The sequence below is a fragment of the Scleropages formosus genome, chromosome 8, assembly GCF_900964775.1.
Source record: "Scleropages formosus chromosome 8, fSclFor1.1, whole genome shotgun sequence".
NCBI classification, from domain to species: domain Eukaryota; kingdom Metazoa; phylum Chordata; class Actinopteri; order Osteoglossiformes; family Osteoglossidae; genus Scleropages; species Scleropages formosus.
The window spans coordinates 1236436-1305948 of NC_041813.1; the positions used below are offsets into that span (position 1 = coordinate 1236436).

At 46.3% G+C, this 69513-nt stretch overlaps 2 protein-coding genes and 1 long non-coding RNA gene across 4 annotated transcripts; 2 read left to right on the forward strand and 1 right to left on the reverse strand.

Moving 5' to 3' along the window:
* The first annotated feature begins 5235 nt into the window (after positions 1 to 5235).
* kndc1 (kinase non-catalytic C-lobe domain containing 1) lies at positions 5236 to 41011 on the forward strand. Of its 2 annotated transcripts, XM_029254011.1 has the most exons (30): positions 5236 to 5928; positions 10033 to 10231; positions 13749 to 13807; positions 21022 to 21168; positions 21485 to 21602; positions 21878 to 22566; positions 22991 to 23105; positions 23227 to 23298; positions 23542 to 23603; positions 23727 to 23885; positions 24508 to 24585; positions 24993 to 25083; positions 26164 to 26356; positions 27101 to 27843; positions 28313 to 28451; positions 30265 to 30470; positions 31017 to 31402; positions 32542 to 32635; positions 32735 to 32832; positions 33196 to 33389; positions 34085 to 34195; positions 34292 to 34433; positions 34905 to 35087; positions 35302 to 35529; positions 36014 to 36096; positions 36862 to 37021; positions 37271 to 37393; positions 37615 to 37674; positions 38547 to 38704; positions 39566 to 41011. In XM_029254011.1, the coding sequence occupies exons 1-30, from the start codon at positions 5821 to 5823 to the stop codon at positions 39795 to 39797; spliced, it is 5430 nt and encodes a 1809-aa protein (XP_029109844.1). In that variant the 5' UTR covers positions 5236 to 5820; the 3' UTR covers positions 39798 to 41011. The 2 variants fall into 2 exon arrangements, with proteins under 2 accessions (XP_029109844.1, XP_029109845.1); XM_029254012.1 differs by lacking the exons at positions 21022 to 21168; positions 21485 to 21602; positions 21878 to 22566; ... (22 more) ...; positions 38547 to 38704; positions 39566 to 41011 and adding an exon at positions 14649 to 14996.
* Positions 41012 to 46652: 5641 nt separating this feature from the next.
* Positions 46653 to 47885, forward strand: LOC114911054 (homeobox protein vent1-like). The gene is made up of 3 exons (XM_029254092.1): positions 46653 to 46914; positions 47178 to 47374; positions 47622 to 47885. The coding sequence occupies exons 1-3, from the start codon at positions 46653 to 46655 to the stop codon at positions 47883 to 47885; spliced, it is 723 nt and encodes a 240-aa protein (XP_029109925.1).
* Positions 47886 to 51860: 3975 nt separating this feature from the next.
* On the reverse strand, positions 51861 to 52845 carry LOC108925808 (uncharacterized). The gene is made up of 2 exons (XR_001965430.1): positions 52617 to 52845; positions 51861 to 52230 (listed from the first exon to the last, which is right to left on the reverse strand). It is a non-coding gene; the product is annotated as an uncharacterized LOC108925808 (long non-coding RNA).
* Positions 52846 to 69513: the final 16668 nt, after the last annotated feature.

The following is a 69513-nucleotide window of genomic DNA, read 5'->3' on the forward strand; positions in this document are numbered from 1 at the left end:
TGGCATGTCTTTTCTGTATGGCCCTTACCTTCTCCATTTACAACCATTTAAACTCAGAAGGCATATTCGATCAAAGAATTTTTTAATACAACAGAGACACAGCAAGACTGAGTGCTTTAAATAAATTAACAAATAAAGCAGCACGTGTTCCACTGAAATTAGTTGCAATATAATATTTAATCAATATTTATAAGCTGATTCCCTCCCAAGGGGGTGCGGTGGTGCTGTGGTGCTGTGGGTTGGACCGGGTCCTGCTCTCCAGTGGGTCTGGGGTTCGAGTCCTGCTTGGGGTGCCTTGCGACGGACTGGCGTCCCTTCCTGGGTGCGTCCCCTCCCCCTCCGGCCTTACGCCCTGTGTTGCCGGGTAGGCTCCGGTTCCCCACGACCCCGTATAGGATAAGCGGTTCAGAAAGTGTGTGTGATTCACTCCCTTTTAAATGGTTCTTTTTAGTGTTACTGTATTTTATCATATAGAGCAGGTTTTTTAATAATGATGTAAATGGTACTACATATTTTGCACAGTGAGCCTCTGAATGTAGGGAACGTTCCCTGACAGTTCTCTTTCCATGTCATTTTATCCCTCACAGGTGACAGTAGAACGTGTTACTCAGAGGGTTGCCACGACATTTACAGTTATTCATTCAGCAGATGCTTTTTTCCAAAGCTATCCTCAATCCTGGGTAAACAAAAGTGCATTTTGCAGCACACGAAGCTAGTAATTATATATCTGCAGCAGAGGCAATGCTCCACATTAGTGCCTTATGGCCTGTTTCCAGGATGCCATTAAGCGGAGCCTTCCTGCACGGGTAAATTCACGCTGGAGTCAAATCTATGACCTACATTCAAAAGTCAATCTTTTTTTTTTTAAAGACCATGATGTGATTGTTTAACACAGCATGAGGGAGAGATTGTGATGGACAGGTTCTGCTACAGGCAAAATCAGTTGGCAGAAGTAATTAGACATACAGAGAGAGGGAGGGAGAGAGCAGAAAGGATAGAGGGAGGGAAGCAATGTGGTTAATGCTAACATATTAAAACACACACAGTTAAATGAACAGCAGCATTTGGGACCTATAAGGGTCTATATGAACAGGGTTAAAAATCCAGATGGCTTGGTCATGTGATAACAGAAGAAGCCATCTTTATTATATAATATTACCTGTATTATATAATTACATTTCACAGTGTCTATTAACTTCTCTAGTAACATAAAAGTTATGGTATTTATAGACATGTCAGTTCTCAGTGGTAGTCAGGTTGACGTGAAAATACAATGAAAACTGAAAGGGATAAAATTTAAAGGCAGGACAACCACTCAATCTGGCTCATCAAAGCTGACTGTAAATGTGACTGCATATTATGCACTTGAACATGAAGAAAACATTGATGCCTGAGAATCAACACATTGCTTCTATTCCTTTAAGTGTTACTATACACCGTGTGTGTATATAGATTTAGCTATTAGCATTTCTCTTATTAGTAATAATTTTTGCCAGATTTAACAAATTTTAGCTAATAACATTCAGAAACTGCAGTAAAATGTCTTTCATGTCAAGAATAGGAAATATATTACACAATAACTGTCACTGTCATTCTGTAGCTGTCACCATCCCTCTTGTATCTGTAGCTGTGTGTCACCGTTCCTGTTGTATCTGTAGCTGTTTCCCCATTCCTGTTGTATCTGTAGCTGTGTCACCATCCCTCTTGTATCTGTAGCTGTGTGTCACCGTTCCTGTTGTATCTGTAGCTGTTTCCCCATTCCTGTTGTATCTGTAGCTGTGTCACCATCCCTCTTGTATCTGTAGCTGTGTGTCACCGTTCCTGTTGTATCTGTAGCTGTTTCCCCATTCCTGTTGTATCTGTAGCTGTGTCACCATCCCTCTTGTATCTGTAGCTGTGTCACCGTTCCTATTGTATCTGTAGCTGTGCCCCCGTTCCTGTTGTATCTGTAGCTGTGTCACTGTTCCTGTTGTATCTGTAGTTGTGTCATTGTTCCTGTAGTATCTGTAGCTGTGTCACCATCCCTCTTGTATCTGTAGCTTTGTCACCATCCCTCTTGTATCTGTAGTTGTGTCACCGTCCCTCTTGTATCTGTAGCTGTGTGTCACTGTTCCTATTGTATCTGTAGCTGCGTCACCATCCCTCTTGTATCTGTAGCTGTGTGTCACCGTTCCTGTTGTATCTGTAGCTGTTTCCCCGTTCCTGTTGTATCTGTAGCTGTGTCACCATCCCTCTTGTATCTGTAGCTGTGTCACCGTTCCTGTTGTATCTGTAGCTGTGCCCCCGTTCCTGTTGTATCTGTAGCTGTGTGTCACCGTTCCTTTTGTATCTGTAGCTGTGTCACCGTCCTCTTGTATCTGTAGCTGTGTGTCACCGTTCCTATTGTATCTGTAGCTGTGTGTCACCGTCCCTCTTGTATCTGTAGCTGTGTGTCACCATCCCTCTTGTATCTGTAGCTGTGTGTCACCGTTCCTATTGTATCTGTAGCTGTGTCACCGTTCCTATTGTATCTGTAGCTGTGTCACCGTTCCTGTTGTATCTGTAGCTGTTTCCCTGTTCCTGTTGTTTCTGTAGTTGTGTCACCGTCCCTCTTGTATCTGTAGCTGTGTGTCACCATCCCTCTCGTATCTGTAGCTGCGTCACCATCCCTCTTGTATCTGTAGCTGTGCCTCCGTTCCTGTTGTATCTGTAGCTGTGTTACTGTTCCTGTTGTATCTGTAGCTGTGTCACCACCCCTCTTGTATCTGTAGCTGTGTGTCACCGTTCCTGTTGTATCTGTAGCTGTTTCCCCGTTCCTGTTGTTTCTGTAGTTGTGTCACCGTCCCTCTTGTATCTGTAGCTGTGTGTCACCATCCCTCTTGTATCTGTAGCTGTGTGTCACCGTTCCTATTGTATCTGTAGCTGTGTGTCACCGTTCCTATTGTATCTGTAGCTGTGTCACCGTCCTCTTGTATCTGTAGCTGTGTGTCACTGTTCCTATTGTATCTGTAGCTGTGTGTCACCGTCCCTCTTGTATCTGTAGCTGTGTCACCGTCCTCTTGTATCTGTAGCTGTGTGTCACCGTTCCTTTTGTATCTGTAGCTGTGTCACCGTTCCTATTGTATCTGTAGCTGTGTGTCACCGTCCCTCTTGTATCTGTAGCTGTGTCACCATCCCTCTTGTATCTGTAGCTGTGTGTCACCGTTCCTCCTGTGTCTGTAGCTGTGTCACCGTCCCTCTTGTATCTGTAGTTGTGTCACCGTTCCTGTAGTATCTGTAGCTGTTTCCCCGTTTCTGTTGTATCTGTAGTTGTGTCACCATCCCTCTTGTATCTGTAGCTGTGTGTCACTGTTCCTGTTGTATCTGTTGCTGTGTCACCGTTCCTGTTGTATCTGTAGCTGTGTCACTGTTCTTGTTGTATCTGTAGCTGTGTCCTCGTTCTTATTGTATCTGTAGCTGTGTCACCATCCCTCTTGTATCTGTAGCTGTGTCACCGTTCCTGTTGTATCTGTAGCTGTGTCACCATCCCTGTTGTATCTGTAGCTGTGTCACCGTCCTCTTGTATCTGTAGCTGTGTGTCACCGTTCCTATTGTATCTGTAGCTGTGTCACCGTCCTCTTGTATCTGTAGCTGTGTGTCACCGTCCCTCTTGTATCTGTAGCTGTGTCACCGTCCTCCTGTATCTGTAGCTGTGTGTCACCGTTCCTATTGTATCTGTAGCTGTGTGTCACCGTCCCTCTTGTATCTGTAGCTGTGTCACCGTTCCTATTGTATCTGTAGCTGTGTGTCACCGTTCCTTTTGTATCTGTAGCTGTGTCACCGTTCCTATTGTATCTGTAGCTGTGTGTCACCATCCCTCTTGTATCTGTAGCTGTGTCACTGTTCTTGTTGTATCTGTAGCTGTGTCCTCGTTCTTATTGTATCTGTAGCTGTGTCACCATCCCTCTTGTATCTGTAGCTGTGTGTCACCGTTCCTGCTGTGTCTGTAGCTGTGTCACTGTCCCTCTTGTATCTGTAGTTGTGTCACCGTTCCTGTAGTATCTGTAGCTGTTTCCCCGTTTCTGTTGTATCTGTAGTTGTGTCACCATCCCTCTTGTATCTGTAGCTGTGTGTCACTGTTCCTGTTGTATCTGTTGCTGTGTCACCGTTCCTGTTGTATCTGTAGCTGTGTCACTGTTCCTGTTGTATCTGTAGCTGTGTCACCATCCCTCTTGTATCTGTAGCTGTGTGTCACCATCCCTCTTGTATCTGTAGTTGTGTGTCACCATCCCTTTTGTATCTGTAGCTGTGTCACCGTTCCTATTGTATCTGTAGCTGTGTCACCATCCCTCTTGTATCTGTAGCTGTGTGTCACCATCCCTCTTGTATCTGTAGCTGTGTCACCATCCCTCTTGTATCTGTAGCTGTGTGTCACCATCCCTCTTGTATCTGTAGCTGTGTCACCATCCCTCTTATATCTGTAGCTGTGTGTCACCATCCTTCTTGTATCTGTAGCTGTGTGTCACCGTTCCTATTGTATCTGTAGCTGTATCACCATCCCTCTTGTATCTGTAGCTGTGTCACCATCCCTCTTATATCTGTAGCTGTGTGTCACCATCCTTCTTGTATCTGTAGCTGTGTGTCACCGTTCCTATTGTATCTGTAGCTGTGTGTCACCATCCTTCTTGTATCTGTAGCTGTGTGTCACCATCCTTCTTGTATCTGTAGCTGTGTGTCACCGTTCCTATTGTATCTGTAGCTGTATCACCATCCCTCTTGTATCTGTAGCTGTGTCACCATCCCTCTTATATCTGTAGCTGTGTGTCACCATCCCTCTTGTATCTGTAGCTGTGTGTCACCATCCTTCTTGTATCTATAGCTGTGTGTCACCGTTCCTATTGTATCTGTAGCTGTATCACCATCCCTCTTGTATCTGTAGCTGTGTCACCATCCCTCTTATATCTGTAGCTGTGTGTCACCACCCTTCTTGTATCTGTAGCTGTGTGTCACCGTTCCTATTGTATCTGTAGCTGTGTCACCATCCCTCTTATATCTGTAGCTGTGTGTCACCATCCCTCTTGTATCTGTAGCTGTGTGTCACTGTTCCTGTAGTATCTGTAGTTGTGCCATCGTTCCTGTAGTATCTGTAGCTGTTTCCCCGTTCCTGTTGTATCTGTAGCTGTGTGTCACCGTCCCTCTTGTATCTGTAGCTGTGTCACCATCTCCGGAGTCTCCGCGGAGGTGCGGCCGCCGTTGCCATGGCAGCGCATAGTTAACAAACTCGTCGGCTGCTCTCGGAGAGGCGCAGTGCACCGGAGGAAATGCCTCCACACTCTTCATGTTTAATTATTAAATTAGTTTGCCGCGGATTCGACGAGGGCGTTTCTGTTCATTTTTCGGGCCATCGGGAAGTGTGACACCGCACACATCATCATCAAAATCATCATCATCATCATCATCATCATCTCCCCGCTCGTGTCCGATGCCGATGGAGCTGCGCGAGTGACGCAGAACGTGCGAGGAGTTGTTGTTGTTCGTGGAAAAGCTCCTCGGCGGGCGGGTGGGCGAGAGAGTGTTCTGGAACTGCTCTAAATACGGAGTTGTTGGGAATCGCACCTAAGTATCGCAAGGAAATATTCCGCGCCGCTCCGGCCGGGTTCCGATCCGATCTGCATTGGACCCCATGCCATGGTGCTGCTCGGAAAGCGACGGAGGAGAAAAGAAGAAGAGCGAAGCCGCGGCAGCACTGAGTGCGACATGAATGATTATCGTGATGATGATGGAGCTTTTAAAACACCACAGTAACAGTTGTTGTGACTATTAGCGGTGATTTAAAACACTTAACATTTACATGTTCCCGTTATGGGGACCTTTGAGACCACAGCTGTCACGTATTATGAAGAAGAAGAAGAGGAAGAAGAGGAGGAGTACTATGAATTCGAACCCCTGCCCACACTCCTAGAAGATGAGGTAGGGTTAAACATGATAAAAAAAAAGTGGCCACGAAAAAGCTCTTGGAATGGAATGTAGACATTATTATTATTATTGCAGTTATTGTGCAGCTGTTGTATCGTCCTATCATGTATGTAGTAACTAAGGTTTGCTGTTTGTTTAAGTTTTCTACAATGTTGCACTGAGTGACTATGTGAGTAACATGTACAGATCAGATGATGTGGACTGAAGTCTTAAGGGCGGAAAGAGAAATTCTCAGTTACTGACTGCTGAGTGAGATGCACACAATACACACTAGTAATCTGTGTTGCTGGGAACTGGGAAAGTTCTCCTCCATGGCAGCATGGTGTCGGTGTCGGTGTCGGTGGGGGTGCGGGGTGCGGGGTGCTCCAGTGTTGAGTGTGAGGGCCTGGACACCAGAGCTCCTCTCTTCACTTCACTGTGACTGACTGAAGGAGACACTTTCTTCTCTGTTACGCCACTCGCTCAGTGCGTCTGCAAACAATCACTTACCAACATGGTGAGCAAATATTTGTGGAAACCAGAGTTCTGACCTAGTTGTTCAGGCATCTTTCCCCTGTGCATCATGTGGAGTTTGTTGAGGTGCATTGATTTTAACTGTCTGCCAGATGAGTGCTGTACCATATGTGAGCCATGCAGTGTCTTGGGCTCACAGAGAGCTGTCAAGGTCACCCACCTATTGTTTTATTTCGCACATCTGCGACGTGCAGGTGGTTCTCAGACCCAGAAATGCCAGCAGAGAAAAGTAACCTCAGCGCTATGCTCTGCTTTTGGGTTTCAGTTTTTCAGCCCCATATGGGATGAGGCACATGGGTGTGGATGCAGCCCCTGCAGGGAGGGAGGAGGAGGAGGAGGAGGAGGAGGAGGAGGGTAAAACCACTCTCTGAGTCAGAGGCTAAGCATGTATAATGCTGCACAACTCCACTCAATGAAGTTTTTACTCCAGGGGTCTAAAACTCACCCATGAAAGGACAGTATGTAACTGTTCACTGGATTCTGCTTCACACTCTTGGAAACACAATTTTTGGATATCTCACTAATCAGATTCTGCTTCCCCAAAATAAGGGCGCGATATAGGAATATTTGTCAACATGTGCCGATGTCAGTGACAAAGATCATACTGAACATGCGGCAAAATTCTGGTGTAACATGACTTTTTTGGGAAGCAAATTGGTTGGCACTATATGGAAACACTGTTTCTACCATGTTTCATTCTGTTTGAAGATATCATACTAAGCAGTCTGCTAGAAATTCATTTTTACTTTGATACACTGACAATTTTTGTCGATATCGGTTTGTGTTTTTTCTTTGTCTTTTATCACAGACTGAAGGAGAGCAGTTTTTCTGTTTCTTTACATCGTATGCTGCAGTGGCATTTGTGGACTGTGCAGAGCTGCTGAGCATGTTTTGCCTCCCTACATTCTATTATTAATATTCATATTCTCACCAGACCCTTTCACTGAAAGCTATGTGCCGATCTTGCCGGTTTAGCTATTCGTTGTTACATGTTGTTCATTTGGTGTGGATTCTTGGCGGCCACTTAAAAAAGGTTCCCTCCGGAAACTTGTAGCGGTGTGTACATTGTTGCTGCGACTGAGTCCTTCCATCCGGTTTCTGGTCATCCTCACCTCTTTCTTTCGCATAGCAGGTAGCACACTGGTCAAAGACCATGCTTTTAGGCTGGAGATCCCAGGCTTGAATCCTGTTCCCTTCTTCACGATCCCTAAGCAGGGTACTTGCCCTGATTTGCTGCAGTAAAAATTCCCCAGCGGTGTTCAGGTCCTTTTTGCGAAAAGCATCATATAAATGTCATGGAACTTTGTTCTTTACACTTTACGCTGACAGTGTAGAAAGCACAGCGCGCAGCAAGTGTGACGTGGCTCCTTGCATACGTGCGCCGCTTTCAGTCGGACCCGCTCGCTTACATCGTTCCTTACAAACCCACTCGCGCCTTCCTTCGTTCGCTTTAGACAGCCGCTTAATTATGCGCTCACTTACCTGGCCACTTGTTCATTTGTTCGTTCGTTCTGTCAGTGCGCGTCTCACGATTGCCCCCCTGTTCCTGGCGAGGAGAAACTGGATTTATTAGAGCCCATGAAGGAAGAGAAAAGTTATGTAGGCCAGCATTTTCTTGTGAAGGAAGAGACTCTCCAGTTCTTGCCCATAGCTGTCTCCCGGGAATATGTCAGTCTATTTATGGATCAGCGCAGCTGCTTAAAGTAAGAGGGCTTGATCTGGAGATGGGGATGAATCAGTGCTGGACCACTTTGTGTGCTGAGGGACCCTCAGATGGGTGTTGACTCCAGGCGGGCCTGCGAACAGGGAGCGACAGGCGCGCCGCAAGGCCGCAAGCGTCCCCGGACCCCTCTCGCTGGCCTTTTCTGTTCCGAGGAACAGGGCGCCTCTGTGGGCGATGCCGCCGCTCTTCATGCAAGGGTCGCTGCCTCCGGGGGCACACAATCGCCTTTTGTCTGGGCGTCGAGGGCTCGGACAGCAGCCGGCGGGGGAGGACTCGCGAACCGGCCGAGCGCTTGCGGTGAACCTCCGCACGCGTGATGCAAATGTTATAGGGGGGTCATAGATCAGAGAGTGGGCGAATCCGGGGTTGGATGGAGCAAGAGCACGAGCAGCTGCGGATGAGCTACGCCGCGGTGCCCGCTGTTCCACGATCAATGCGCAGAACTGCGATTAACACCAAATGTGTGACTTTTTTTGTGTAACTCGAGCTATACTCTAAATATTATAATAATAATAATAAGAAGAAGAAGAAGAAGAAGAAGAACTTTTTCATTTCAAGTCATCTACTTCCTGTTTGGTGGGTTCTCGACCGGAGGAATGTTGGCATGTGAATCAAATTCCCGCCTGCTGATTCGGCCCGAACACAGGGCCGTGATTCACTATGTTGTCAAACGCTGGCAGGATGCTAAGCAACTGGACGCGGTGGTGTGTGTGTATTTAGCTCACCAGCACTATGCTCCTCACTCACCTGTTTCAGGAAGTATTCGCTACCTTTTCTGCCACACGCACAATAAAGTTCCACGTATAAATGCACCATATTAATTGCGCCGCAGCGGGTCGCGCTGCTGCTTCACAGCCCTCGGGCGGTTTGGCCATAGGTTTCACTCCAGTTCAGTCTGTGGAGACCGGATGTTCTCCCCGTGTCTATGTGGGTTTCCTCCAGCTGCTCTGGTTTCCTCCCACAGTCCGAAGCTGAACTGGGCACTCTGCATTGCGCGTGGTGTTTTTAATATGTGCGCGTGTGGCTACCCTGCAGTGGACGGAAGTCCTGTCCCGGGCCTTGTGCCAAGCGATTCCAGGATCGTGCACTTCCGTGACCCTGGCCGGGACAAGCAGGCAACGAAAGTGAGCGAGGGAAAAGCGAGCACTTCATGCAGAAGACTTAGATCTAAAGAAGTAATTTGCAGACGATTTCAAGAATTCACGTTGTGTCTTTGAACCCTGCTACTGTGGGCCATCTGTGTTCTCTACATTGGTAATTTGATCTGGTTTCCACAGACTGGAATGGACCCAACGTGCTGCCTGTTGCTCTCTCTCTTTGCCCGGAAGAAAATGGTGACTGTGCGGCAATGAAATGGTCACTTTCCGAGTGGGCTTTGGCAAGGAGGTCCTCTTGTTCTGCCCACGCAGTCTTTCCTGTATCTCCGGAGGGTCACCGTTCTTCATCTGCATTCATTTCACTGAGAAGGGGCTCTTAGCCGAAGTGTCTTTTGTTTTCGTAACTGGTGTTCACAGCTTGATATTTACTGACGTTTTCCAGGCTGAAGTTCCCTGTTGATGTATGCTTCAGAAATCCCCTTTCCAGCATATGAACATCCTTAATTTAGCAAATTAATAACAAGTTTAGAGGTGGAGTTTGCAGAAAGATGTATTTTTTCAGCATAATGTATTTTGCCAACAACTATGTCCGAGAGTCATGTGCGTTTGTGAATGTTTCTGCTTGGTGTCATATTTATGTATAATGTTCATACAGCATAATCAAAAAATGTGAGCGTGTGCATGATGAACTGTCCTGCCGCGCTGTTTAAAATGTATGTACATCTATGTGCGTGTGTGTGTGTGTGTGTGTGTGCGCGTTGGCAGGAAAACGTCTCCCTCGCAGACATTCTCTCCCTGCGGGACAGCTGTCTGTCGGAGCACGAGGTGTGGGCGGTGTGCGTGGAATGTGCCCTTTCCCTGCGGAGGATTGCCCACTCGCCGCTCTTCCGCACCCTCTGCATCACGCCCGACACCCTGGCCTTCAATGCCCACGGCAACGTGTGCTTCATGGAGCATCTCAGCGGTGAGTCCCTGTTCTCTCCCGCCTAAATAACGAGTCACGCGTGAGCCGGCAAAGCCTTTTTTCCTCCGTCGGCTCATCTCGCCGAGAAGCTCTCGTCCCAGCTCTCATCCCGGCTCTCATCCCTCCTCTGATTCATACATGAGCCATCTCATTCTTACCTTACTGCTGATTCACCAGTGAACCCACGTCCTCCCACTTGTCTCCAGTAAATCATAGGTAAGGCAGCGTTTCTTCCTCCGTCTCGCTTTCTCTGCCTCTGCCGATTGCTCCCCACCTCATTCTGTCGTCTAACGGCGGGAAAAAGTTCAGGGCAACTAGGGCATCGCAAGCAAAGTTGTTGCTCGAGCACGAAACCCCCATGCGCCGGGGAGAGAAATGGCAGTTGTCCTCTCCCGCCAGTGTGAAAGAGCGAAGTCGGTCCGTCCGAACGGTCCGTTGCGGTCCGAGTCAGGCTTGCGTCACTGTCTCGTCTGACCTGCCCGCTGATGCTACCGGAAGGGCCTGTACTTCCGCGCGTTGAGCTGTCAGTTAGCGACATGCCTCTGGTGTCCTTCGGAAGAGAGGGACGCATCTCTGACCTTAGACAACCACACCTGTTGGGTGTAATATGATAATTTCGTACGAGCCGCTCTGCTTATTACAGAGTGAAGGAATGAATGCAAGAAACTTTATTCATCTCTGAGGGAAGTTGTGTTTGGTGGGTTTCATGAATAAGAAACAGGTTGAGACGGGATGTGGCAAACAGCTGGTGGGTTATCTTTAAAAAAGTGTGTCCATTTTTCTTTTTTTCATGCATCTTTTTGCTTAAGTTTGATCATTCTTGATGGGTTTCGCGGAAAACTTCTAGTGCAGTTGTGTAAACCTTCTAAAGCGGATCTTGCATTTAACAACAATAGTACAGCTTTTAAAATAAAACCGAAAAGAAAATTCCAAAGCCCGCTGAGATTTTTTCACTGAGAGTATCATCATGTTAAGCAACTTGGGACCTCATTTTCATGCACAGTACTTATTTTCTTCTTGTGTATGATCATGGCACATCTGTATGCTGTCACAATAAATTATGTTTTAATACATATAAATGTAACCATTCTCTCCTGTTCTGGCTCATTAGATTTTAAATTCCCCTCTGAATTCACAATGCAGCCGGCTGAACTATTGCTCTGGGTGTTTTCCTATGGAAAGTCTGTGTCTATTAAATATTAATCAGCACAGAGGCATATTAATGAGCAATTACTGTGATATAGTGAATGCTTAAATTAGTGAGACAAAAACAAGCAAACAATTATAACACAGAACATTAAATTCTTTCAATCTGAGTTAACTGCTCTTATTGCAAGTTATATAATGTGGAAAATGCTATTTAAAATTTTATTTTAAGTTATTATTGCTATGTTGAAATCCTGCATTTGTGTATGAAAACCACCTCTTTTGGCCTTTCTCTGGGTTTACCGTCTTTTTCGTGGCCATAATCAATTTCAAGGGTTTGCCTTCCAGAACAGAAGACAATGAATCCTGTGGAGACGACGTAGACGCAAGTCTGACCTCTTCAAACTGCTATAAATGCAGTACCAAAACATGGCTTCAGTAATGCTGAAGAAAGAACCGCTGAAATGGTACCTTGGTACCTTGCACATGACCGAACGGTCCTTCAAGACACAAAACAAACAATGATCATAAAAGCAGAAACAAATGTCAGCCATAAAGGCAGCACCTAAACAGTCGCAAAAGTCGCACGTTTTTAAAGAAAAATCACTACTTCTGGTGAAGTGAAGCTGCACAAACCAACCTAGAGGGATAGTTTACTTAAGAACAGGGATATGACCTCAGGTCCGCATGTAACGTTTCATATTTTTCAAAATGGTTAATTCGTGAGGACTTAATATAATGTGCAAATTACTGCATAAATTCTAACACGCTGCTCTGTAGGACTGGCTTTTTCTGCCTTCTTAAATTATTTTGATAGACATTAATGTACTGCTTTGGGGGTGCGGTGGCACAGTGGCGCAGTGGGTTGGACCAGGGTCCTGCTCTCTGGTGGGTCTGGGGTTTGAGTCCTGCTTGGGGTGCCTTGCGGCAGTCTGGCATCCCGTCCTGGGTGTGACCCCTCCCCCTCCAGCCTTACGCCCTGTGTTGCCGGGTTAGGCTCCGGCTCCCCGCGGCCCCGAATGGGACAAGCGGTTCAGAAAGTGTGTGTGTGTGTGTGTGTGTGTGTTAATGTACTGTAAATACATAAAGCGTACCCCTTGGAACTGTGGGAGCACCACTGGTGTTGCATCTAGGTGTGAGACTACCTCTGGATGAGGGGACAGTTGGGCCACTGGCTTTTCAAAGCTTCGAACTCAGCCAAAAATACCGTATATTGATAATAATTCCACATGTAATCATTACGTGTTCAATATTATCTGTTATCAGTATGTAAATAGCTTTTCTATTAAAATGTAATTGTTGTGCTGAACAGCCAGTCTGCTGCTTGGCTAAAAATGTTGCATGAAAAGGGATGTGCACTTTAGAGGGAATTCTCACTGGGCCCATGCTTCTCTGTAACTCAGCTAAGTGCCCACGCAGTGATTTCATCATACAAAAGTTTCGAAAAATGGGGAGAGGCAGCAATGCATTTTACTCAGAAATCCTTTGAAAAATAAAAAAAGTCATAGTGATTTATCTGTATGCTCTTTGTGGTAATATTCTCTCTGTGGTACATACACAGCTGTGTTTGTAGTGTTCACAAATGGTAATAAAGCAAACATTTGTAGGATTCATAAATGCATTTAAATATACTGTAATTGGGAGAATGTAAAGAGTGATTACAATCATTTTTAAAAACACAAGACACCTCTCTAACCATAAACAATAGATTATTAAGGACCTACTGTACATCTCAATAAAGTCAAAAAGAGGTTAAAATTGCCAGGAATTTCATGTACTATAAAGCAATATTGTAGACAGCAATTTCCCCAATGTTTTCCAGCCTGGCTTTTTATATCTCCCTTTTCTTTGGAATTTGTGTAATGACTTTAATGAACTTCTGTAATAATCTCTCATGAATAATCATAGCCTTGAAAAGGTGTAACTCTTGTGGAGCTGAAGGTTGTTGGTTTCAGCACCACTTCCTACTACTGCTGTAGGACCCTTCAGCAAACTGTTTAGTCTGAGTTGCTCTGTTGAACACAAACACACACACACACACACTGAAGCTGCTTGGGTCAAGCCAGAGCCTAGCCTGGCAACACAGGGCATAGGGCTGGAGGGGGATGGGACACCCATCCATTGCAGGGTACCCCAAGCAGGACTTGAACCCCAGACCCACCAGCAAGCAGGACCCAGCCAAACCCTCTGTGCCACTGCACCCCCACCCTTTGTTGAACTGAAAAACTGAAATATATAATCACAATGCAAGGAGAATTATGCATACAGTGCTGTGCCTGCACATGAGTTTGGTTTTACAAATCTGCTGAGGTGTAAAACTACTTGATGGTCATTTTTATAATGGTAATTTTTTAACTTCTTTACCTTGTAGATGACCCTGAAGGTTCATTCACCCCCCCAGAGTTTGACAGGACTGGTAACACTTTTGAGGTAAGTGCGTCCCTTTCTTCATACATATCATACCGATCACTGCAAAAGATGTGAATAAAATATTCTCACCATGGTGTGATTCTGGATGTAAAAGACTGTTTCCCATTAACTTCCCAAAAGCTCATGTAATAGAAACAACATGAGTGTGGAAATGATGCCAAATGATACTTTATGTATGTGTGTATAATAATGGTTCTGTTTACTGAGGGGTTTTTTTCCATTTTGGATGCTTCTTAGCAGCAAAGAATTTCTCTGTTTTCATGTGTAATAATATGTTTCCTCATCTTTTATTTCTTTGGGTTTGGCTCAGGGTCAAATGAGGGCAATTTCACACAGCTGGTGAACAGTTCCTTGTTGCCCAAACTATTCTCTTTTGCTTTTTTTGAGACTCACTTAGTGGGAAGCAAAGTGTTTCAAATCCAAAACACAGGCAGAAAATGACTAGGATTGAATGTAGGGCATTATATAGTAAATTAAAATTGTTAAAAACGCAGTCGCCGAAAGCGTATAAATGCTGATCTCCATAGACGTCTAAATGAATGTTTTAAAAATATTTTAAATTGTCAATATTTTCATTAAACATTTGGTTAGTTCTCTTGTAAACGTACATATAGTTTGTATTCACTTTCACGTTAGTTTGTCTTTTTGACTGAAATGAAATAAACATGACTTTTGAAAAGCATTCCACACCTTAGGATAAATGGGGACGGTGCAGTGTATGGTAGAAAAGTGTGACCACATCAGTGCTTACTGCTCCCTGGTTCCAATTCCATTTCAAATGATGCATATGTGGGATCTTAGACTGGAAAATAATGTAGAATTACCTGCCTTTCTGTTTCAGGAACATCCTGCCTACCTGTGCTGAATCAGTCTGCATGTAATTTAACAGAAATCAGTGTCACGTCACCTTCTTCTCAAAACGGTGTAAACCAGATAGTCGAGCCACTCTTGACAACACAGTACTCAGTATTGTGATTTTGTAGCAGTGTATTTTTTTACTGTATGCTGTGTTCTCTTGCTTGAAGTCCACATGAATACACTGATGTACTTTGGAAATACTTAGGAATTAAAAACAATAATTTAATCACAGTTATCCTTAGAACAACGGTGTTGAAAAGTCCATTAACTGATTTTAAATTTTCATTCAAATTTCAAATTTAAATACATTGATCACTTCCTCTGGGGCTGTGGTGGCGCAGTGGTGCAGTGGGTTGGACCAGGGTCCTGCTCTCCAGTGGGTCTGGGGTTCAAGTCCTGCTTGGGGTGCCTTGCGATGGACTGGTGTCCTGTCCTGGGTGTGTCCCCTCCCCCTCTGGCCTTATGCCCTGTGTTACTGGGTAGGCTCTGGTTCCCTGTGACCCCATATGGGACAAGTGGTTCTGAAAGTGTGTGTGTGTGTGATCACTTCCTCTGGGGGTGTTGTGGTGCAGTGGGTTGGACCAGGGTCCTGCTCTCCAGTGGGTCTGGGGTTCAAGTCCTGCTTGGGGTGCTTTGCGATGGACTGGTGTCCTGTCCTGGGTGTGTCCCCTCCCCCTCTGGCCTTACACCCTGTGTTGCCAGGTAGGCTCCGGTTCCCTGTGACCCTGTATGGGACAAGCGGTTCCAAAAATGTGTGTGTGATCACTTCCTGCAGTGGGTTGGACCAGGTCCTGCTCTCTGGTGGGTCTGGGGTTTGGGTACCTTGTGATGGACTGGCATCCTGTCCTGGGTGTGTCCCCTCCAGCCTTTTGCCCTGTGTTGCTGGCTTAGGCTCTTGTTCCCTGTGACCCCATATGGGACAAGCGGTTCAGATGAAGTGTGTGTGTGTGATCACTTCCCACTACATTTGTCACTGCTCTCACCTGAAGGGGTCCCAGGTTTCCACAGTTGTTTTTATCTCCTGGAAATACTTCAGTCAATTCATCATTTAATCAGTTTGAGAATAAAAATGTGTCCTATTGTGGAACGATATACAATAAATATGTGTCTCTATCACTGATTGCGTGCCAGCCCTCATGCCTGACCCTGTGCAAATCTCAGACACACAGGATGCCTCCACAAAATGAATCTCTGAATAAACATTTATCTTAATATATGATACTCAAAGCAGTGAGCTGCAAATGAACATTTGTGAGTGAACTGCTGGAATTTGCTTAGCTGCAGTCACAGGTACACATTGCAAAGATGCAACTTGGTGCTGCTGTAGTACCTCTTCTACACACCTGGCATTCAGGCTGCAAAAAGAAAATTGCTTTAACTGGATGGAGTGTGGAAGTCATACTTATGACCTGTGCAAAGGACAAACTACCATACTGGGGCACAGAAGGTCAGGGCGATGCCTTGCAGCAGCTGGGCTGTGGTTTTAGGTCTGCTTTGAATCCAGTTCTGCCTGTGCAGAGTTTTTATGTTCTGCTCGTGTTCATACGCGTTTCCTTCCACAGTCATCCTCTCCAACCATGAATACCACGAGTGGTCACCAGTTCACTTTGACTCGGTGATGCTTTCCCTACTAGCTGTCTTAAGAATATTTTGTTCGGTCTCCCCCAAAAAAGACATCTTCTACATTTATCAGACCCTTTTCTCCAAAGCCACTTACAATTATTTACCCATTTATACAGCTGGGTAATTTTACTGGAGCATAAGTACCTTGCTCAAGGGTACTACAGCTAGAGATATGGCTCAAACCTGCAACCTTTGAGCCCAAAGGCAGTCACGCTAACCACTGTTCTATGAGGTGTCCCTTTTTGTTTCTTTGTGCTGTTAGCAGAGTCCTCAGTACATTTCATATATACATTAACACTCTCCCCAACACTATTCTATTCATTGTTTCTTGTCCCTACTGATTATTGTTATGATGTGTCAGGTGAAATAAGAGCAATGGAGATGGAAGAATAGTTATTCATTTGTTACATGAAGCCTGGAATGAATTGGATGCCACAGGTGATGAATTTGATTCCCTTAATTTCTAGGGATTGCTGCCTCTCTTTTGTCTTGCCCTCATATCGCATTATTGACTACTTAATGGCTTGATAAATAGCCTTTATAGTGAAGGCGTTCTAATGCAGCATAGCACTGACCTGAAATCAAGCGTTGGGACCTGCTTAGATAGCAGCAGACACGGTACTTTATAGGGCTTTGCAGCTTGTTTTTGTTAAAAAGAATTTAGTGCTTATGCTTTAATTGTCTGCAGTTGAGGTCAAACTTCAAGTTGATCACGGTGGTACTTTAAAAGATGACGGTATTCTTTTTGGACATGTTTAGATAACAGTTCTTGTTAATTCTGGAAATGGGCATGTTACTAACTAACATTACTAATCCCCGCTCGTGGAGATAATGAAATACCCTACAAACCATTAACCGCTGGCAAGGTAACTGTCTAGGAAAGAGTGGGACTCTTCAGTTTGATGGAAGCTGAAAGAAAGCGGGACTGCTTCTTCCACAATCCCTCACTACTTAACTTTTAGGGGGGGGGGAGCTACCACTGGACTGACAACACTTTGAGAATTGTGTGTCTACATTTGGATCGCTCCCTCTATTGGTGAAATCCACGTTTCGTTACGCCCTGAGTTGCACTTTGCTTTGCTGGAAAGTGCCAAATGAACAAAATGTAATGTAAGGACTTAGTTCCACGCCTCCAGCACTTTGAACCTTTCTCACTACGTAATTCCTCTACTGACCCTCCGCATCTCTTTTCCCAGATTCTCTCAACCCGCCCAGTAAAGCTCAGCCTCCCTTGGGGAATGGTCCCATGTTGGTTAATCCTTAGAAAGCTCAAGGATTATCTTTATTTTAGGACAGTTCATCCCTGTTAACATCAGTGAAGCAGTTTTAATCTTCCTTAAACAATTTTTGCTGCTGGCAAACATACAAATGGTGTAATATCAGTCATTGTCTGCATGTCGGTCTCTCCCTCTGCTGCTGAAATGCACTTTGGTGCTGTTTTCTGAGATTTCTATTACTTTGGAGAGAAACATTTGCTAAATGAATATATGGAAATATAAATGTAAAAAAATGGCTTTTTAAATTACATTTGTTCAAGATTTCTTTCCCAGATTTGATCACAGCTGAATTATTTCAAGTTTTATTTTATGCAGTATATCCCCAGTGGGCCAGTGAGTTTCAGTCAGAAATATTTGAGTCCACGGTCCCAGGTATTTGTAAAATGTAGCGAGGATGAGCACATGAGTTCCGTACTGTGTGGTTCCCACTGTTCACCGTGGAGGAGACAGTGTCATGATCTGGGGTTGTTTTGCTGATTTGGTGATCTTTACCAAACCTGTAACAATCTGAACCAGCTTGGCAATCACTGCAAGCATGATATTCAGTTCCATCAAGCTTGTGTAAGGACTATGTTGACAAGAGCGAAGTAAAAGACAAATTGAAACTAATGACCTGAAGGTAAAACATTTCCATTTATGGAGAGGAAGGTTTCCATTGTGAGTACTGAAATTTTTTGACTGGGCCTGCACATACCAAAAGACAGCTTGTGTTTTGCAGGCCCACTAGCCTGCAGGCGGTAACGCTAACTACTATGAGCGGTGAATCTCTCTGTGTTACCAGTCCAAGAGGAATTATTCTAATTAGCTTTTCCCATCTCACAAATCAGACCCATGATCTATTTGAATGTCAAACTGTGGAGCCCTATGGACGACTCCACAGTCTTTCACTTGCTGAGCCTCCTGGGCATCCTTCTGTTTTTTTCTGATCTCTGGTCTTATTGAGTAATTTCATGAGATTATTTCCGTGAGAAGAGGGGAACATTTATGGTAGAGGATAGCAAGTGAGCTGTGCTGCTGTTTCCGAGGACAGCAGTGATGAACGTAGTGGGAAGTAATCGATGACCATTCACCCTGTAAAGGATGAGGCAGGCCTGTTCTCCTTGAGATGCATTGTTCTTTCCTGGGTGTCCGTCACACGACGGTGCTATGCTGTACCATCGACCATACATCGATTAAACACGCTGTGCTTGTATTGCACCGATACCTCAGAAACAATGGTGAGTCTGGTGCTTCGCCTGTTGAACAAAAATTATGATGCATTCGTGGTTTTTTCATACAGTAAATACTCAGATGTTGAACCCAATATTAAAGCCTAGTGCTTTTAATGCCACCTTGCAGCAGTGTACAGAAAAGCCTGGCTAACTTGTCAAACCAGAACATTTTTATGCATAGTAATATGAAATTACATTGTTGGAATTGCTACAGAGTGTATTTTCAAAGGAATCTGGTGGGGCTGTGTGAAGTAAAAGCTAAATATTTCGCCACTCCTACACTGGAAGCAAAATTGCATGTAGGTTCAGTGTTCTGAAAGACCGGTGCAAACACGCAGTGGTTATATGGTTTGCTGCTTTTTTTTGGTGAGGGGTGGCTTGGTGGTGCAGCAGGTAGCGCTGGTGCTGGTCCTTGTTCTGTATACCAGTGAGCGCCGGCCCAGATGGAGCACAATAATGAGCGAATCCGTGCCTCTTTTGGACATGCTTTCGCTCAGATTGCTGTAAACAACCGCTTTCTTTTCAACAATTGACCTCTTGTCCAGTGCACAATGGGCCATAGTTTGGATTCTCAAACTCAGCTTGGTTCTACCTAATATCACACTCCCCCTTCACACGCCGCTGTCCAAATCTTTTCCGAAAAGTTCAGCCTGTGTTCCTTTCCCGTCACGTAGCATTTTGAATTTGAAATATTCTCTCCGGACACGGACGGAAAGTATAATGACCCCACATGTAGAGCGTATTATAAGTGTACGGCGTAAAGTGTGAAGTACAGTGTAGAGGTGGAACAACGAACGCGGGACAAAGACACGCGCAGTGTATTGTCACAAAGGTGAAAAAGTGAACCACGCATCTGTGAGCAGACCTTGAGTACGGAGGTGCGACTGGAATGCTGACCTTGGGCAGGAGCGCAAAAGGCAGGACTCAGGACCACTAGGGAATCACAGTAGATCTCTGATGAAGAAGCACAATGTGGCCTCAGTTGTTTGCTCCTTTTATATGATGTGACCGATGTGACCGATGACCAAATTGTGAGCAGCTGTTCTGGTCTGGATGAGCGGAGCTGAGTGGCGCCTCCTCTGGTCACTGGGGCTATTGGGGGGGTGTGCATGTACTGTACATGCAGATATACCGTACAGATATACGTGTGTATTTCCCTCTATTCTATTGTGCAGTATCCAAAAACAAGTGAAAGCTTTAGAAAGAGGCAGACCCCCCCCCCCATGGGGTCCCGACCGTCGGAACATGAGCCGGATGAAGACAGTCTCCTCAGGCCACCTGTTGAAGAAAGGAACCACTGAGAACTGAAAATCGTTGGGCTCGTTGTCACTGTTTTGAATGGGTATTTGTGACTTAATAATGAATGTACCTGCAGTGCAGTAGAGGAGGAGATGAGGGTTGTGCACCGGTGCTTGTATTTGAAAGCCTCGTTCTTTGTGCACAACAGAAAAGTCATCTTGGATTACTTTAAGGAAAATAACCTTGTGTCACATCACGGTGTCATGGACACTTTTATTTCTGTCCCTGCTGAGACAGAGCTCTGGAAACACTCTGGGACTGTTTGGGACTGTTTGGGACTGTTAGGGATTGTTAGAGAAATATTGCCAAATGGTTCGTTTTTACAGCCGAGGCGTAATGTGACATTTCGCTTTTTCGGACCAGGGTTCTCGAGGTGTTTCCCCGCGTTCCCTTCTGTCGCTGGGGAACCGCAAAAAGATTTTCTTCCAACATTTCTTTGATACTAAAGTCACATAATAACAACATGCAGAGTGTGCGGGATACTTGGACTGTTATTATTATTCATTTAGCTGATGCCGTCCTCCGCAGCAGTGTTAGGTTTGTACATTAAGTTACCTGCGGATTGCATATTTGTGTAGCTGGGTCGATTTCGCTATACCAGGGTAAGTACCTTGCTGAAGGATGCTTCAGCTGCCGGGGGACGGGGGGTTGTGGTTGGAGCCAGATACCTCCTGATCGCAAGGTGGCAGCGCTAACCACTATGCCGCTGTATGCTGGGGGCACAGAGTAGTAGGATTAGAGTCTGAATGTAGGCTGAGAACGTTTTAGGTCATTCAGCGGTCAAAGTAAGGCCTGAATATGCTGTGTGTAGCAAAGAGCATCTGATGGTAACGCTTGGCTGAATGCGCTGCGGTCGCTGCAGGGCAGTCCGTGGTAAGAGTCCACCTCAGTGCACCGTGTTTGCTGGGGGCCGCTTGCTCATCAGTATGGACCACATGTGTCGCAGGGTCACGTCTTCTCTCTGGGCGCGACCCTGGCAGCCTCCCTGGATTTTGTCATCGAGCCAGAGCTGCGACCAGAGCTGGGCACCGAAGTGAGGACGCTGCTGGAGCTGATGCAACGGGAGAGGCCAGAAGAGAGGCCGAGCATCACAGTAAAGAGCTCACTGAACCTTTTCTAAAGCCATTATAAAACTATTAGTGGCTGCGCTCAAAGAGTCGAGACATCGTCGTAGAATTTTTATTGCATTGTTCCAAGTTATTGTCCCAGGTATCTGTCCAAGTGCTGAAATTAAGTGACATCAAAAATGGTCTTTAATCCAAAGCTGTTTTATTAGGCACTGTGATCCAAAGAGCTCAAGGACTGAAAAAGCTGCCGTAGGATCAATAATGAAACGGTTATTATTAAACACTGTTTAAATAGTTAAAGCCTTCGCCTCCTTGCTGAATTAGTGTGCAATTTTCCCACAGAGCATTGTGGCGTTGGCAAAAGTGAAGCTCATGAACGTGTCCTCTTCAAGCGTCTGTCGGAAACTGTCTGCCATCGGTCGACGGGTCCTTTCCATTGAATCCGTGAGCACTTTTCAAGGCATGTCTTTTTCTTTCGTTCTTATTAAAAGAGCGGAATAACGGCCGCAGTCAAATCAGTCAAGTCAAAGTGATTCCTGCAGCCCCTTAATTAACTATCCTGAAAAATGCGCAGTAAACAGCCGTTACTCACGAAGCAAAATCACCACATTGGCCTGAACGGGGCAAGAAAAATCCACCATAAAGTTAAATTGCGCCGCTCGCTCTGGAACGTGTTATCGTGATGAAATGTTTTGACATGGAGAAAAAGCAAAGGACGTTTCTCATAATTCGCAGATGCTTTGGAAAGTTCATGCGGGGTTCATGAGCAGCAAGCGAAAGCCAGGAGGCAGCTTCACGATCGGAATCCGAGCGACGGGTCGTCCAGCTCCGAGGACCTGGCCGCGGATCCGAGCGTCCCGGAGGGCATCGCGCAGCCCGTGGCGGAGGAGCGCCGCTTTCGACTGCAGCTGGACAGCAAGTCCCAGAACAGCTCCCCCGTGAGGAGGAGGCTGCAGGAGAAAGGTGGGCGGAGCGGGGGGGTCCTCAACCGCTCGAGCTCCGTCCCCGAATCCAACAACCCCCCTTCGCTTCAGACCCACTCGGTGAACCTGAACGCGCCTGTGGCCGACCTCACGGAGATAGGCTCCGAGGAGCTGCCTGTGGACGCCATCATTCGGAGCGCCAGGACTCGGAGGAGCAACCGCAATCCGACAGCTCATCGCTCGAACCCTGAGCGGGACGATTTCTCGGGGGGAGAAGAGTGCGGCGGTGCACCGGAACGCTCTCCGGTCAGGAAGCCGAACGCGAAGGCGTCTTTACGCGCACGCGTGCGGGATGCAGACGGCACCGCGTACGGCGAGGCTCCGAGCGAGAAGGACCCCCGAGAATCCGCGTGTGGCGACATCTCGCTCGAGAGCGCGTACGGTCCCAGCAACCACATGACCAAAAGCATGCTGTGCCTCAACGAACAAGTTCAGGATGAAGTAAGTTACTGTAAACCTCAGCTGATCATCTCCTTTTCTTTAATTCATTGTTTCTTTCCTACAATGAACGCAAGATTTACGTTTTCAGTGTTGCCCGCTGCATTTTTTATTTGACATTTTTTTTAATAGTGTTTTTTTACTAGCGTTTTCTTGCGAAACATTTTCGTATAAACACTGTACCAGCTATTTCAACATGGTTTGCCACGTACAACTTCATGGGAGTAAAAACAGATGCAAAAAATGATGAGAATTCATCTTATACGTTGGCACAGAGAGAAGCTGAAAGACTGAGACTAGGACTGCGTAGGTGGGGCGTGAATGACACTTCTTGTTAGCGGAGCTCGTGTGAACTCTGTGTTTACCTAGTGGATTTTCTGTGCATAGTAAACAGTGCGTGCGCGCGTGTGTGTGTGTGTTTCCACAGTGGATCTCCCTGAAGGAGATGCTCTGTCAGTGCGACCAGCCTCTGACCGTGAACGAACTCTGGGCCCTGTGTTACACCTGCCTGTCCACGCTGCAGACCTACATCGACTACCCAGGTGGGCTCTTCTATTCCAGCAGTCTCTCCGTCGCTGCTGGCGTGCTACGTCCGTGTCTCGACATACGTGGATACGCGTCTTCCGTAAATAAAATGTGTCTTTTTTTCCTTTGCGCAAACAGCGTATTTATGTCTGGATTCTGTGTATGTCAGCTGTGAAGGAGAGATGCTCTTCCTGAAGCCCCAAAACACAGGTGCAGTGAAACGTTATCATTGCGTAACCTGGCGCTGCCGTGCATCGGTTCGGTCCTCGTTGGCTTTTTTCGCCTTTGCCTTTTAAGTCAAATGAACGTTTAAAATGGCCTATTTCATCTTAATTCCGCAATTACACAAATTGTATTTCCAACATGTACATACATCGCTTTGGACAAAAGCATCTGCTAAAGGAATAAATGTAAATGTAAAAATGACTCTCTTCCCGTTTGCTGCATTTTCAGGATCTTATGATGCCTTCTATTTGGCACCGGAATTTCAGGAGCATGGAATTGTTACAGAAAAGGTAAAATTTGCTTTAATTTGCATTAATGTGATTTAATTACCTCAAGGCCACTCTATTTTTTTTTTAAAATATCTGTGACCATTTTATTGATTGATTTATGTGGCTAATGTTTGCATTTCGTAGGTCTGTGTTTACGGGGTGGCTGCTATCCTTTGGGCCACGGCCAAGTTCAACTTGTCCCCGAACGAGAAGTTGGCAATGCCAAGGAAACTGAAGCGGCTGCTTCTGGAAATGGCCAAGAGGACTCCCATCGAGAGGCCTTCGATTGTGGCTGCCAAAAAGGTGCGTGCACTTTCCTGCCTGGATGCTCCTGCTCCTGCCATTACCTGTTTCATTCGCCCTGAGAACCATCTCTGTTTTAAGGTTTCTAGCGCTTTCTCAGAGCTGTCAAGTGGACCGGTGTTTATAACTGCTTGGCAGAGCTCTCGGGGGGGCCTGTCCGCTGGCTCCTCACCTTACAAGAACCACTGTTGCCGGAAGTCAGTTTGTAACTCGATTTGATTGTAAATCAATGTCACTTCTACCAATAAGTCCCGATCAATAAAAGGTTAATAATCCCGACGTCCCTCGGTTCACCCGTAGGGTTCTGTACAAAGCTCAGATAAAGCTGTAATAAATAACAACATAGACAGTGACGCTGTTATTTCGTCATGTTGTATGAACTTCCGTCAACCTTAAAACTGAAATGACAGCATTCACTCGTATAATGAATGTTTCTTTTATGGGAACTCCTGAGTCTGTAGCCAAAAATTCCCATAACAAGCTGCCAGCTCTAACTCGGAAGGATGAATTCAAATTCATTCACTCATAGGTGAAGCTTTGGAGTGCAGAGACAGTGTGTGTGTGTGAGAGATCCTTTTTCCGATGTGTCGGGTTACCCCCCGTACGTGTGATTCCTTCTCAGAGCTGTCGGGAGTACCTGCTGCGCCAGCGTACAACTCCCGAGGAAGTCTGGGCTCAGCTCATCCACAGACCTCGCCAGGTTCCTCTTTTTCTTCGGACACCGCGTGCTCCGTTACCGGCCACCGATTTAGTCCATGCGCACAAAACGCTGCTTTTATAGCTCGTACTCTTGTTACACTCACTGTGACCCCGTGTACTTCATTTTACTCTTACACCAATAAGAGAGATTTATTTCACAGTATAAAATAAAGAAACACTTTTCTTCAGTGAGTAAAGTCCGAAACACAGTTAAAACAAATAGCACTGAACTGAATTATCTGTGATTTGCTCTGGATAGCACGACCATTACTGCAGCAGCACAGCTGCCTCTTTCACTTCAGATGTGTACTGCCACCCTCAGTCAGAACACGGTAAAACAGAGCACTACTGCTGAAGTGTGCAAGTGCAAATAGGCTGATCGTGTTCTTCTCGTACGTTTGTCTGCAGTCACACCAAAGGAATATGAGTAGTGGTTCTCCGGAGATCCTGGACACCATTAAAAGGCTTAACTCCAAAGAACCTTCAAGCAGCAGGATTGGTAACGTTGACATAGTCTTCTCTTTGATGGTATTTCACAGCGCAGCCTAAATGAACCTGAAATTATATATGACACATATATGTATAAACCCACACACACATTGACTGAAACCACTTGTCCCAAGTAGGGTTGCAGCAAACCAGAGCCTAACCCGGCAACACAGGGCATAACGCTGGAGGGGCGGGGACACACCCAGGACGGGACACCAACCCGTCACAAGGCACCCCAAGTGGGACTGGAACCCCAGACCCACCAGAGAGCAGAACCCGGTCAAACTATAATGTATATATAGGAGTAGTAATTATATATATATTACTATATCTATACTAGTAATATATGAGTAATCAGAGCTGAGTCTGTGTTGGATTCTGGTTCATTTTATCCCACTAACTGAGGACATACTGAAGTAATAACAGTTCATGCATCTGCGGACACTTTAAAGTACTAGATAAGACAAAATGTTGACGTCACCTGTCAATGGACACGTTCTCCCCATTACTTTATGGACATTATGCCATTACCGGAGTTTTGTGGAGGACATTGTGAGGTTTATAGCAACAGCTCTATTGCAGCCAAAGCTGGGCAATAAGCACAAACATTGTAATTAAACTACTCTGACACTGCAGTGGGAGAAAATTTTAGTCAAAAGCCAGAAACAGAATATATTCAGTCCTGAGAGTTTTGTCTCGATGTGACTTGGAAGTACTTTAAATAAAAAAAAAAATCTGTTAACATCCACTGCCTTAAATTCTAATTCTCGTTGGAAAATTGAATGTGGAACATATACAGATTCATCAGATGTTGTTATTTAGAAGTGGTATAAACTGTAAATTGCCCTGGATGTTTTAGTACATTTCACTGAAATGCTTACAGTGCAAAATGGTACACGCGTCTGCACTGCCAGTCGTTCATACAAGGCATCTGTTCTCACTACTTTATCTGGCTTTAGCCCTTGGATGAGCAACGTTTCACAGAATTCGTGTTAAATATCTGTAGTTCTGTCAGCTGCAGTTCTTCACTTTCCAGCCTTCTTGCTGCTCATACTGTTTGACTGGATGTTGTTCGTTTGCGACCGTAAAGGGTTCGTTCCCATGACCGGGCGGCACAAGCTATCTCCTGTTCAAGGCCCCGTCCCACAGCAGTACCCTGTCGCTGCTGCCCCCCAGCTCCCCGATGCGTTCACCTCCTCTGCCACTCACTTCACACCCATCGTCCTTGCCCAGGGGGAGGCCAGCGATGGGGGAGTCCCGACCCAAGACCTTGGATGTGAGGGGTAGGCACCATGCGTCTCTTTTCATTTTATTTGGCGCAGCCTTTGTCCTGTGGAAGCGCAGTCCTTTTTCATCAACTGTGCAACATTTTGTGCTCATGACCTTGGGTGCCACACCTTTGAATCATTTCCAGCACAAACAATTTCTTTAACCCTGCGAGTGAGAAAATCTCCTTTTAAACGTGCCGTATGAGAAGGTGTAGAACGCAAGCTTTTGTATCTGCTCGCCTTGTGTAATTTTGGTGGGACAGGTGAACGTGGGTGAAAATGTGAAAAAACTCAACTGGAGAATTTAATATTGGATACAGTGATGTTGCACAGTGTCGCGGCGGGTGGTGGTGGTGCTTCACGAGTCCTGCGCTGTGCTTGTGGACATGGGTTTGAATCACACTCGGTCTTTGTGAACTTTGCATGTTCTCTCTATGTTGCTACGGGTTCCTCCGGGTGCTCTAAATACATGTGTTCAGGTAAGAGGGTCAGTCCAAATGGGACTTAGTGTTTGAAAGAGTAAATGAGAGCGTGTCTTCTGATGGCCTGGTATCCTATCCAGGGTCACCCTGCCTTACACCCTGTGCTTCCAGGATAAGGTCTGCAGCACTGCGCCCCTGCGATGGACAAGCAGTTCGTAATGAATGAATGAACGAATGAAGACAATCGTGTAAATTTACTCATGCAAACTACTGCGGATCTAGTGTTGTCCATCCTAGTAAAATGTGACATCATTTCGTCGTCTTTATTTTACTGAAGGGCATGTGAAAGGCCTGCTGATAATCAGCAACCCGTAAAGCTGGAGGACGCAGAAGACACACCGATGAGAGGAGTGGCAAAGGTGCCGCACGAGGTCGGATGCTTCACCACCCAGGAGGGTGTTGGCTCGCGAGGTTGTTCTTCCGCATCATCCAGTGGCAAGACTCTGATCAACAGCCCACCGGCCGCCTCCCCTGGGCACACAGACTGCGAGGGCCTCAGTTTTCCTCACTGTAGAGCTACTTCGTCCTCCTCTTCCTCCTCTGCGCACTCCTCTAGTCTCATTGGCCGCAACACGGTCAGCAACTACCTCCTGAGGCAGGATCCCCAAACGGGGCTCCTTACATTGTTTCCCGTCCAGATTGCTGTCCCAGAGCCCATTCCTGGGCTGAACCTCAACATTGCTCCGGTAACGGCCCCATGGGGGCCTGCTGAGGGCCAGCCAGCTGTCCTCGCCCCTGGAGCTCCTGGCAAAGTTGCTGAAGGCAGCAATGCGCTGGACCCAGATGTGTCTCTCGTTCCTCTGACCGCTGCCCAAATGGACGGTGGCCAACCTGGAAAGCACGAGGAGCAGGGAGCCACGGGTCTGGGGCAAGAGAGCTCATGGAGTTCCAGCCAGGCCTTTGGAGAGCAGCCTTTGTCACCTCAGCTCCACCCTTCTCTACAGGCAGTCATGGCCCTCCTTCGGGCAGAGTTTGCCTTTAATGGCTCTCGAGAGAATGGTGTTGAGGACTTCAGAACAGGTTAATATCCTTCCATCTGGGAAGGCGTCTTTGTTCCGTAGCAAGCTGAGGGTGCATGAGTGCAGCGAAGATCACATTGCGGTCCCTTGGTCGGGTCTTTTTCACAGCACTCGTGTGGCATAGGGCTTTATAAAAGGTAGCCTTCCGAATGTCCACAGTTTCCGATGCACCAGTTGGCTTTGCTGGTATTTTCATTATTATTAATACTTCTTAGATGAGCTGTGTGTGGCTTCCACATAATATGAATGTGAATATTTAGTGTAGAATATTGCGTTCATACAGTATAAGTATTTATTGCCTTTATACTATGTTTTTTTTTTTGTTCATTACAAGTAGATTTGAACAGATTTTATTAAAATATAACAGCGTAGTATAGTCAATTGAGACTAATCTCAGTTTTGAAAGTTGCTTAATTTGGGTTAATCCAAAACTGAATTTCCTTAATTTGCCTTTTTTTATCTTTCGCAAGGGGAGTACATTTTCTCTTTAAGGGACATCCAGTATGGCACGTTTTGCAGTGCTATTTGTGAGAAATTCTGTCATCTGCACTGGGACCAGAAATTACTGGAAGCACTTTACATTGTGGTCAACACAAAAGACACCTCTCTGTAAGTATGTCTTCTTTAGTCGCCGTTGTTAACATCTGAGTTTCTTCCGTCTTTCAGGCTCATTTTTCCCAGAAGGCTCATGACAGTTTCATGACATGCAACACATCGCAAATTGGTGCTGCCCCGCATTTAACACTGAATGTGGAAGAAGAGGGTTAAAAGCGCCTTCAGAACCTTTATCCGTCTGCAGCGCTCTCTCTTCCGCACTGTTTCGATTCGTTTTAGACCTTGATGGCTATTCATGAGCCTTCTGCGGTGACCTCACCTCGCTGGCCAGGGAAATCAGCAGGGACAAGGGAACAGGTCCTGTCACCGTGATGTGCTGCGCTCCTTCTGAAGAGTGCCGTGAGGTTGTCATGGCAACCATACTGTTGGTTTCAGAGGTGGACCGGAACAGTTGGCGTAAAAGATCTTTGACATTGTTTGCACGCATGTTTGAGCCCCTCCCTTAGAGACCGTCCCACCGGCTCGGTGGTGTGTATTACAGGAATACAAAGCAAACGGCACAACAATGGCTCAGCTTCTTATCTAACAACCTTGCAACGTCCTGAGCGGTTCATTTCGGTGTTTCTCCAGACAGCAGTAAGCTGAATAAGATAGAGGCGCTTGGCACTTTTTCAACATTTTTCCAGTCGTCACCAAGGGCAAAGAGATTGCAGCGATTATGTGTGTTTCATCTTAAGGCCGTGCCTGTGAACGTCCCCAAGAAATGAGAGAACTCATGGGCCGTGCAGTCAACGCGTTCGTTCTAGGCCACAGATGGAGAGAATGTGGCCTCAGATCGCTTAGTACATCTGCTCTCTGAAGAGGGTCAAAGAAATCTTTCATACGTGACATTTATTCATTTCGCTCACGCTTTTCTCCCAGGCGACTCGCGATTATTTTTCCATTTATATGTCTGCGTAATTTTACTGGAGCAATTTTGGGTAAGTACCTCTCTCAATGGCACTGTGGATGGAGGTGGGATTCGAGCCTTTGCTTCTGAAAGCAGAAGCTCTAACCACTACACTGCCAGCTGCCCATATAATGTATACAACGTACATAATGTATAATCGCGTTGTTGCGTGCAGCCACAGCGCTGGGCGCCGTTTACTCTTCTGAGTAATATAGGGTAGACGCTCAACCAGGTACTTTGGATGCCTAGGCGATGTGAAATGATGCCGAGGTGGTTGCTGTGCGAGCGCTCAGGAAACTCGCAGCTCAGTGGAAACACAAAGTCTGGAAGCATCTCTGGTTTGTGCTGGACAGTCAAGTCTTGTGCCCCACTGGTGGCCGTGGTGAGCGTTTTAGTTGCTTCCATGAAACACCTTGACAATAGTCACTGCAGAGTGACACACCCCCCAACCCCTGCTCACAATCAGCATTCATAAAGGCATCATTTTAGAACCCTGTTCCACGTGCCTCGCTGAATCCTCTGCAAGAAAGGTCCCTATGGCAACAGTTGGGTTTGTTTGTGCTCATAGGAGCTCCTGTACTGCAGTGGGGCGGCACTCCTTACACACACTTTTGGGATCACATATCGCGTGTTTTGGCCCTCGCAGGTTTTTCAAATACATCGAACTGCACACATATTGGCAAAGTTTATCTGTCCCGTTTCCTCACGTTTTGATTGCAAAGCCAGTCCCTTTCCGTACTATCTGCATACAACTTCTTCACATTGTTGTTGTAGTAGTAATAATAATAATAATAATAATAATAATAATAATAATAAGTAGACCTTTTGTATACCCTGTATACCTTTTGCAATCACTGTGATCACTGCAAAATGTTCCAGTTGTGGAGTGACAGACTAAACATGTCCGTGGTGCCACAGAGTCTCCCGGAACCCGTCATCCAGCTCATCGAAGGCGGCAGAAAGGGCAGCGGCGTCGCCCCAGGCTGGAGAGCATACCGTCGGATGTCGCCCTCTGAAACCAGGCTGTTTGGAGGGGCCTCGCAGGGGGTCCGCCGTCACACCCGAGCCTGGGATACTTTGTCCACCAGCGCGGCCCGAGGAGCCTATGCAGGAAGTCTTCATAGGTGGGCGTGTCTCGGGGGATGCAGAATTAGAGTTTCTCTCACGTTCAAGACGACTGTCAATTACATACCATCTTTCTTTTAGCGTGAGAACCCAGAAATCGTTTCTCTGCCTTTTTAATTTCTACGTTTTATGTCCTCACATCCAAATCATACAAAACTGATTTCAGCTTGAGTTCATTCAAATGATATGAAGCCCAATTCTTGTGTTACTTTCCAGACACCAGGACAGCCGCACAGTGCTTTATAAACTAGGGTCACCTTCACGTAATGTTTCCGAAAGAAAATTTTATCATTATTACTCGACGGATGTTTCCACGTATGCACTGAAGTGTACCGTTGAAGCCGTGAGGCTCAGTCTGCAGTGAGGACAGCCAGAAGCAATGTGTGACATCATGATGGTCCTCCCTTCAGCAGGATGCGGTTGTCGTAGAAACAGACAGCAGAGAAACTTCCTGTCATGCTCCACACATGTAGACACTGAACTGTTGAAGGCCAGCTGAGAGCTCATTGCGCTCGTCTTTCCTTCTTTTCCTCACCCACCTTCAGACGTTCCTCCTCTAACTCCTCCTGCTAGAGGATGGAAGGATGGAGAGGTGGCCAATGGCGGCGTGAACTTCAGCGCAAGTCCCGTAGGGAGTGCTGAGGAGAACCTGCCCAACGCTGAGCACCTGTGGCACACTGGGAGGAGCCACCGCGACCAGCGCAGCATCGACGTCTCAGAGGAGATGGAGGACAGCGACTCCCTGGCGTCAGAGCGCGTCCAGGAGGATGGACGCTCCTCGTCTCCGGGCCGTGGGGTCCGCGGGTCGAGTTGCCGCCCCGGCTGGGCTTTAGCCTTCTATGGGGGGGACTGCTTCGGGGAGGAGGTGCTCAAATACGTGGAGGAGCTTGGGCAGCGCAGTGAGGAGCCATGCGTGGAGGCCAAGCAGCAGGTGGGCCACCGCTGAGGAGCCCTGAGGGTTTCTCACGAACCCCTGGGCCGGAGAACATCCTCAGACAAGACAAATGTGCTTTTTTGACACGTGTAACGCAATTCCGTGCGTAAATGTTTGGGGTTTCAGTGATTTTTTTAGTTGCCATTGTCTTTTCTAATTCTAATTTTCACCGTTCATTTAATGCAAACTATTTTAAGGACAAGTCTGTGTTAGAGCAAGATTTTATCCAGGTACGTTGCGGTAGACAACCACCGTTGATTGTGCTTGGGCATTCGAAACCTCTCGGTGCATGTAGTTACAATTTGGCCGATTTAGCTTTTCATTTTATGTTATTAAGGGTGCGAAAACATCCGAACACCGGAAAGCCAACACGACCGGCCCTCAGCATATCTTGCGGATATCTTGTTCGAGGTTTTGCTTGAATGCCCGAAATCGACAACGTGTGTGTTTCCAGGCACGGCGTTGTACAAAAAAGCATGCGGAATTCCAAAGTATCCCATCATGAAGCAACCATATTAAAATTGCCACATTTCGTTTTACAGATTTTTATGAAATGGGTTTTTTTTTTCATGGTTTAGTATTTGTGTTTATGGCTGCAATGATATTCATTTGTTTAGAAGAGTAGTGTTGAACTATTTCAACTGTAAACAATGCACCATTCATTCTTCACTTTGAAGCTGAACCTCTAAATTCGGACAGAAAATGTACACAACTGGGCTGTTTCCCAAGAGTGATATTATAAACGCGTTAATGGATTATTAATAAGTCCTTGGCTCTGGATGCTGTAGCGATGCTGGAATTGGAGTATCCCACTTCACTCGCATGCTCACGCCAGGCTGCGAGAGGCTATGGCTGAATATCTCTTCCTGGTGTCTGGCCATACAGCAAAAGCGGTATTGATTTCTGTAGCCATAGTGAAGCATGCAATGGGCAGAAATGTCACAGTAAAGAACGATGTTGCGTTTAAAAAGTATGGTCACACTTTTTTGGCTCACAAATAGAACATTATTGAATTTTGCGTTTTGTCTACAGATATTTTTTTGCTCACAACTTTTATTACACATTAATTGCACTGGCTTCTCACATTCATGCCTTTCACATTTTAAATATTTTTCTCTGCATGTTGTTTTATATAGGAACTCCATCAGCAGCTAATGATAGAGAGAAGAAATCTGAAAAAGACAAGAAATTTTTATCAAAAGCTGCTACATCAAGAGAAGAGAAATAAAGGTAAATGAATGGGTGACCATGTAAATGCAAGAGGGCAGCATAGAAGGTTCCCATGGTAACGCCAAGCTCAACTATCATTTGTTTCTTTTTCTCATAAAGGTTCAGATGCCAAAATCTTGCTGTCTAAACTGCAGGTTCAGCTTGAGGAGATGAAGGGGAAAGTGGAATTTCTGGACTCTGTGAAGAAGTATCTGGAGGTAAGCATGGGGCAAGTGTGTCGTTGCCTACTGTGGTGGCACAAAGTGCGTGTTTCCCTCTGCACGGTGACATTTTCATGCATCCTCTATCAAACCAGCTCACGTGAAGTTTTCTTTCACTGCGGTGACTGGCTCAAGAGCTACGGAAAGGGCAATAGTCGTTTCGGAGCGCTTGACAGCAGCATGCAATAAATGCATCATACAAACGGAGCGAAGAAACGTTTATATTACAACACGGTTTCGCTAACTGCCAACACACTTTGCTCGGTGGCGCGTCAGGGCAGAGAACAGTGTATCATGTGTTTGGCACGGGTGTCAAAATGGCCAAACGGCGCTAAAGAGATTTGTTCCCGCACTTGACAGGTCCTGCGTTTGGACCAGTGGGGTCTCGACACGAGCCTCCTACCCTCCCTGGCAGCCGCGGGACCTGCTCCGCTGGAACTTGTATCCTGCGAGGACTCGTCCACGCTCAGCCTGCAGCCAGCGTCTGGGTGCCGGAGGAGCGGCTCCCTGCAGGCGGGAACACCCCTGGGTCTAATGTCCTACCTCTATAGCAGGTGTGTGTGTGTGTGTGTCTTTGTATTTGCAAATGTCGAAGCGCAGTTTATAAGTTTATCCTTTCTTCGAATAATATTTACCGCCCCGCTTTCCTGGCAGCATCACAGGGGCACGACCTTAAAGGTGTCACTGTCCGTCTCAGTTACGTTCACATTTATTTATTTCGCAGACGCTTTTCTCCAAAGCGACTTCCAACGAACTTTATGCAGTGTTGTCAGCCAAGCTGAAGTGTTGAAGTGTTGCAAACTGTTCGAACGTGACATGTTTTAAAGCAGCTCGTTTAAAAGACTTGTTTTTGAGACTGCATTACATTTGTGTCCAGACAGAAGTACACTAAATTGCTACTGACACTTTGTTTTTTCAACTCCTGTGTTGTGTCCTAGGTTCTGTGACAGTTATTGGTTTTAATAGCTGCCTGCAGCCCATGGTTGTGTCGACATCTAAGATATTTCATTTGTAGAATAAAGCTACCTGAGTGTTGTCTGGGGAATACAAGTAGGGTATGTCATCGGATTCTATGCAGGAATTATTGTTGGTATTTCATTTAATATTCAATTATTTCATATATTTAACACTTATAACAAATTTGTGCTTTTTCATTGACACTCATTTGTACGACATTGAAATAATTCCAAAACCTCTCAATATGAATGTCACTAGTTTAATTACATGGCAGAATGTTTTTTTTTTACAGAAATGCGTTCCTTGAAGGCTTCATCCAGCAGTTCCTGTACATCTACCGCTACTTCTGCTCTCCTCATGAGTTTCTACACTTTCTGATGGACAAATTCAGTAGCTCTGCTGGGTGAGCATGACCTCAGTCTGTTGCTTTTCGGTGCTTATTTACTCTTCATACAAGCAGGGTTGTGGGCAGCATTTGTGACAGTCACTCTATTCGCAGCCAGGAATCCTCTGGAGATCAGGCCAAGGTGTGCCGACGAACGCTGGACGTGCTGCAAGCCTGGGTGGAAGACTGTGGCCAGCTGGACTTCCCTCCAAAGTCTACCCTCAAAGAGACCTTGGAGAAGTTCCTCACATCACAGGTTCGCATGATGCCTGTACCGCAAAGAACATGAAGCCATGGACCAGTCCAGCGATTGTTCTTGAGCTCATCATACCTATCAGTTACCTTCTCATCCTTCCTTCTTTAAAACTTTATGCAGTGAAGTGAGTAAATTCCCATTGCATTTAGGTCAGCACCCGCGTGACATTTTTACACATGCAAACTAAAGATGGTGAATTTTTAGTTTCTATGATTATGTAAAAATTATGATCTTTTAGGACATTTGAAATCAGTTAGTAGTTTTTAAATGAGTCTGATGTGTTGTCTCTTTTCAAGGAAATAGTAACGTTAAATTTGGTTCCCCAGGCTATTTTGTTGTTATTTTATCGATCTCATTAAGTGCTTTTGCCCGGCCGCGGTTCAGGGAAACCGTTCACGTTTGCGCGTTTTTGTCTGGTTACGGCGCTTCTGGATCAAATCTCGGACGGACTGGACCGCCGCTGGTTTGCAGGTGTCTCCGGTGGACGGCCGGGGAGACATCCTGCTGCAGATGCTGGAGAACCCCCCAAGGAAGAGGCTTGTCCACATCATTGCGGGTCGCTCTCAGAGTCTGGGCAGCATTGCAGAGGATGGGGACACCCAGTTAGTTCACGCATTATGCAGAACGTCATCAGCCGAGGATTCGGGGAAAAAGGTGCGTGTCGTTAACTAGGTACCCCGGTGCTTAGTGGTTACATTCTTACAGACTCGGTCCAGCCCATATGAGCTCAGCGAGGGCAAGAACATACTGTATGTCTTTAACCACTCAGACTGTGGACATCCAGAAATCATGAAAAATGTGTGTGTGTGTGTGTGTGTGTGTGTGCGTGCCCTGCTGTGCGCCTGCGCACTGGTGTGGTGCGCTACAGAGTTTCCAGTGGAGGGTCTCTCGAGCGCTGGAAGCCCAGGTGGCGCCGCCCAAAGAGAAGATGTACAGCATCGCTGCGGCTCTGCCCCGGCCCTGCTACGCGTCCCTCGTGGCGAGCGCGTCCAGCCCCTGCCTCAAGAGTGAGGAACGGCTGCCCTTCTTCCGCAGCGAGCTCAGCGCCCAGCACTGCGCCCAGCACTGCGCCCAGCAGCTTACCCTGCTCCAGCAGGTAGAGTAGCGCTCCAGAGCGTGCGTTCGCCTGCCGCGCCTTGCGAACCCGACGCTTTGCGTGTGTACAGCTGCCGTTAAAGCAAAGGGCGGCTGTTTTCAGGGATCCGGCACTTAGAGACGATTCTCTTCTTTTTCTTTCTTTAAACATTTAAACATACAAGAACAATCATACAGTATGTGTTTTCCGTTATGGAAAAGCTTATTTCCAGGAGCTGTTCTCAAACGTCCGAGCGGTAATCCGTACTCTGTTTGCTCCTGTGCGCCGCGGGTGTCGCGCACCGGTGGGCCACACTCATGACACAAAGTCATAACACTCATTTCCACAAGGGGGACTCAAGTCCTTCCTGCTAAGAGTAAGAAATGAACACAAACCCAGCTGTAACAAGAGCGTTCACCTGCTTTCCGCCCTGTGTGACGCTCTGTGTTTCTGTGACCATCACCGATGACGCTCATCTGCTGTGTTTTTTGCGTGTGCGATACAGGAAATGTTTCAGGGCTGTCATCCGGTTCACTTCCTCAACTCCAGAGCGCAGGGGGTCCGGGACAAAGTGGCAAGTGCCGCAAAGTGAGTTCATAACTGCGAGCGGAGTGATCGTGACGTGTGAAACACGACGGCGTCACGCACGCACCCGGGTGACGTGCTCCGGACACACAGTCATCTCTCAAAAGTGTTAAACGCTTGCAGCAAGTAGTGTGGTGGTTGCTGTTACTGCCCTGCCCTTGGACCCCAAGGTCGCAGGGTCAATTCCCGCCTTTGGCTCTTGTGCCCTTGAGCAAGGTACTTACCCTAATTTACTGTAGTAAAATTACCCACGTAGGCGAATCGCTGTAAATACCTTAACATTGTACGTTGCTTCAGAGAAAAGCATCAGCTAAATGAATAAATGTAAAGTCAGAGTTCAGACCATAATAATGTGTGACAATTGAGAGAAGATTAGATAATCCTCTTTAATCCCCGCTGGGAAACTGACACACAGGGATTTATAATGCGAGCTCTCTGTGAATGTTAATATAAGTGGTGTAATAGTTTGGCATCAGGTGACATAGTGGTTAAGGCTGTTATACCTTATACCTGTTATAGTAGTACCTTTGGTCCAGGTACTTACCCTAAATTGCTGTAGTAATAAATATTACATCGAAATACTTAAGACTCACGCAATTTAGCATAAAGATCAGATTAGGATGTTGGGTGCTCAAATCGGATCCCGCTCTTCGTAATTGCTGGAGCTCTCTATTTCAAGGGGTAAATCATCGTAAGTGCCTTCCTGTACAAAGCTAACGCCGTCAGTGATTTTAGAGAAAAGCAATAACTAAATGAATGGTGTCGCAGGGCTCTGCCGCCTGACGCTCCGCCGCCAGCGGAAAGCGGCGGCAGCCTTTTTTCCCAGGATCTCGCAGCGCGGGACCGACACCTGCTGCGGCTGCTCAAGTACGATGACCTCGTGAGCAACTGGGTGTCTGCCGAAATCGTCATCTGTGACTCCATCAAGGTAACCTGTACCACTGCCGCTGCGCTGCGCTGCACTGTGCTCTACTGTGCTCTACTGTGCTCTACTGTGCTCTACTCAGTGCTTGCCATACTTATTCATGCAACAACAACGTTTGGGATATACATGAGCTTGTAGTTGCCGAAAGTGGATCTTAAAAGTACTTCAGTTCGAGTCAAACATATCCCTTGGATTAATCCACAGTGTGTTTTTGCGCAGTCAAGTATGTATTCGGTACCTTCATTGTTACAGACCCAAGCTGCCTTGCTTTCAAAATTTCTCGCGATGGCCAAGTATTGCTACGAATCCAGAAACTTTGCGACCGCTATGCAGATCCTCGGAGGCCTGGAGAATGTCATTGTCAGGCAGTTACCAGTAAGTCTACGCAGAGTTCGACCGCAGCAGAAACGTTGCATTTCCGTCAGCATGCGTGGGTTTGAAATGCTTTTCTGGGGAAGCCGAGACGCAGCTCACCTTTGTGGCCGCCGCCTGCTCGTCACGTGCCCCTTAGGGCGTCAGCCCGGCGCTCGAGATCCGCTCTCACGCTGCATCCTTTCTCGTGCTGACGCGACCGCTAAGTCAAACTTTCCCGGCAGGCCTGGAAACACCTCTCAGCTAAAGTGTGTGAGGTCCCGGAGGAGCTCAAGGCAGTGCAGGTGGGTGAGGAGCCTATCGAACCGTCTCCGCTTTCGGCTTTTCGTCACTCAGCTGCTAATCTTAACTTCAGTTATTATTCGGCCCTCGTTTTTTGGGAAATCCAGAGAATAACTCTGAGGTTTCCTTAAATGCAACATCCCTGTAACATGCATGAGTCATGATGCATCGTTTTATTAGAATATGCTGTATTATTTATCGGTTTGTTTCACAGCTTAGGCCCTGTAAAAACGTCAGAAAAAATTAATAATTAATAAAAATCCTGAGCACTTGTATCGATCCATTTTCATTAAGTACTACATCACATAAATGTCCCTAGTGTTTGTTACCTTCTGGCCTATAAAAGCTTAATAATACAGGAATATCTATATTTATTTACAGGTTCCGTTCAGTAACATCTCAGATATACCTATAGTAAATAAAAATACTTTGTGAGACATTTCATTTTAACATTTTATCCAGCTTCGTAAATATTAAAACGATGCTTAGAAAAAACAGTTAAAACCAATTCATCCCATAAATATGTACCAAAATATAGAAATACTTTGATCACCAGCTCGCAGGAACACCAGGGCTCTGAATCGAGTTCATCTATTGTTTGGGTGTGTTTTACCGTAAACTAGGGGCTAAGAGCAGAAATGCATGTGGCTTTAAAGTTTGTGACAGAGAGAAAGATAAACAGCAAAACCGTGATGAAAAAAATACAAACGACTAAATCAAATAGAAAAATGTTTGTATCTTTGACAGTTCTTAACTCAAGCATTCTTAATAGGAGGAGCAAGTGTGCACCTTTAATCACATCTCTAAAAATTTAAGTTGCAAGTGTATGTAAATAATAGGTATTTGCAGTATTTGGATGGTGTTACTTTTTCAGGTGTTTCTCAAGAGTGATAATCTGTGTCTTACGGAGGGGGAGCGGTTCAAGAGACTTCCGACGCTTCCAGCCACTCACATACTTGCCATGCATGTTCAGCAGCTGGAGATAGGGGCTTTTACCCTTCCTAGTGGGGCCTGCAAGTGGCCCAAACTAAGGTAAATCATTCCCACACTTGCCATGCATGCAGACAACAAAACATGTGATGTTCTCACAGTGGCTTTACCTTTATTCTTTTTGCTGATGCTTTTTCCAAAGCAGCTTACGATTATTTACCCATTTATACCGCTGGGTAACTTTAGCGGAGCAATTTTAGGGTACGTACTTTGCTCAGGGGTTCTATAGCCAGAGGGGGGAATTAAACATGCAACCTTTGGGTCCAAAAGCAGCAGCTCCAACCACCACAGTAGCAGATGCCCCAGAACAGCCCTCCTACTGTTGGAGTAGCTATCGTCTATTAGTTATTAGTAACTAAACATAAGCATAACGAAACATAAAACTGTTCAGGGCAATTTAGATTCACCAGTTCACCTGAAACACGTCTTTGGGATGAAACCAGAGTACCCAGAAGAGACCCGCAGAAAGATGGGAAGAACACGCAGACTCCCTACGGAGACGGATATGAGCGTGTGTGGTGCGAGGCAGCAGGACGACACTCTCCTCCTCCTCCGGTCTACTTTTGTCGTCATTTGCAGAGATTTTATTTTTTTTCTCCGTTTTCCTCCTAAGACGTGTGTTAGGGTTACAGGAGGCGCCTCGGATTGTACTATTCCGACCTGTTTCTCTGCGCCCGTAACATGGAGCGGTTCCACGAGCCGCCGCTCGGCCTTATGGTCGCCGCGTCTTTTCAGGTGCATTTGCATGCAGTGTCATAAACACGTGGTGTGTGGGTCACAGGAAGCTACAGTGCATGGCAGCGATGCTGGATGTCGGGCCAAAATTTCCTCCCAGAGCAATGTTTCTTGAAGAGCTACAGGTGCAGCCAGTGCAACGTGTCTCTCCTTTTCTCTTTGGTGAAGAAACATAGCAAAGGTGGTGAGCCAGGTTCACGCCTTCCAGGAGAACAGGTTCATGTACGCCCCCGACCAAGAGTTACAGGGCTACTTGCGCCATCGCATCTCCCGTCTGAGCGACTGCGACATCGCCCTCCTTGCGGCCGAGAACGACGCCAACTTCCAGCAGATCCTCAACGACCGCCACTCGAGAAAGATCCAGGACACCTTACGTCGAATGAAGGCCACCTTTCAGTGACATTTTCCGAAAGCGGCCACAGTGCGAGCGTTTTCACGGCAGCAAAGACAACTGCCGTCTTCTCCTTCGTTGCGCTCAGCAGCTCGTCTTACAGTTCAGCATTCAATGATGTGCTAAAACGTGCAACATGTCCCGTGTGTAGCTGTATGTATCATAGCTACACACTAGACTAATTTGTTTTCACGATTGTACGCCTCTCATATCATAATGCGAAATGATTCGGAAAGAAGCCTTGTTCTCATGCTGCTTGTTGCTTATTGCATTAGTGTTTATTTGGCTGTAAGGCGCATTTTGTCTTGTTGAACACAGAACTTGTGAGATACTAATAATACTATCTGAAATGCCAAGGATTTAAACTGATTAACAATACATTTACTAAGCAGTAGAATAACTTAAGCCAGAGACAATCGTGATGCCATTTTCAAAATTTTATGATAATGCTTTAAGAAATTTCAAACTGAAATGTACAAAACATTAAAGTACTGTGATTGCTAAAGAACAATCTGCCACTATAGAATAAAAAAATCTGCAGAAAAGCTACAAGAACCACTAAAGTGGTTTTCTGCCATTAATAACACTGGCACATATTGCAGTTTCATAGCGAGACAAAGAATGTGACTGAACTAGAATGAAGTGCAAAGTTTTGTTATTATGTTATGTTAGTTGCCTCTGGTTGTTTGAAATAAAAAAAAAAAATAACTGTGGTAGAAAGGAAAATAACCGTATAATTTAGGTTCACTGATTTAAAAAAGTTTTTTTTTTAGCACTTCTTGAAAGGCACAAAATGTAGTTTTGAAATGAGCAAAATGATAGTTTAATTGTTTGGACTGAAACCACTGATTAAGTTGACATGTTATGAATAAATACTCATTGTTAATATTTAAGACGGAACAAGTCGCACAAAGATTCACTGTCACCAACGAAATCATTTTATGTGCTTCATGATGTTGTCTGCAGTTTAGCTGCCGTGCTTCATAAACGTTTATTAAGAACCAAATAGGAATGCGTAACTGAATTTTGGAGGTCCCCTCCAGCAGCATGCACCTCTGGGAAACACATACTGTACTTACATACCACTTTAATTTTAACAATTTTCTGTTTCAAAATTTGTATGTCAAATTATCTGAAACAAATGGCACTTTAATGATCCATGTTCCAGTTTGTATGGTTGAAACAAATGAACCAAAAAAATCTATTAAAGGGTAACTAAAGGACTATTTTTGCTCCGGGATGTTTGTCACATTTTGTGTCTATACAAAAAAATCCCACATACAGCTACAGGCAGGGGTATATAGATGTGCATATATATTAATATATAATTTATTATATCTGTTATTCAATATACAAATATATAATAATAATAATACCAATGTATAGTACTGTATAAAATGTTATCCCATTTACATATACAGTATGTATATATATATATATATATATATTATACATATACACACACACACATTTTCAGAACCGCTTGTCCCATACAGGGTCGCGGGGAACCGGAGCCTACCCGGTAACACAGGGCGTAAGGCCGGAGGGGGAGGGGACACACCCAGGACGGGACGCCAGTCCATCGCAAGGCACCCCAAGCGGGACTCGAACCCCAGACCCACTGGAGAGCAGGACTGTGGTCCAACCCACTGCACTACCGCACCCCCCTGTTATATATATATATACACACACACACATGCTGTGTATATAAAGCATTTTTTGAAAAGTGAATCTGGGTTCGCCTGAACACTCCCGCTTTTTTTAATTCCCTGTCCTGGGTTATTGTCTAACAATTGCGAAGCTTCATGGTAATGGGGCAAAAGGAGAGATGACCAGTTCCTGCTTGGTCTCTGACTAAGATATAGTAGCACAGATTGCAGGAAACGAGACTGAAAGAGACGTGTCTCCCCGACAGCCGCCCTTTTTTGTTCTCCGAGGCCCTTAAAGGGGCCCTTAAATCTTCAAAGTGCTCCAGATAAAGGGTGACATTGGAAGACAAAAAAATATGATCTTCAAGTCTGGAGATCACTGATAAAAAGTTGTTCAGCAAGCATTATGCACATCGTTTTGTGCCACTGGTTGTTAGTGATGCTGAATGAGACACAAACGCTGTGGGCAAAAGTAACGGAATGCGCACGACACTTGATCTGTAATTGTTCTGTGACCAGTTCCGTTGAAATCTGGACAAGGATTAACAGAAAATGAAAGAGGAGATTTGCTGTGATGTCACAACCGTTTTTCTGTGAAATATGCGTGATTCATATAATCCTCCTTTCACTTTCCTTCTTTGCCTTGTTTGCTGTTGTTGTTTTTTCTTCACAGCTTTGGGTTCCAGTTAAAAGTACATGTGAAGCTGCACTTCTAAGATGTATAAAACAATGCATGTTTCTCCCATTGGCTTGAAACAGATCTCAGTGAAATTTGCATTTGACTGCATAGAGCCAGAGCTGATTGTGCAGCTGCTCCAATAGCTGTGACACCTTTCATGTGTGATGATGTGTGCAGAGCCATGCGGGCAAAAGGCCCCCGTCCTTCACGCTGAGTTGGCTGATTCTCTACAGACACCTCGCAGGGTTAGAAGAGTGGCGCAAGAATCACAGTTTCAACTGCCATTACACCACTGTAATCACAGATATAGCAAAGTACTGATTAAATGTATTGTGCAACAATATAAATGTAGTTTATTATTACTATTTATATGATTTCATTAAAAAGAGCTGTACTACATAAGTCATGCCTCTGAAAAACCTGCTACCCGTAATATATAATATTTTAATATATAGGCTTCTAAAAATTGTTGCATTACGTCTGACCATAGAACATGGTCTACAACTAATAAAACTGTGTAGGCCTGTATTATATTGTAATAACATTGAAAGTCATTACCTTAATTAAGATGTATTCTTAATACTGATTTACTTTTAAGACACTGCCCTCAGATAACTAAATATCCAGATATATTAATATAGACCTGAGTCTGACTGCAGAACATGGTCTACAACTAATAAAACCTCCAAACTTTCTAAACCTATTTGTTTGACTTAGAAATAATTTCATGCAGCGATTATTGTGAACTCTAAAATCCTCTATTTTCAACAACTCTAGTTGTGAGCTTTAGGGAGAAATGGTTTCAAATGGAATAACTAATTTTATCCTTTAGCAAAGCTGGTAGGTTGGTGTGGATTGCATTCATGTGTCCTCTGAATCTGTGTATTGAAATAAATTTGTGGTTTTAAGTTGCATATATTGCTTACGGTGCATTAACCTTGTGATGGATTCCAACGTATGGTCTGAAATGGTTCTCAGACTTGGTGGAGCCTGGTCTTCCCAGCTTTGCAGGGTATTTGGATCTTTAAACAATGGACCCATTAGCTGCAATCACTGAAACCCATCAGGTGGTGTTGTCCCTTTGCAGGTGTTAATACTATGTGTCTGGGCTGGGATATAAAAAGCGCCAAAGGCTTTTGAGCCACAACACACTGGCACTTGGAAGGTTTTTTCGCAGGTTTTGAAAATGTTGGAAATCTCTGAAAACAAGGTTAAAACCTTCACTGCTGAATGGATGGCTCGGAATGATTGCGACCCTCCCACAGAATACAGTTTAAAACCTAAGGAAAACGTATCGAAACAGCCAAACAAGGAGACGTCTGCTCTAGTCCAGCCTTCATCTCTGACATTTTCTAAAGGGATTCATCTTGAACCCAAACCAAGCAGCACCGAAAAGGAGCCAAAATCTGACAAACAAGTGGCAGAACATGAAATCAGCTCAGAGACTTCCTGTCCCACACAGAGCACTTCCCCAACTTGTGAGTATGGATTTTTTTTAAGTACAGTCAGTCTTGGGTTTCACAACGAGTAGCGCCGCTGTTTCACGGCGCCTGGGTGGTGCGAGAGGACGTGGGTTGGACCCCTGCTCAGTCTGTGTGAAGTTTGCATGTTCTTCCCATGTCTGTGTGGGTTTCCTCCAGATGCTCTGGTTTCCTCCCACGCTCTGAATGCATGCTCTTCACATTCCCCCACTGTGTGTGAGTGACAGAGAGAGTGTGTGTGTGTTCCACTGATGTATGGATGAGTAACCCAGTGTAAGTAGTGTATTGAGCAGTGTATCTAGCAGTTACCCTGGTGAATAAGGTGTGTGGGCTGATAACACTACATAGAGTTCAGTGGAAGTCGCTTTGGAGAAAAGTGTCTGCTAAGGGATGAGAGAAATACTTAACTTTCGGAAACACTGATCACCCAAGTGAACGTTACTGTGGACAGAGAACTGTGTCTCCTAAACATGGCCTTGCGTTCCAGCTGCCGCGATCAATGCGTCCTCCACTGAAGATGACGGTGAGGAGGAGCGGAAGAGTCGTGGTCAGCGCAGGGTTCGAACCAAAGTCACGGCGGAACAGATCTGCAAGCTGGAAAGGACTTTTTTCACTACAGGTACCTGGAGGCCACAGAGAGAAGGAGAACAGCGGGCGGCCAAACTGCACCTTTCCGAGACGCAGGTAAGGACACGAGTCCGGTGGCGCCACCTGTCGCTTCCTGCCCGAACTGAGCTCACGTGCCGTTGCGTTTCAGTAAAAGTCCGCCTTTTTCTCTCAGGTCAGAACCTGGTTTCGGAACCGCAGGACGAAGCTGAAGCGCGAGGCGCAGCACCTGAGCGCGCGACTCCTCTCACCCGAGCTCGCGCTCCACTTTCAGCACCGCGGCGACGTCGGACAGCGTCTCCCGCAAAGGGTTTCCGCGCGTCCGTGACCGTGGACGTCCGTGAGGTTCCGCTGCGACACGTCGGCCCCCCTCCGCTGTCTCCCAAACCTCTGAGTTCTCATCTCACGCTTAAAGTGTCTTTCTTGTCGAACAAGACATTCCTGTATATCACGTGGTATTTTACCCCAACTTCCTGTAAATAAATGACTTTACTGTGTTAGTAAAAATATGAATATCATACAGCATTTCTGTGGTGAATTAGTGTCACACCTCTATCAGACTCCTGCATAGATTGTCAGTCCGCATTTTCGTTCATTAAAATTAATACTACAGGTTATTTCTCAGCTGCTGTCAGAATAATTGCTCCTCAGACAGACTAGTGTGTCTTGAAAGGAAATTCAGGGTTTTACACATAAAATATAACAGTGTCATTTTAATCAAAGTTATTGCCAAAAAAATTATTAGGATCACTGAAATGATTAAAACAGTTTTAACATGAATAAATGTAAATGTTAGTATGTTGCAGTTACCTCCTGCAGTTTCTTTATCAGTCATTAATAATGATCTTCATTTTTTGTTGGTTCTTCAATTTTTCATTACGTGTAATCCATGACAAAAGGAGAAGCTGAGTGTAGTATTTAGGGCTGCCCCCTTGTAATGTGAAAGTCCCGGGTTCGAATGTCCTCTCCCATCCAGTGTAAGAGGGTAAATCACAGTGCAATTTTGCCTGTCGCTGTAGACCAAGGCTAAGGAGATGTTACAAAATAAGGAAATAAAGGTGAACACGTTTATTGTCTATATTTATTTCAGGCTGCGACGGTGCTCTCCATCCATCGGACCCCCCGCGTCGCTTTCATATGCGTCTCGGCAGCTCTTCAAAGGCTCACCGACCCCGGGATCATGGTCTGCAATTAGTCATAATTAGGGCTCTCATTGACGAGTTTACACTCAACAAACAGGCTCCCGAGCGCTGGCTCCGCGATGTCTGCCTCTTGTTCAGGGGCCAAAGACCCCACGTGGTCTGAAGTTCGTTCTTCCACGAACTCAGTTAGTTGCTCCACATCAGTCTCTCTAGTAGCTCTAACACCACATTGTACACTGTTCACTGCCGCTACTACGTCAGTGTTCTGAAGCTACTTGTATCGTTGGACAGAAGAGGAGCTCAGCTAACACTTCACACAGCAGTTCCGCGCGCGTGTGCGCGTGTGTGCGTGTGTGTGCGTGTGTCACTCACGGTGTGTCCTTCTTACAGCCTCCTTCCGAAGCGGTCAAGTTGCCACCATCTGCAGAGCTGGCGCCACCGGTCTGGCTGCTGTCCCCCTGAGATCAATCAGGATCCTGTCACTTTCACACCGGTGGGGTCCGTCCGGTGAGCGCGAGGCTGAGGGCCACACGTGTGCGGCTCGTGCGTGCGCACATTCGGTGCCATTGCGAGCAGGAGATTAAAATCCATAAGTGTTACTTTGGAGACAAATGTGAAATGTCACCCAACTCGGAGATCCCAGTAACAGGCATTCAAGTCACTATATAATATAGTATAGAAGAGATGTGCGCTACAATGTAACCCACACTATTTATAGTGAAAATCATGATAGTGGAAAAGCGCTCATTGCTAAATAGTATAATAGTGTATCACGGTGTAGAAATGTAAAATGGCAAGAGCATACCATACAAAATTAATATAGTAGTAAAACATTAGAAAGCATAGGTATAACAAAGCATCGGTGTGAATGTATTTGCGTAACTGTTTCCGTTAATGAGGTAGTCAGTCTTTTATAGATGAATAAATGATTTAAATCTGCATCGTTTGCCTTCCGTCGGTTCTGCGCTCACGTTGCAGGCAGGGACATGGACTTTATTATAAAGTTTATAAACTCGACTTTCCCTGCTACTGCTGGTGTAAATTCCCGGGACCAAGACGAGCCTCTTCCCACAGACATGAAGGCGCCTGGATTTAACAAGTTTCCAGCATGTTCTGAAAGTGCTCTTATCACATCAATTAACCTCCGTTTAAAAACTATTAAGCATTTATCGCGGCGCTGTGATCCCTTTGCATATGCAAATCGCGGGGCTCCCGTTGCTATTTAGAGACAGGTTTGTGACTCCTTCGGGCCTTCGAGGCTCCAGTCCGCTCAGAGGCTTCATTCAGACGCATCCGCAAGAAAGACCATGGCACACATGTACTCCGTGCAATGGATGTGTGAGAGCACGTGCGCTCCTGCAAGCCGGGTGAACCTGGTGGAGACAACGGATCATCATCATGTCACCGCTGGATGTTCAAGGACCTGCTGCATTCCTTGTGTGGCTGAGCCTCCAGCTCAGATCTCCTCCAAGGACCTTCCTCCTGAACCGCAAGTAATATTATCTCCGAGCGAGAAGAAGCCCGTTTCAGAAGGACCTCCCAAAGCGCAGAACCCGAGTTCGCCCACAAGTAAGTGTGAGTTGCAGTGAAGGTGGTGCACGAACTACCTGCAGGCTGCCTTCTAATTGCCTTCGCTTCCTTTGTAGTTCAGACATGGATGAATAGAATAGTGTATGTAGCAGTGTAAGTCACCGCGGTGAATAAGGTGTGTGGGCTCATAGTTAGTAACACTACATAGAGTTCATGGAAGTCGCTTGGGAGAAAAGTGTCTGATATTGTGACAAATAAATAAATGAAAACGTAACAATACCGCGTGTCCCGATTCCTTTCAGACAGCTGTGGATACACATCTGGCTCCGAGAGCGAGGTAGCGGACAGCGAAGGAGAAGCTGCTGCGCATCGCAGAATGAGGACCAAGTTCACTGCAGCACAGATACACGACTTGGAGAAAGCTTTCAACAAGCACAGATATCTTGGGGCGACGCAGAGGAGAAAAATAGCCGAAAAGTTACACCTGTCCGAAACTCAGGTTCGCACTAATAATAATAATAATAATAATAAATGTGTGACCCCGTTTGTCCTTCGCTATTTGTTATATTATTCATTCAGCGTTTTATTCGTACTGGGGGAGGGGGGGGGGTACTTAACAGGAGGGGATTTAAACCTGAGGCTGTAAGGCAAAGACTCCACTACTCCACTACACCACTACGCCCCCTGCTGACCTTTACTCTACGCGTGGGGTGCGCGTTCATTCATTTACTGTGATTTGCGTCCAGGTCAAGACGTGGTTCCAGAACAGGAGGATGAAACTGAAGCGTGAAGTGCAGGACCTGAGCACCAGATACTGGAGTTCCATGCTGCCCCACGCGGTGCTGCCGCGCGCCCTCTCCCTGCAGCACCACGGTTTGAACGCGGAGCGCCTTCGACTGCCTCCCGCGGCCGCCGCGCATGCGCTCTACACGCCTCTGGGGCCGCAGCTTTTCGCGCCGCGAGTGATCGCGCGAGTCCAGCCGTCGATATTTTCACCGTGTTTTTACTGACCGAGGACTCTACAGCAAGGCGTAAATCAATAAGTTCAATAAGCGATGCGTCTCTGGCATGTTTTAATGTCAAGTGTTCAATGAAAGCACTACTGTAACATGGAAATTATGTAAACTCATCCAACTATGTAATTTATAAGTGAATATTTTTTGTAAGATTGTGTTCGCTATAAAATGCTTGATTCCCTTCGTGCGTTCATGTGTCATTATAAAGGTACTCGATATGAATGCGTAAATATTATGAATGTAAACAATCACAATGTCTGAATTTCACTTTTTCAGTTTTGATAGAGTTTTCCTGACTAGTAAACATTTCTTTTAATTCATTGTATTCATATGCCTTCTCAAAATCTATGAAATTAAAACAATAAGTTCTGAGCACAACGAAGATCCTCTGCATATGTAATAAATCTCAGTTTTCTTATCTAATAAACGATACAATTGACTCATCAGCTATAAATTGAGGATCAGGGCCGACGGGATTCTTGTGGAATATTTGCATATGAAAAGGCATCAAAGAAGAGATCAGATCCATCGTACTGATGCCCTGATCCCCATTGTGTTTAAACTCACACTTGACACCATGAAGAGATCCAATGCCCCCGCATGTTAAGACACACAGGTTCACAGCAGTGAAACAGCTGCATTGGATTCACACAACTTATCCTTTGTTTCCATGAACCACTTCAGTTTCATGCTTCTTCTTATTTGATACATGATGTGTTTGCGCAGTGGTTACTGCAGGAAATAACTGATTCTGCCCAGTATTTTACTAATGTCATGGACAACAGAGGGTTTCGTTCACTGATGCGAAAAAGAGGGTCATTTTCCCTCAATGTTATGCAAATATTTCAGGAAAAGGGCTATTGCCTTTTACATGGAAAATAATGTATATCTTGAAGGCACAGTAATATAAAAGGGGAAAGTGGAATTACTGCCAACATTTCTCACCAACTTATTCATTCATATTACATATAACCATTATGTACAGGTATTTAGAAGTAGTCAAGGCAGCTCATTGTGGTAGTGGTTGCGACCACTGCCTTTGGCCCCAAAGGTTGCAGGTTTGAATCCCACCATCTGACCACAATCCTTACGATAAGTTGCATGTTTAAAAATTACCCACCTTTACAAAAGGTGGAATGATTTCAAGTATCTTCACAGTGTAGTCAGCTAGATGTGTAAAAGTAGTTGCAGAAAGCACGGAGCAAAATGGGACGAATTGGAAGTGTCAAAGACAAGCTCAGTGTTGTTGACAACATCTTTTGAGGATGATGAACTGTTTTGACGTGGATGTCATCTATCTCTCTGAAAAGGCATCAAAGAAGAGATAAGGTCTAACCCACTGATCCCCTGATCCTTATTGTCTCAAATCTCTAGTATTATATTATTTGATAGCTTGAAGTCTTAAAAGTGATGTGATTCAATTGTCCCTCTTGTTGAGACAAGTTCACATTGGTGAAACACATTGGTGCCTCTGATTAGATTTTTTCAGGTTTTTCTTTCCCTGTCAGTGAATTTTTAAATCATCTTTTGTTACGCAGATCCATTTAAATTATTACAAGCTTTTACAATTTACTGCATGGTGCGTTTGCATAATGCTCAGCGAAGGAAACCACAGGCTATTTCATTAATAATGAAGCACAAAAGAAGGGTTGGTTTGCTACTAAAAATAGAAGACAAAGGCTTACAATTTCTTCACTCTTATGCAAATATTTCAGGAAGACAAAGAATGTTTCCATTTTAAAGGGCCATATTTTGTGACTAAAATGTGCACTATATGGAATACATAACACATAAACGTAACTAATCTGACAAGTCTCATTCCCTGCACTGTACACATTTCTAAAACCATTTTCGCTCCTCTATGTAAACACGCTTTTCTCATCATATCACTGAAAGAGGCGGACAGTGAGAGATGAATCAAGACGTCGTGCTAATTTTGGAGGCGTGTGGCTGAGCTGCGACACAGGCAACACGAGAGCCCACGTGGACATTAGTAGAAGAGGGTCGCAGGGCTGCGATCAATCAGTGTCGTATCAGCGAATACAATGAAACACATGTGAGAAGTGATACAGACTGAGTGCTGATCCGCTGATCCTTATTGTCCGTCTGATGGCTGTTCATCAGTTCACGGTATGGAGTCAGAGCGCTAATTCAATTGTCCCTCATCATGCCAAAGACACACAGATTCGTACCAGTGAATCACTGTTACCTACTAAATACTCAGATCTTATCTTTGGTTTTTGTACCGTGCTCACCGTAGGCTAGCGTAGGAAACAACCCACATGATGATCATACTTCATATCTTGTACAAGAATTTTTTCTAGAACTACGTATCACACAATTTTTCAGGAAGAAAGGGTTGAATAGCTTTTTAAAGACTCCAGATAATAATAATAATAATAATAATATGATCGATGCTTTTGAGATCGTGACAAACGCTCCTATAATATTTTGTCTCTATTAAAGATGTTAGTTTAGAAAACGCTAAAATAAAGAAGAAGCTAAAACTGATGGGACTGGATGATACTCCATTATAATAATGTGAAGGCAGAATTTCTTTAGGTCACTGTTTAAATGATGCATGTGCCCTATTCTTTGGAAATGAATAAAAATGCAGTACAGTACAGTATTGAGTACCGCTGGTAGTATTTCGAGAACTCAAACTCCCAGAATTCCCTTTCACACGCGTCATCATAGCGCATCTTAAATGCAAGGAAGCGTATCCTTTAAATCAACGTAAAGCTCGTTTGCTATAAACATTGATTATATATAACATCAATAATAATAATAATATTAGAAGTATGCACAATGTTACAGTATATTATTATAATAAAAGTCGCCCCACTGATACGTGTTGAGTACCTGCAGCTCAGTCACCCAGTGATTAGAGCAATATTATTATAGTGCTGCTCCAATAAATAGTGGTGTTTCAAATATACTGTAGTACTGGTCCAGTATAGTGTTGCTCCAATATAGTACTGGTCCAATATAACACTACTATAGTCTTTGAACTCTTTGGCTCACATCAGAGCTTTTGGAGGATCCCGCACAGACACAGAGCCACAATCGAACCCACACAGCCCAACTGTGAGGTGCCATCGTTAATAGTTAAACAAATAATAAAATGTAGTGAGGACTAAAATGATTGAAGAGCAATGGGGTCTGCTGGAAACTCAGAGGTTGACGCTGCTCTCTTTGGACAAAAAGGTTGCAGGTTCGAATAGCACCTCTAGCCGTAATACCCCCCGAGCAGCTTAATGAATAAATGCAACTGGCTCAGCTCAGCTGCAGAAAGTGTCAAAAATAGTTAAAATAATAGTCTTCAAACTAATGTGCCAGCAATGGCTTTGAAATGGTATTTAATTTTTCAAAGCTATTTCCAAGTACACAATTCACAGAACAAATAACAAAATTTCAAGATACTTTCTTTTAAGTGTTTTGTTTTGGATACACACACACACACACACACACACACACACATTTTCTGAACCGCTTATCATCTGAAATTCATATGTTAACTTCAGTGCAAGGAATTAGGGCCCATCAAAAGTGTATGAAGTTCGTCATTAAAATTTAATGTGCAAGAACGTTGATCTATTGAATGAAAATGTAGTGAATTCCATGCTGATGCAATAGTTTAAAGTTAAAACATCTCTGGAGCAAATCCCTGGAACACCATATTATGAATAAAATATATGTTGCTGCAAGTAAATAAAGCACAAACTAATAGCTTCTGTTTTCAGATTTTCTTTTAAAATTTGAAACACATTCATCAAAATGCCAGCAAAACAGAAAAAGTATTCACAATCAATAAAAACTATACATGAATTTTTTAATATACATTTGCTAAAATGTGGCAAAACATCAATACAAAATGTCATGCTATGTCACCAGTATGAGCTGTATTGTGTTTTTTCAAAACATTTTTAGTGAGCTATTGAACAAAAATTGCCCACCTTTTTTGAAAAAAAAAAACCCATTATGTTAAATTTACATTAGTTTTAACAGTGAATAGAAAGAATTGAGTAAGTAATATAAAGAGCAATAACTTGACTTAAGAAACAGAAAAAATCAAAGAAAAGATTGTTTAAAAAAAAAAAAAGAGGCTTGTGAAGTGAGGTGCGCTGATTCATCCGGTCCTTGGAGCTTCGAGTCTGGAGCGCAGGCCTGTGGAGCCCAGTGGGCACAGCAAGGTGTCCTGCTGCCTTCGCTGTATTACCTCTGCAGCCCCATTTTCCCATGCCCTATGCCTCTTTAATGGTACTTCTCAAAGAGGTATATGCATAGGAAAAAGGAACAGCGAGCATGTAAGCACAGTCTGCATGGCCTGGCCACGGTCCTGTGGGGAAAGGGGAGCAACGATGAACGACGGACCCCTTAGGAGAAAACAATCTTACTCATATTATCTACATTTTAGCAAAAGAAAATCACAGAAATGTTTAATAATAAGTCTTATAAATAATATAAATGCGGTGTCGATTTCTTTTTCAGCTCCCTTTGTCTCAGGCTGGAAAAATGAAATTTATTCCATTAAGTGTGAACTTTGTACATAAAATTAAAAGAAAAACAGACACACGCACCAGATAAACAGAAATAGTCAAGTGAAAGTTCACTTCCATCACTTTAGTATGATTCCTCAACAGGCATCACTAATTTGTACATCATGGTGATGACTTTCGTAAAGAATTAAAGACAAAGAAAGGCAGAAGCGAAGACTCGGCTCACCTCGCTAGGCGCCGGGGGATCTCCTCAGAGAGCACGCTTCTTGCTCAGCATTTATTCCTCGCTCGAGACCTTGAAGATGTTTGAGGAAGACAAAGTAGCCAATTCCACGGAACTCCTCCTTCGGCGGGAGGCCCTGTCAACACCTGCATCACAAAGTTATCCGCAGCGTTAAACAAATAAAAAACGACAGCGCATGACCGGGCGGCGAATCACGCCAGCAGCTGTTATATCGCCGGTTGTTAGGTGAGACCGATTATCTGCCTTCCTGCCCTCGGACGTCATCGGCGCGGGGGACGTGGGGGGGGCCCAGGACTCCTCGTTCCTCTCCACTCTGGATGTCTTATCTCCCAGGGCCTCTCTCCCAGGCGATAGGGCCCTGCTTACTGAGGACTCAAGGTCCCGCACAAGGCTTCCAGGGGCCGCTGGACACCAGCAGAGCGGCTCCCACACCAAGGACAAGACAGAGCTGCGCAGAACCCAAAGTCCCACAGTGTGTTTTAACCATTTGCTTGCCTCTGAAGGCAGTGGGCCTGCATGAGTGTTCCCAACACAGAGAAGCAGTTGCAGAACTCGCTCACTGACTCCCTGACTGACTCATTCGCACACTCACTGACCCGCTGATGGATATTGCTGGATTCATCCAAGTCTGCTTTGGTCTCCGTGGGTTTGATGGAAATGATTTAATCTCTCGTTTAAAAAAATAAATCAACTTGCTTGTCTGCCGTCCGTCCTCCAAGACCTGGACAACTGTAGAGCGCAGTAAAAAGCATAAACTTGTAACCTGAAAGTTGTTGGTTTGAGAGCCGCTCCTTGCTACTACCACAGAACCCTTGAATCAGAGTACTTTCCCTCAGCTGCACCACTATTGATACCATTCTGCATAGACTGGTGACAAATTGTAAGCTAATTAGTATAAAGGCATCGCTTAAGCAACACATTAATAAACGTCAAGGGCCACTAAAAAGGTTAATACTTTTAAACTTCTTCGGCAGTGTATTTTTACTCTTATGTTACCGGGTAAAGAAGCAAGCTAACCCTTCCAACAACAGATGTGACACGAAATACAAACACAGATTCTGTTTCCACCGGCAAAGTCCGGAGCACATCTGGGTAGCGGCACTGCATCTCCACACCCTCATGTGAAGGTGAGACGTACCTGAGATATGGAAGGAGAAACAGCAGATGGCAGCACTTTCAAATGGTTTCGTCGGTTTGTCCGTATCGATGCGCTTCCTGCGAACTCGACTCTTTCTGAATGGCAGCGACAGAAATCCTGATTCACATCGTTTCTAGTTTTTCTTCCTGCGGGCCTTTCCGGTTTGGTGACTGACTCTAGAGCGTTCGGTCCCATGGCCTAAAGATCAACATGTATTTGACAGGACACATAAGAGTAACGTGAAGACATCATGATGTGGTTCCTGCTCCACGTGTTGTGAGTCCAGATCTGTGCTACACAGCTGGGCCTGCGGCTCTCAGTATACAGCCAGTCTCTTACGGGACCCCCCAGCCCCCGTGCTGTGCTGCACGGGTGAGAAATCGTCGTGCCATCGGGACCCACCAGGCTTCTGTAAAGAGCACAACCCTTGTTCGTCGCTCATGCCGTTTCCTCTCACCCTCGCAACTGCTGAGACCGTGCGACAACGTGTTCGTCTTCAACAGTTGCTTTTTGGGTGGTTCCCATACATCCATCCCTCCAGTTCCTGTAACTGCTTGTCCTGAGCAGCGTCGCGGTCGCGGTCACCTGGGAGACAATTGTGAGCAGGTGAGCGCGTGAGATTTTTTCAGGTGTCTCAGAGTTGAGAAACGCGAGCTTTTATAAAACGTGCAGCCAATCTGTACATTTTTTGTTAATGTGAAATATTTCTCTAAGGTGTGAAGAGTTTGCATTTTTGTGGTCTCGGATTTCCAGGTATTTAGAGCCTGGAAACAGTGCGGTCGGAGCCTGTCCTGGGAGCACTGGACGCAAGGATGAGGGTGGTGCACCCTGGACGGGATGCCAGTCCATCACCGAGTAGCCACACACACACACACACACACACACACACACACACACACACACACACACACACACACACACACACACACAGAGTAAGAACAGCTGAGTGTTACCAATCCTCCTGGACTGTGGGAGGAAATGGGAGCACCCAGCAGAAACTCCAATGCAGGAACACAGATCAAACCCACTTTGTCTCACACCACCCAGATGCTGTGAGGCAGCAGACATAAGTTTTGTGGCAATTTCTCCTTCATTTACAGTCTGTTTTGTTTTGCAACTGTTCTTACTAACGGACCTTTCGTAATTTCTTTTGTGTGACTCCGCTTGAAATTTTACTCTGATGAGCCGGTCTAAGGAAGGTAAATCAGTCTCAGAAGCCGCGACGGAAAGTGTTTGAATGGCTCCGGAAAGTATACGTGCCGTGCCGCTGGGGGCGGATGAGGGTGTTTTCACCATCGGTGCTTGTGTTTTTCTGGGTTACGGTATGGCTTTCCAAATGGATTTGTTTGCCTCCGGCTAAGACCACCTGGCTCATCATTATCATAGAATAACAATTCAAGCCACTCTCTCCTCATCTACATTGCATCACATTAGCAGGCTCACCGGACATTTCCTCCCAAACCGAATCTTACACCATTCATGCAGCTGGATTTTTACGCCTTCAGTACAGGTTAAGTTCTGTTCTCCAGGAAGCTCAGTCTACATCCTCTTGTGCGTCACTCCAGTTCCTTAAGCAGCGTGTCACTGGAAACTGCGCTGGGCATCTCTCTTCTTTCCACTGAGGTCTCACTCCCCTCTTTCATTAAGAGCAATCTAATAGTCCAACTAGATGTTTTTCCAAACCTTCGCAGTCACGTAAACTAATTTGCTCGGAGTGTCAGCCTGGGGGATCCTCCTGGTGCTCGAGGTCCCCCCGCAGTTCAAAGATATCTGTTTCAGGCGAAGAGGTCCTTCTTCATTGTCCTTAGTGTGTTTATCTGTGAGTCGATCGATACGTGTTTCTACCCCGTGATGGACAGGTGTCCCATCCAGGGTGTACCCCGCCTTAGGCCCTTGGCTGTGACCCTGGGTGAAAAGGACCTCTGTGCCACTTTGTGTCCTGCTGCTTAAGGGCAGCAGTGTCCTCTTATAGGGTGGGTGGAGGGGAGCGAGTGTGTCTGATATAACAGATAGAGTACATAAATATTTATATTTCATTTCACTTCATTGTTTAGCTAACACTTTAGGGAATTAAAGTGGCTTTAATTTTTTTTTAATTCATAAAGCTGGATGTTTCTATTTTAGCCATTCACGTTAAGTATTCAGCAGGGGCCTTAAACTTGCATCCTTCATTTTACACGTCGTGATCCTACCCTCCCTGTTCCATTTACCTGTTTGAACTCCATGTGCCCAGTAAGGAATGTTTACCTGGAGCGAATCGCTGCTATTCTCATTTTTCGGTGCAATCACATGCGCCGGGCTGCCTGCGTGTGGCTCCGAATACTCTTACCTGAGCCGGTGGGGAGTATGCTAATGTTACACCTCAGCCCATTATTTTTCACCGTTTCTGACACAACCCACAAATTAGACAATCAAAGGCGCATTTGCATTTTCACACACCCTGCTGCTGTAAAAGGCCACTTTCCTGCTGCTCCTCACTAATCATCATAATGGCACGCAGGTACAGCGGAGCAGGAAATGATGAACAGGCTTTGAACACGCTGCCAAGTTGTGCGAAGACAGTTTATTCTGAATTGTAGCACGAGGAAAGTTAAATGAAAAGTGTAAACTCTTTTACACATTTTACTTTCTGATCACACTGTACATGATGACTTCGCAACCTGCGACGATGGAATTATAACAGTTAAAGACCATATACAGCTTTTTTTTGAAATTCTGAAAAAAAAGTAAAATCTTCGCCTGGTTTGAGCAGTTGGTGAAGTTTCCATGGTAACAGCTTGCCAACATAAAATTCTTTGACATTTTCCACTAGGGTTAAATATTATGCTGCAGCAGATGGCAAACACGCGTAGTCTTTTGGAAATAGCTTACAATTATAAACGTTTACAGAATTGGTTTGAAAGGTGGCACTAGGTTTTTCACATCTGCGGTCAGTCAATTCATCAGCAAAAAGTTATTAACCTGCAGTTCATGGCAGGAACGTTCACGGCACACGTGGAATCGCCTTGAGTCCACATCTTGTCACACGGAAACAGGGCAGCAAGTTTTCCATTAAATTACCGCTTGTTTGGAGATACTGTGTGTAGAAACTGGCCTGTTGTTTTGTTTCTGTAACTGACTGCTGTGTGTGTGTGTGTGTGTGGAGCAACAAACACCGGTTTTGAGGATCATTGCTCCGAAATCACAGGAATTGAATGAGAGGGATACGATGTGTAACTGTGTCATGGTTTTCGCTGCGGAACAGCTGCTGATTCACCGCAAGAAGAACGGCAGCCAGTCTTTGCAGCGCCTCCTAATGAGTGTGAGTGTGTGTGTGTGTCGGTGCGTGTATGCGAATGTCTCCACTTGGTGTGTGTGCGCGTGTCTGCGTCTTTCTCAAGGATTCTGTGCATCGCTGCACTCGAGCGGCCTGTGTCTACGTGGCTGGAGCAGACAGCAGGAGACCTGGGCCCAGGGCGGCAGGTATGAACTCTGGTTTAATGTAAAGAGGCTGAAGCAGAGGCAAGTGCACGGGGCTCACGCACACGCACGCGCACACACACACACACACACACACACACACACACACACACACACACACACACTCACTAGGGTGAGGGGATACTTTTAATCATCAGCGCTCCATCGATCAGTTCGCAGGGTCTTGCGGCGGCGCCAGAATCATCTCCTCACCCCCGCAACATATGCGGCCCGTTTCCAAGCGCTGGTGGGAGAGACCGTGGCTGGAAACGCGTGACGAGACAAAGCGCTCTCGTGTGAGGGCAGGGTCTCGGTCGCCCCTGTCTATTTCCGCCTGTTCCCTGAGAGCCGTAGGCCTGTTTTGACTCGGGTGCAAGCGCGGTTCACAGGCCAGTTGGCAAAGCGCTCGGTGCTGTTCCGGCAGCGTGTGCGGTGTGTGTGCGGTGTGTGTGCGGTGTGTGTGCAGGCCGGTGAGCGGCCGGTGTTCCCACCACAAGGGTGGCCATGGGGGGAGGACAGTGTGTGTCAGCTTGCCCTCGGCTTCAGCCTGGATCTCAAGGTTACCTGCCCGTGTGTTTCCCTTGCTTCTCCCCCCCCCCCCCCTCCGCACCCCCACCCCCACCCCCCACCAAGGCTGACTGCAGACTTAACGCATCACGCAAGGCCACATGCTCCATGTTTTTGTTTTTCTCCTTTTCTGCGCCAGTAGTGTCTCCTATATTACGTCCCGCAGGCAATTTGATCTTCGAGTTCCTTTTCTTTATTTCAGCACTTTTATGCCAACGTTCCTTCACTGTGAGGTCGTCTGTAGCGCCCATGTTTCTGAATGACCGAAAAACCGCCTTCGATTTCCTCCTCCGCCACGAACTGTGCTGCGTTTCGTACGTCTTTCAATACTGCTGCTCCCCAACTAGCAAACACTGGAGTAACACGGTTTTGCCAAAACAAACTTTTTCAAGAGGTGTTTTGTGTTTCGTCATAAAACAAGATCTGGCAGAACGAGAGCGTTATATTGTAACGTTCGTGTTCGCACGATGAGTCCCGCTTTGGGGGAAACGGTAAGTGGGACAAATGAACTATGTGTGTATATCTGTCTGGAAAAATAAAAAAAAAAACACACACACATTTTCAGAACCGCTCATCCCATACGGGGTCGCAGGGAACCGGAGCCTACCCGGCAACACAGGGCGTAAGGCCGGAGGGGGAGGGGACGCACCCAGGACAGGACACCAGTCCGTCGCAAGGCACCCCAAGTGGGACTCGAACCCCAGACCCACTAGAGAGCAGGACCCGGTCCAACCCACTGCACCACTGCACCATCACACCCCTTTTAAAATAAAACCAAATTCTTAAAATGTGACATAACAATTCAGTCAATATTTGATTCAAATAAGCATCAAAATCCTGCCAATACTGCATGTACAGATCTCACGGTTTTTACCTGCAAACAATTCAGTTTTACGTAACATTATTTTTGAAGCGTCGACTCTTCTCTCAGCTGAAGTGTTTCGAGAAAAGCGGCGACAGCCCAGCGGCCCGAACCGCCATATATTCATGAGCTCACGCTCTGGGAACCTTTGTCACACACCTGTGCTTTTCCAGACATCATATTTCCAACGAGTGCTCTTATATAGAAGAACGGGCAGCGGGAACCTCGTTCTTTTTCGTTAATATTAACTTGTGCAGCTTTTTCGTGAGCACAAATTATAATTCCGCTTTTCTTAACGGCTAATTTAATTACAGCTGGGTGTCCTCCAGCAATTGGGGATGTGGTGGCGCAGTGGGTTGGACCAGGTCCTGCTCTCGGGTGGGTCTGGGGTTCGAGTCCTGCTTGGGGTGCCTTGTGACGGACTGGCGTCCCGTCCTGGGTGCGTCCCCTCCCCCTCCGGCCTTACGCTCTGAGTTGCCCCGTTAGGCTCTGGTTCCCTACGAGCCTGTATGGGACAAGTGGTTCAGAAAATGTGTGTGTGTGCGCGTGTCCTCCAATTCTACGGAGACCCAGGAGAAGAGCGAAGCCGCCGGCGAGTGGGCAGCGAAACACCTCGGCTCTGCAGTGTGGCAGGTTGCGTCTTTGAGCTCACGCTCCGTTCCCGGTATGTGTTGGCGGCGTGAACAGCGACCGGGCCGCTCACAAAACCACTAAAGGTCAGACGTAGCGCATATCGTTCCTTTATTTGTCTTATAAGGCCGTGCTCGTGTTTTGTCTTCGCCGTCGTCTGGACCGAATCGCAACACTTCTCTTGATATGTGAGTCCAAGCCTTGAATTTTGCGTCTTTGTTTCTCCCTCCTTCGCTTCTTTGTCACTTCTCTCGCTCTCTTCTTTCAGTTCGAAAGCAGGGGAGTCCTTTACCATCCATAAAGCCCCAGAAGGCAGGCCGTGGGGGGTACCTACATTCACGCTCAGCATCGATGACCCCACACGGGCCTGAAGGACTTGGTGACAAACCCAGCGCGCAATGTGACGGCTGAGCTGCAGCCTCTTAACACCCTCAGCCGACATTGCGCAGAGCTGAGATATTTACACTATTTATAGTTAAACCAACATATTTAGTGTCTCACGTTTGGTGACACATGCATCTCGTCGTGTGCAGAAAATATGGGGATTTTGATGCGCTCACGACCAGCACGTTTCCACACGAGGGATTAACTGTTAAAATCCACATTTCATACAATGTCGGGGTTCAGATGCAGGTCCTTCTTCTGTGTGTGACGCGGTAACACGACACACAAAGGAGGGGAGCTTTGTGTGGCAGGAGGTTGTTTGGCCTTCCATTCCTGGGAACAGGGAGTCCAGCGGTTGACAGATATCTTGGTGAAGGATAATGACCCGCGGGAGGGGGGGCGTCGCGCTGAAACCCGGGTGGGTGGGTGTTGTGGATGGCGAACATGTTTCCTCCTTGGGGGCGCTGGAGGCGAAGGTGTTTTCGCGCAGCCATTTACCCAAATAATGTGTTAAATGTGGCTCCGTCTGGAGTCACGTGTCTGACAGCGGTCGGGGGAGCAGGGCTGCCAAGGGCCGGCGGTCCCACGTCTGTGTGTGTGTGTGTGTGTGTGTGTGTGTGTGTGTCCTCCTCCCTTCTCTCGCAGGGACCTTCTGCGATCTTCTGGGATGTTTTCTCTCAGTCGTGGAAGAGTTAAAGAGAGGAATGTGAGGCCCGGCCGCTCCGGTACTCCTCCTGTGTTGGCTGGCATGAAGGCCTTGAAGTTTTCCTCTCCCTCTTCCAGCCTGTTGTGGCTTCTAGAAGCGAAATGACTGAGAGGACACCACTGTGTGTGTGTGTGTGTGTGTGTGTGTGTGTGTGTGTGTGTGCACATGTGTGTTTCAGGGAAAATATGGATACTAACGGGCAGAAATGTCACCGTTTCAAGGATATAAATATAAACATCCCAATGTATTTATACTTTTTTACAATTATTATCATTACAGTTTACAATTTTCTGCACCACTCCGAGATCACACACACACACACTTTCTGAACCACTTGTCCCATTCGGGCTCACGGGGAGCCAGAGCCTAACCTGGCAACACAGGGCGAAAGGCCAGAGGGGACACGCCAAGGACGGGATGCCAGTCCGTCGCAAGGCACCCCAAGCGGGACTCGAACCCCAGACCCACCGGAGAGCAGGACCCGGTCAAACCCACTGCACCACCGCACCCCCCCATACTCAGAGATCAGAGTTTGTTTATTTATATATATATGTATATATGTGTGTATGTATGTATGTATGTATGGCTTGTTTTTACATTGTTTTCACATACTGTATAAACTGTATAAATGTGTGTGCAGACATGAATATACAGACACAGCAATATGTACAAGAAGTCTCTGCTCAGGACCCACAGTTGTTCCCGACTCTTGTCACCAGATGGTTATGTGCCTCAGCTCAGGTCACGGTGCCCCCTCCAGGGCACTTTGCACCAAGGGGGATGTTTGAATCTTGGCAGGGACCGGAGATCAGGGTCGGAAGTCGGCAGGAGCAGCTGGAGATCAGCAGGCAACCAGCAGAGCCCTCCTGCCCAAGGCCTTTCCGAAGGACTGCTCCAGGCTCAAGGGTGAAGACTGAAAGGTGAAAGGTGGCCGTGGAGGGACAAAACCCGTTGCCCCTCTCCCGAACCCCCCGGGGGCCACCGGAGGCTGCTGTGCTTCCTCCGCTCTGAGACACCGCTGTCTGAACATGTTGTGTACACAGAGGTTGCATAGGCTGACCGAAGAGCCGCTGACACACGCACACACACACACATTATACGTCCCACGTCTGAATGTTCTTCTCATCAAGTGTTTTCAAGGGGTTTCCTCTTGTCCAGATGTTTATTCCTATTAAAAATGCTCTTGTTTGGACTGAGGACACATTGTTTCATGCCGTTGTTCACTGTTCTTCGGAAGAGAATCGACAGTAAAGTTGTTTGGCCTTTAGGGGGCGCTGTGCGCTATGCGGTGTGCAGTACTCCCACTCGGCCAGCAGAGGGCGCGTGTGGCTCACTGAACAAATGACACTGAAAAGAAGCAGGACTGTCTAGCAAATCTGGAGGAGGTAGAATGAAAGCAGCCCAGTGACAGATCAGTGAGCACAAAGTTTTTCCTGGGTTCTTTCAGTCCATCTTGCTCGGTTTCAACCCTTTATAAATATATGGATAATTATCAAATGGTCAATATTATTGCCATGTGCTGTTTTTATAGACCCATTCGCAGCTGTGTAATAGAAGTCAATGTGCCGATTCCACCGTGTTTTTACCTCCGCTGCACTGGTACAGAGCAGCAACCCATCACGGAGCCTCATTTCTAGCATTCAAACTGCTGGGATACGTTCTGACCCATACTGACCCCTAAATGGTGTACTTTAAGGAGAGCAACGTTTAGTGTGTGAATACAGCTACTTTGAACAAAATTCCCTTTTCACTGAGCTCCATTTGTCTGCATCGCAGCCGGTGAAGCCAAGATTGTGAACCCAGTGAAAGCGTTCATTGAAATTCACACAGCTGTAAGCACTGAAGGATTTCTGACTTCCAGGGCCACCGTGTGGCACACACGATACGGTGCTCGGGATGCAAACCTGTCAAGGTGGCTGCGGCACAGTGAACTTATGCTTGGACGCCTTCCTCTGTCACTCTGAGCATCCTTTGCGTGCCTCATATTCCTGCTGGAGCACTGAGATGTGTTCAAGTGTCGTTGGCAGATGAGCATCATGCCTCTCTCAACGTGGACACTACACGTCATATGGAAATGTGACACGCTGATCACGCGCCGATGGGGGTGTGATGAAGGCGATAACGTAATGGAGCCATTGTGCATTTAGGGACGCGTCTCTGAAACACGTCTCCCTCCCTCCCGAGAGGTGCAAAAGTAAAAAGAGGCCGAGACGGGTTTATGAACCACAGAATAAAGACCCTCATAAATACATCCTTAGGCAGGAAGGACACGTGCAGCGTGCTTAAACGCAGCACCATCACTCATATCGCAGACAGAGTCCATTTCTAACACACGGAGAACTGCTCAGCGGTGCGGAAATAATGAGCGGCGCCACGAAGACAAGAACGTATTGTTTGGTTTGGGTGCAGGTGCGGGCGAACGCAGGGAAAGGACTAATGGGACTTCTCCCTTTCTCCTGCGCAGCGGCGTGCTGGGAAGTTGCCGGAAGAAGCGGCATCAGCTCCGGACTTTAAGGGGCTTCCTGAGGTGCGGCGCTGAGGGCCGGCGGAAGGCAACGCCGGACGGGCACTTTTCACGGAGGCTTTATGAGCTGTGACTTCCTGTCCAAAGTCATTAGAAACGCCGACAGGTTCGGCGATCCGTTGCACCGACGAGTTCGTGTTTTGTTGGGTTTGCGACCCACACCAGCGTGAGCCAGGCTGACAAGGCCCGCTCCCCTCACACCTCCGCAAAGCCCCTCTTTTCATAGGGCGGCGTTTAAAGAGCCGCTCAAGAGGGCTGCGGTGGGGTGACGCGCGCTCCCCTTTCGACACTGCTCTCCGTTCCAGTTCACGTCTCTCTTTGCTTTCTTGTCGGCTGCTCATAATAAAACCTGTATGTCGCCCTAGAGAAACGCATCTGATCAGTGAACAATATAGGAAATATAAGAGTATAAAAGGAGGCTGTTGTATGAAAGCTCTTGATAGTGGATTGGAGGGCAGCGAAGGAGCGAGTTCGACGTGTGACACCGCCTTCCAGAGGCACCGGTGCTCACGTGTATCGCAATTCCTGCCAGGGCTCAGACTCCTTCCAGCTGCACAGCTGCATCCCAGCATGTCCTTTAGAGAGAGAAAAAACATCAATTATAGTGGCAAAGCCTTCAAATTCATCTTAATTTGGGGCTTCAGGCTAATTGGCTGCGCTTAGTTTCGCTTCCTCGGTTTTTCTCGGGTCATCGTACCACATTGGAAACTTTCGTCCGGTCGCCAAACATGGGAAGATATTGAGCTCTAAAAGTGCTGCTTTTCAGCGATTCGCCCAGAGAGGAGCGGCGTCTGTCGGGTGCCTACAAGTTTTAAACAAATCCATACAGACTTCTCTGTCCGAGCCCTCGGACCATAATCAAGGCAACATAAAGCTCAAAGTAAATATGTGTTTCTCGCCGGGGGGCTGTAACGGGCCCGATTAATCGTCCGCTCGCGGCGCCTGTACTTCCCGCTCGGCTCGACCAACTAGACGTGGCCGCGCTCTGCCCGCTATCTGAGGCTCCGTCCTCCTCGACCTCCACGTCAGCGCTCAGCCCAGTCGCCCCGACCCAAGCGGACGCAGCTCGACACGCGATTTCCGGAGAAACACGGAGCATGTTACCCGCGCCAGAAATGTTGACATGATGCTCGAACGTGAGCCACAGGTAACACGACCGGAACCCACACGGCATCTTCATTGTATGGACAGACAGGTCAATTTCATAGCGTGGGCTAATGTACCCGTTTACCGTGACCGCAACACTTCTGCAAAGGTGGATCCATGATTTGCTCTCGATCCTGGTGAAAAGGGAGATATTTGTGGGGCTTCTCTCATTTCTTCACTTAGATGATTCACTGTTCGTTTAGCCGACACTCCGAAGGCAACTGGTACCGTTTCCTTCAGGATGGAAGAGAAGATTTTCATCAGTGTTCCCTCGGTGTGACTTCTGTGCGCCTACCCTGTTTACAACGATTTACTCATTTATTCCGTGCGGTGAGTGTAACTGGAACCACTATGACCCAAAGTCCAACGGAGCAGAGCTCCTGAATAACTCGTCCAAAAATGGAACACATTCTGAGGTCCACGACTGCCGTCTGGGCTGCTGATGGGACATGATGGACCAGGTTTGGTAAAGCATTGTTTTTGAGGAATTTTTGTGGGCTCACCTTGGAGTGCCGGTCCCACAGGGTATGTTCCACATGATAGGTGGTGCCAGCAGCCTGCTTAGAGAGATGGGGCTCCAATCCTCCAAATGGCCCTGCCTTCTTTGGACTGTGTCTCATAGCTCACAGCGAGGCCAACACCCACTGGCTGACTGGGGATGGTGTGTAACAACACACTCCGCCTGACCTCACTTTTACCTGACGCGTACAATTGGGGACAATTAAACCAGGGTAAAAATGGGCTGTAAAAGCCAAAAAACACCCCAGGAGCATAACCGACATCTTGTGACATAAGATTTCCATAACATCGAGAACAGAGAAGTTCTTCCAGGACTAAGAGGTAAAAAGTTCACCGGCCAGGAATCGCCTTGGATGAATGACACACAGTTGCCACGTAAATGTCTGAAGCAATCAGGCAAAGTATGTGTTAAACCTGCAATAAAGACCGATGGAGGGTCAGAGGGCTGGCTGAGAGATATCAGTTCAGGTTGAGTCATCATCATCATCATCATCATCATCATCAACAACATTTCCCTTCTGGAAGATACAAGGAGCTTGTTCGCAACCCAAGAGGATGCGAAGAAGTGAGATGTTGACTACGAACAAGGGAGCACATCAGAAGAGATATGCTCATGTTGACCTCGCTCCTTCACGTAGGGGAGGAAAACACACAGCTCTCATGTTGTTCCTGAACAACACCATTATGCTCCTTCTGGCCTTCATGCTGGAGTTGTTGGAGCCTCATGTGAGGCACCATTTCACTCGCTATTGCTGCACCAATTCACTGTTTCTGTGCTTCGCAACAAGGGGTAAGGCTCTCCTGCTCCGCTCGGGTTCGTGGGGTTCTCCTATTTGAAGGGGGACTTTGGTAGACACGTTTTTATGGGGAACGCAGATGGAAGCGGACGGATTCGGACCTCGAGGTTTCAGGGAAGCTCTGTCCGTCACTGTCAAGTCACACATAGATCAGAAGCTGTATTCCTACGGTGCCCGACAGCAGTTGGTGTGCACCAAGTGTTCTTCAGCAATTCCGAACAGCAATTCCCTTCTCTTGTGTGGCAGATCAGTTTCACAAACTCCTCTCTTCATTGTGTCCCCTTTGTTCACCTGAATAATGGCTCGCCAACGAGGTGCCGCTGCACAACTCACCCTGCGTAGTGATGGCAGCCTCTAAGAAGGTGGAGGTGGAGGTGAAGGAAAGGCAAGGAAGGTAAGTGCCACTACTTTGTTAGGGAGCATTAATTTACAGGGAAGAGCTCAAGGCTCCAGTGAAGCTAAAGGAGGAGAACAATGCACTGTGATGTATGTTCGGGTCCCGTCATTATAACTCACAAGGAGGAATCTGGAGAAATGTGCACTTATGAAGCTCCCAAAGTGCTCTCGCTATGTACTTCAGTGATGTTCTCCCTGCAGGCCTGTATGAGCGTTCCACAGGCACATACCTTCATCCGCGTTGGGAATTATTGCCTTTGTACATCTGTTTTCTGTGTGGGCAGAAGTGTTTGTGCGTGTTTTTCACACAGCCGCCTCTAGAATATTCGGTGTCTTTGACTGCATGCCGGCCGTCCGTCTTCATCTGTTTACACACCTACCAGTGAAAAGCTTGATCACACCTCCTACAAGCTGCTTTTTCATCATTCAAAATGTTTCATGTAGGATAAACCTGCTTTGCCTTTTTCTGACAATTTCATCTAACACAGCTTACAATCTGAAGCGACTCGCAGCAATTTTCCCATCGATACAGCAGGGTAACTTTTACCAAGGCTGTTCATGGTAAGCGCAGCACCTTGTTCAAGAGCACTGCAGCAGAAGGGGGGATTCCATCCTACGACCTCTGCATGCAACGGCAGCATCTCCAACTACTGTGGTACCCGTTGCTTTGGCTGACAATTGTACTGAAATGCACAAGATTTTAACAATCCCCGTACAGTGATGCACTTTGATGCCAATTAGCACTTAAAAGCTGGTTTCGAGGAGGTGTACTCAAACTTTTGACTGACACAGTGCATTACGCCCGGTTTGGGTATTCAGTCTGAGAGCTAAAATAACCTCATTATCCCCTCCCTCGCAAAAGGGGCAGTTAGAGCAGCTCCCCGCATGTGACGGGGAGGGTTTTCGGGCCTCTTTTTGCCTTCAGGCTGCAGGAGACTTTAAAGAATCGTGTCTCTAACAGCCCAAACGCAACAGGCCCGATGGAGCAGCTCTTCTCCCCCGGATCCCTGAGCTCTGATACTGTGCTTTTCCTCCGTGTCCTTTTCAGGCTTTCGGTGCAGCGCGTCACCCACCCCCCCCCTACTGGGGGTACGAGGACAGTTATCGCCCCTTGTTTTCTTTCCGTGTCCTTTACACGGCCTCGCCGTGTCGGATAAGACAATCCGAGGGAGGCGAACTGACTTTGCAGCCTCCGCTGTGCGTGACGTCTTTGCTGTGCGGAAATGAAATATTGTATCGCAGAATAATGACAGTCTGATCCCTCCGGGGGAACTGGGTACCTGAAACAAGGCCCTGCTTCACAAGTGTCCCTCCATAAACTGGAGAGCAATTATGTTGTGGGAAAATAGCAACTATTTCTCGCTGAGATACAGCGTTTGTCTTGTGACTTTACCGCGTTTTCTTGTCACCTTTTTCTCAGTTGAGCTGCTTTTCACACGTGCGCACAAGTTTCTTGTGCCGTCATTGTGGGGACTTTGCGCTCACCCCGACTTTAACGAGAATTGCAGACCCCCTAAACGAAACGCAAAAGCTTATGAAAGATAAGAAGAGCCTCAACGTTTCGATTGTTCGCTTTAATTTTGATTTACTTTTTCTTTTTTCAAAAAGCCAATAGAGCTCTTAAAAGAGTTTTGGGCCACAGCCGACCGTATACGTACTGGTCCCTTCTGCCGAAAACAGCACAGTATCATTTCAGCCATTCAGCTAATGCTTCTCTCCCCTGTGCCTCACAGTGTCACGTTTGTACGTTCAGCCGCGTACAAATATTTACACATTTACGCACCTGAGCAATTTTTACTGGAACGGTTCAGGGTTAGGGCCCTGATCAAGGTAGTCCAGCAGGAGCAGGGATTCGAATCTTTCATTGCCAGGTGATGGCTCTGTGACGCACACACACGCACACGCACGCGCACACATACACACACACACACACACACACACACAAGGGATTGTCTCTGATTGGCCCACTCTGGCTCTGGTGCACAGGATCGTCCGGAGGGCACAAGTTCAAGTGAAGTGCTGGGGTCCTTAGCCGTCTTTCGCAGTGCATGCTGGGGGCTGCTTCTCCCCCTCATTAGGTACTCTGCCAGCGCATTCTCCATCTGCCTCTCCCACACACTTGTTCACTCTCTCTGCACTCATTCCCTGCTTTCTGTGTCTCCCGCTATCCCTCTCGCTGTCCAACTGTTACTTCAGCAGCGCTGCGCCCTGCGGCTCCACAACACACTCGTCGCGTTTTCCTCTCCGCTTTGCTCCATGAAACAGCTGAGCACAATCTCTGTGTCTCGCTTTGGAAAAAAGGCTCAAACACCAGCGCGCGCGCACGCACACACACACACACTGGGAAACACTTACACCGTGTTGATCGACCTGATAGGGGTCTTTTCTGAGTCTCTCTCGCACAGACTCACACACATTTCCACACACTCCTTCCCCTCGCTTTCTGCACCACTTTGCCCTCCTCCCCCACACTGTAGGTCACCACTTACTTAATACTCTCCATCACCCACGCGTTACCCTCAGTTTTGATCCATTTACTCTAATTGTACTGTGGGGTTTTTCCATTTGTCATTTTGAATAACACACAGCGACCGTCCCCTCCTATGGCAAAAATGGCCGGAACCTTCCGGAAATGTACCGATTCAATTCTGTGTACCTATTCTCCAGGCGGAATGATGATTCTTGTTGGCTGATGGCTCTTATTTTTCAAAGTTTGTGAACCCTTTCGAATTTTCTCTATTTCTGCATAAATATGACGTAAAACATGATCAGATTTTCATGCAATTCCAAATTTTTGATAGAGAAGCGAATGAAACCGATGAGAGAAAAACATGCACCGAGGAAAATAATGCAGCACCACTGTAAGCAACTCGGACATTACTTACCGTCACTTTCCAAGTTAGATGTGACGTAACGAAGCTATGAAAGACACCGCGGGTACGGAGGAAAGCAACTGATGCTGAGCGCATTGTTTCTGGAGAGAGAAGCGATGACCGGATTTTAAAATTAGTGCTGGTTGTACCGAATGTCATGTGTGTTACATGTGGGGTCTGTTGAGGACAGGAGAGCTTTGAAGGGCGAGTGTGCGCGCAGCCGGGACGCTGAGAGAATCACAGAGAGCCTCGGAAACCATGGAGAAGGTCGCGTGGCTGCTCAGTCCTCGGTAGGTGCTGGGCTCCAGACCCGGACCGGTCCGTGCTGAAGGATGCGTAGATAACGGATTAGAAAGTGATTCTACGAAGATTTTTTCGCAGATTTCGGGAGCCCGACAGTCTGCTATGCGGGGAACCTTCAGCAGAATGACTCAACGTAAGGAAGTCATTGGAATGCAGCGTAAGCGCCCCGCGGAAGTGCAAACGGCGCAACTGTGGGTCGTAAGGAAGTGATTAGTGCCCCCGTGCGCTAACCAGCAGTAAAGCCAGAGCTGAGTACAGTACTATTGCACTTTTAATAGAAAATATTCACGAAAAAGGATCTCGCTCATGTGGAATTTTTTCAAGGTCATTTATGAAAAGTGCAGTACTTGGATCACGCATCTTGTAAAGACTGTAAACACCTTAAATCTTGTTTAATGCACAATTTTGACAGGTAGTGTAGTAGTTAGTGCTGTCAGCTCTTACCTGCGAGCTCTTGGGTGCAAATCAGTGCAAATGAGTGTCGTGCTGTGGTGCACCTCACCAAAGTCGTCCCATTCGCCACGTAACGCACTCGATTCGTTCTTTGTAATCGGCCTTGTGTGATACAAGCCGCT

Excerpts from the sequence above, each read along its gene's own strand:
- kndc1 (XM_029254011.1), top strand. The coding sequence starts at position 5,821 with ATGGGGACCTTTGAGACCACAGCTGTCACGTATTATGAAGAAGAAGAA. Across the intron at positions 25,084-26,163 it reads ACCTTCAAGCAGCAGGATTG|GGTTCGTTCCCATGACCGGG; the intron begins GTAACGTTGACA and ends GCGACCGTAAAG. Across the intron at positions 38,705-39,565 it reads TGCAAGTGGCCCAAACTAAG|AAACATAGCAAAGGTGGTGA; the intron begins GTAAATCATTCC and ends TCTTTGGTGAAG.
- LOC114911054 (XM_029254092.1), top strand. The coding sequence starts at position 46,653 with ATGGCACACATGTACTCCGTGCAATGGATGTGTGAGAGCACGTGCGCT. Across the intron at positions 46,915-47,177 it reads GAACCCGAGTTCGCCCACAA|ACAGCTGTGGATACACATCT; the intron begins GTAAGTGTGAGT and ends GATTCCTTTCAG. Across the intron at positions 47,375-47,621 it reads TACACCTGTCCGAAACTCAG|GTCAAGACGTGGTTCCAGAA; the intron begins GTTCGCACTAAT and ends ATTTGCGTCCAG.